We start from the raw sequence: 72,089 nt of genomic DNA, 5'->3' as shown, positions 1-72,089 counted from the left end.
ACTGATAAAGTTGAGGAATGCTCATCAAACACTTGTATGGAACATCCCACGGGTGTGCAGGCTGATTGGGAACAGGTGGGTGCCATGATTGGGTATAAAAGTAGCTTCAATGAAATGCTAAGTAATTCACAAATAAGGATGGGGCGAGAGTCACCAATTTGTAACGAATTGTCGAACAGTTTTAGAACAACATTTCTCAACGAGCTGTTGCAAGTAATTTAGGGATTTTACCTTCTACGGTCCGTAAAAATCATCAAAAGGTTCAGAGAATTTGGAGAAATCACTGCACGTAAGCGATGATATTACGGACCTTTGATCCCTCAGGCAGTACTGCATCAAAAACCGACATCAGTGTGTAAAGGATATCACCACAGAGGTTCAGGAACACTTCAGAAAACCACTGTCAGTAACTACAGTTGGTTGCTACAGCTGTAAGTGCAAGTTAAAACTCTGCTATGCAAAGCAAAACCAATTTATCAACAACACCAAGGAACGCCGCTGGCTTTGCTGGGCCCGAGCTCATCTAAGATGGACTGATGCAAAGTGGAAAAGTGTTCTGTGGTCTGAGGAGTCCACATTTCAAATTATATTTGGAAACTGTGGACGTGGTGTCCTCCGGAACAAAGAGGAAAATAACCATCCGGATTATTGTAGGCGCAAAGTTCAAAACCCAGCATCTGTGATGGTATGGGGGAGTATTAGTGCCCAAGGCATGGGTAACTTACACATCTGTGAAGGCACCATTAATGCTGAATGGTCCACACAGGTTTTGGAGCAACATATGTTGTCATCCAAGAAACGTTATCATGGACACCCCTGCTTATTTCAGCAAAACAATGCCAAGCCACGTGTTACAACTGCATGGTTTCGTAGTAAAAGAGTGCGGGTACTTTCCTGGCCTGCCTGCAGTCCAGACCTGTCTCCCATCGAAAATGTGTGGCGCATTATGAAGCGTAAAATACAACAGCGGAGACCCCGGACTGTTGAACAATTAAAGCTCTACATAAAACAAGAGTGAGAAATAATTCCACTTTCAAAGCTTCAGCAATTAGTTTCCTCAGTTCCCAAACATTTATTGAGTGTTGTTAACAGAAAAGGTGAGGTAACACAGTGGTGACCATGCCCTTTCCCAAGTTTGGAACATGTTGCGGCCATGAAATTCTAAGTTTAATATTATTTGCAAAAAAATAAAATAAAGTTTATGAGTTTGAACATCAAATATTTTGTCTTTGTAGTGCATTCAAATGAATATGGGTTGAAAATGATTTGCAAATCATTGTATTTCGTTTATATTTACATTTAACACAATTTACCAACTCATATGGAAACAGGGTTTGTATATATATATATATATATATATATATATATATATATATATATATATATATATATATATATATATATATATATATATATATATATATATATATATATATATATATATATATATATTTATATATATATATATATATATATATATATATATATATATGTGTATGTATGTATGTATGCATCCATGTATGTATGTATGTATGTATGTACTGTATATATATTATACATTGCAGGCCCCACTTTGGGCATTCCTGCACAAGATAAACAAAACATTTTCCGGAAGAGAGATCTTCTATTTCATTGGACAAACCCCAACACACCACACATCGGCGGAAAGCCTCTGAAGTCTCCCTACCGACACAATTTGGTATTTTGCATTCAAAATAAGGTTGTCAAAAATGCCTGTCTTTTGCAAAGAGGACAAACATGCATTACTGGGTGGCAGGAGGTTAATCCGGCCGTGTGAAAAATTCAGATTAACACAAGCAGAGTATTCCAGAAACCAGATTCATCTTGCAAGTACAGTATACACTTTGATCATCAGAGTAATAATTCTCTGCCAGTCTCCGGCGATGACGAATAGTGCAGCCTTTAACAACATCCAATTTAATAGAAGAAAACAACGCTGGAGAGTTCCTCGTTTACAACATAAAGGAGACAAATTCATGATACAGTAGCAGAAACGAGTCAATATATTTCAGGTATAATGATAGAATAAAAGGCCACAAGAAGAGCCATTCTCAAACTGTGGGACCCATCTAGTGGTACGCCAACGAATCAATTGATTAAGTACATTTTATTTTCCTAACTTCAAAAAGACATAAAGATACTTTAGGCCATTAACAGCATTCTGCAGAAGTGAATTCCACAAACCGTACAAACTTGGCAAAACAACAAGTCGGGGGAAGTGTAAAAAATACTGAGTGGAGTGGGATATGCATTTTTTTTCTCTGTGAAATGATATTCTAGGTTGATAACGTGTGGTCAACAGTCACGGCAACTTTGTTCAGCAATAGCAGAAACCTCTTCTTGTACTTCCGCTTGTTTTCTTGGTACAGCTGGGCCGCCTGGCTGGTGGCCGGACTGTTTGGGTTTGGCTCCTCTAGCAAAGACTGTATGGAAGTTAATATCCAAGATACGTCACAAGTTGCTCGTATTTTATTTGGCCCTTGTTATATTCTAAAAATATAATGAATATAACAAGGGCCGTTGTTGTTATATTCTAAAAATATAATGAAATAATTATTAAAGAGGGGGCAGCACGGTGGCAGAGGGGTTAGTGCGTCTGCCTCAAAATACGAAGGTCCTGAGTATTCCTGGGTTCAATCCCGGGCTCGGGATCTTTCTGTGTGGAATTTGCATGTCCTCCCCGTGACTGCGTGGGTTCCCTCCGGGTACTCCAGCTTCCTCCCACCTCCAAAGACATGCACCTGGGGATAGGTTGATTGGCAACATTAAATTGGCCCTAGTGTGTGAATGTGAGTGTGAATGTTGTCTGTGTATCTGTTAATTCGGATTATTTTTTCTTCAATATCGCTGAATTTTCGCAATCCCTCGTAAACTTCTCTGTCTGCTGTGCGGCCAGAGCACGTTCTTGTCTGGTGTGTTGCTGAGCGTTCAAAACGGCAGAGAAAAAATTCTGAGGTGAGGCAAACAGTTCTCGTGCCTCACGATAGGGTCGCTCATGATCCTAGACCAGGGGTGCCCACACTTTTTCTGCAGGCGAGCTACTTTTCAATTGACCAACTCGAGGGGATCTACCTCATTTATATATATCATTTATATTTATTTATTTAAGAAAGAGACATTTTTGTAAACAAGTTAAATGTGTTTAATGATAATACAAGCATGTGTAACACATATAGATGTCTTTCTTTCACAAAGACAAGAATATAAGTTGGTGTATTACCTGATTCTGATGACTTGCATTGATTGGAATCAGACAGTAATGATGATAACGCCCACATTTTCAAATGGAGGAGAAAAAAAGTTGTCCTTTCTGTACAATACCACATGAAAGTGGTTGGTTTTTGGCATCTAATTCATCCAGCTTCCATACACTTTACAAGAAAAACATTGGCGGCAAATTCCGTAGCTTGCTTGATTGACATTCATGGCACCCGAGGGTCTTGTGAGATGACGCTGGCTGCTGCCAGTTCATTATTATGAAAAAATGACAGAGAGGAAGGCGAGAAACACTTTTTATTTCAACAGACTCTCGCGCTGTACCTTCCGTCAAAACTCTAAAGGCCGACTGCACATTTCCTATCTTCACAATAAAAGCCCTGCTTCATGCTGCCTGCGCTAACTAAATACAGAGTCTCGGAAAACTGGCGTGCACAAGTGATGTGCACGCCAGCTTTCCGAGACTCTTATTTTGTTAGCGCAGGCAGCATGAAGCAGGGCTTTTATTGTGAAGATAGGAAATGTGCAGTCGGCCTTTAGAGTTTTGACGGAAGGTACAGCGCGAGAGTCTGTTGAAATAAAAAGTGTTTCTCGCCTTGCTCTCGGTCATATTTTCATAATAATGATCTTGCAGCAGCCAGCGTCATCTCACAAGACCTTCTGGTACCGTGAATGTCATTTAAGTGACGTCTTGGTGAAGATTGATGATCACTAATTTTTAGGTCTATTTTTTTTGAATGCCTGGCTGGAGATCGACTGACATACCCCCCGCGGTCGACTGGTAGCTCGCGATCGACGTAATGGGCACCCCTGTCCTAGACATACAGTGGCATCAGCGAGTAAGTGCCGCAGCCACGTATTTTTTCCGTCTCGTGCACCCCAACTTTCAACATGGATGACTACATTTCCGCCCTTTAACAGTTTTCTAAAGTGGACTTTCAAGCGAAGCAGTAGATAATTACTAAAGGAAGACCAACACCGGAGCTGAATGGTTTGTTTCAATCAGCAGGACGGAAAGTTACTCGCTCTTTCCAAACTGAGTGGTATACATGAAAGACTGGCTTTGTGGATGATCCGCAAGAAAACGCCTTTTCTGCTTTTTTTTGCCTTCTTTTTTCAACCTGTGGAACTGTGTGGACTCAAATGGGATTTTGTGACCTAAATAATTTGCAAAAAAGCCTCACCAAACATGAGCGGTCGGTAGCTCATATTCAAAGCTAGATTGCGCTAAAAACGTTTGGGATGACGAGGATGGACTTGGCTTTGGATGGACAGCGGCGACTCAACATCAGTGTCCACAATGCTAAGGTAAAAGGGAACCGAGAGATTTTAAAAGATGTCATCAATGCGACCTGCTTCCTTGCCAAACAGCAGCTAGAATTTTGTGGAAATAATGAGAGCAGGAGCTCTGCTAATCGCTGCAACTTATTGAACTCTTATAAGACTTTTAAAACTGAAGGAAGTGAAGGAGGACTTTTACCAGGAAGTGATGGATATTTTTATCCAGAAAGACCGGTGCATGGACTTCATTTACAGTATAAGTAAAGGTGAGACGGCGATAACAATATTGTCCACAAATTATTTGTAGTCATCGTTTTAATCATTTTGCTATGATGGAAACAATCCTATAACAAAAAATATCGCTTTCAGTTCAGAACATAATGGAAAAAATGTGGTTGGATAATCCAATAGAAGACATTTGAAACTTCCACAACACAACACAAACACACATCACTGATGCCATGTGTGTGCTTTGTTGAGCTGTCAGTTTGTTTGCCATGCTGAGGAATGTTGACATTCCCTGTTGACTTGTACTTGTTGTTTCTGCCAAATAGCCTGAAAGGAAATCTGTTGTAAACCAGACTCAAATTTAGAAAATAGCTTTTCAACCTTCCTCTTCAATATTTGTCTTTTGGTGCTGAATGCTGTTGAATAATTAACCTATTATCAATGAAACGGCTCATACTAGGGATTCCCAAACTACGGCCCGTGGACCAGATCCGGCCCGCCACCGTCCAAAATCCGGCCTACAGGAAACCCTAAGTAAAAAAAATTTAAAATTATAATATTTATTTATTTTTAATTTTTAAATGGTAATTTTTTTAAATCCGTCCTTTCTAATCCATTTTCTACCACTTGTTACTCTCGGTGTCTCCTAGGTGATCAGGCAAAACCTGCATTTTCCCTTCGATAACGCCCGGAATATATATATATATATATATATATATATATATGATATTGAAAATTTTGAAATGATCAGAGACCGAGTAAATATAGTTCCAGTATTGCTGAGACTTGATACCGGTGCCAATACTTTACATTTTTCAAGATCTTTAAGGGCACAGCCCGAAGAGGCAACGTGGGTCATCCCTCCAATGGGCTCACCACTCATGGGAGGGGCCATAGAGCTCGGGTGCATTGTGAGCTGGGCGGCAGCCGAAGGCAGGGCACTTGGCGGTCCGATCCTCGGCTACAGAAGCTAGCTCTTTGGACGTGGAACGTCACCTCACTGGGGGGGAAGGATCCTGAGCTAGTCCGCGGGGTAGAGAAGTTCCGGCTGGATATAGTCGGACTCACCTCGACGCACAGCAAGGGCTCTGGAACCAGTTCTCTCGAGAGGGACTGGACCCTCTTCCACTCTGGCGTTGCCGGCAGTGAGAGGCGACGGGCTGGGGTGGCAATTCTCGTTGCCCCCCGGTTCAAAGCCTGCACGTTTGAGTTCAACCCAGTGGACGAGAGGGTAGCTTCCCTTTGCCTCCGGGTGGGGGGACGGGTCCTGACTGTTGTTTGTGCTTACGCACCAAACAGCAGTTCAGAATACCCACCCTTTTTGGGTACACTCGAGGGAGTACTGGAAAGTGCTCCCCCGGGTGATTCCCTTGTCCTACTGGGGGACTTCAACGCTCATGTTGGCAACAACAGTGAAACCTGGAGAGGCGTGATCGGGAAGAATGGTCGCCCGGTTCTAAAACCCGAGTGGTGTTTTGTTATTGGACTTTTGTGCTCGTCACGGATTGTCCATAACAAACGCAATGTTCAAACATAAGGGTGTCCATATGTGCACTTGGCACCAGGACACCCTAGGCAGCAGTTCCATGATCGACTTTGTAGTTCTGTCATCGGATTTGCGGCCTCATGTTCTGGACACTCGGGTGAAGAGAGGGGCGGAGCTGTCTACCGATCACCACCTGGTGGTGAGTTGGCTGCGATGGTGGGGGAGGATGCCGGACAGACCTGGCAGGCCCAAGCGCATTGTGAGGGTCTGCTGGGAACGTCTGGCAGAGTCTCCTGTCAGAGAGAGTTTCAATTCACGCCTCCGGGAGAACTTTGAACATGTCACGAGGGAGGTGTGGGACATTGAGTCCGAGTGGACCATGTTCCGAACCTCTATTGTCGAGGCGGCTGATTGGAGCTGTGGCCGCAAGGTTGTTGGTGCCTGTCGTGGCGGTAATCCCAGAACCCTTTGGTGGACACCAGCAGTGAGGGATGCTGTCAAGCTGAAGAAGGAGTCCTATCGGGTTCTTTTGGCTCATAGGACTCCGGAGGCAGTGGACGGGTACCGACGGGCCAAGCGGTGTGCAGCTTTAGCGGTCGCGGAGGCAAAAACTCGGACATGGGAAGAGTTCGGGAAAGCCATGGAAAACGACTTCCGGACGGCTTCGAAGTGATTCTGGACCACTATACGCCGCCTCAGGAAGGGGAAGCAGTGCACTATCAACACCGTGTATGGTGCGGATGGTGTTCTGCTGACTTCGACTGTGGATGTGGTGGATCGGTGGAGGGAATACTTCGAAGACCTCCCACCAACACGTCTTCCTTTGAGGAAGCGGTGCCTGGGGATTCTGTGGTGGGCTCTCTTATTTCTGGGGCTGAGGTTGCTGAGGTAGTTAAAAAGCTCCTCGGCGGCAAGGCCCCGGGGGTGGATGAGATCCGCACGGAGTTCCTTAATGCTCTGGATGCTGTGGGCCTGTCTTGGTTGACAAGACTCTGCAGCATTGCGTGGACATCTGGGGCGGTACCTTTGGATTGGCAGACCGGGGTGGTGGTCCCTCTCTTTAAGAAGGGGGACCGGAGGGAGTGTTCCAACTATCGTGGGATCACACTCCTCAGCCTTCCCAGTAAGGTTTATTCAGGTGTACTGGAGAGGGGGCTTCGCCGGATAGTCGAACCTCGGATTCAGGAGTGTGGTTTTCGTCCTGGTCGTGGAACTGTGGACCAGCTCTATACTCTCGGCAGGGTTCTTGAGGGTGCATGGGAGTTTGCCCAACCAGTCTACATGTGCTTTGTGGACTTGGAGAAGGCATTCGACCGTGTCCCTCGGGAAGTCCTGTGGGGAGTGCTCAGAGAGTACGGGGTACCGGACTGTCTTATTGTGGCAGTCCGCTCCCTGTATGACCAGTGTCAGAGCTTGGTCCGCATTGCTGGCAGTGGGTCGGACACGTTTCCAGTGAGGGTTGGACTCCGCCAAGGCTGTCCTTTGTCACCGATTCTGTTCATAACTTTTATGGACAGAATTTGTAGGCGCAGCCAAGGCGTTGAGGGGATCGGGTTTGGTGGCCACGGGATTGGGTCTTTGCTTTTTGCAGATGATGTAGTCCTGATGGCTTCATCTGGCCGGGATCTTCAGCTCAAGTTCAAGTACCTAGGAGTCTTGTTCACGAGTGGGGGAAGAGTGGATGGTGAGACCGACAGGCGGATCGGTGCGGCGTCTTCAGTAATGCGGACGTTGTATCGATCCGTTGTGGTGAAGAAAGAGCTGAGCCGGAAGGCAAAGCTCTCAATTTACTGGTCGATCTACTTTCCCATCCTCACCTATGGTCATGAGCTTTGGGTCACGACCGAAAGGATAAGATCACGGGTACAAGCGGCCGAAATTAGTTTGTGGCGGGGCTCTCCCTTAGAGATAGGGTGAGAAGCTCTGCCATCCGGGAGGAGCTCAACGTAAAGCCGCTGCTCCTTCACATCGAGAGGAGCAAGATGAGGTGGTTCGGGCATCTGGTCAGGATGCCACCCGAACGCCTCCCTAAGGAGGTGTTTAGGGCACGTCCAGCTGGTAGGAGGCCACGGGGAAGACCCAGGACATGTTGGGAAGACTATGTCTCCCGGCTGGCCTGGGAACGCCTCAGGATCCCCCGGGAAGAGCTAGACGAAGTGGCTGGAGAGAGGGAAGTCTGGGCTTCCCTTCTTAGGCTGCTGCCCCCGCGACCCGACCTCGGATAAGCGGAAGATGATGGATGGATGATGGAAGATCTTTAAGGGATTTTGCCTTACATTTGTTGATCATGTAAATAACTGCAATAAAACACAGCACAGTGGGACATTAGATGAACCAAAATATATTGTTTAATAACTAACTTAGTTACAATTACACAAATATTTGAGCAAAATCAAGTCAATAGTGCAAAATTAACACGTGAAAAGTAAAAACTACCACTGTCCCTAGTTCAAATATTTTTGTTATTTTCCCAAATTTTTTTGAGTCCAAAAATGTATTCCTTATATCAACAATCAAACAAGGTGAAAACATAACAAAACACAAATGTTTGTGAAAATAAATATGGAAGAGAACTAATATTGATTCACAAATAGGTTTGTTTATCCTTTTTAACTTAAATCTTGCTCTCTCCTTTTCATTTGATCACAAAATAATTTATGACCTTCCATTTTCTCATAAAAAGGTATAGTCTTTGTATCGTTGGTCCTATATTTACTTGGTGTTGGATAGATGTTAAAACTTGCAAACCCCTACCAAAAATGTAATTTGGTTGATTTGATCCACTTGGAAAAAGTATTTCAAAGAGCTTTAATAAAACATTAAAATAGTAAATTTATTTATTTCTGTTGGCACTAAAATTGTCCACTAATCTAAGCAGCCAAAAAGGACAAGACCTTGTGTTTCCAGTATCTGTTAAACAGTTCGTAAGGTGAGTCCAAAGAGCTGCACATCAATAATTGTAAAACGATTCCAGACTTGATTAATCTGATTCCTTTCTGAGTGTTTCCTTCTCCTATTTCGTCCCTCTTCTTGTTACATTACGAGAAAGAGGAGACAGCAGGATAACAGCTCCAACAACGCCAGCATGCTTAAGTAAAGCTCTGCATATTAATGAAGTATAGTTCACAACAACATTTTAAAGCAGGGGCAGCCTGTGGCAGCCGACTCCCAGTCAGCTGATAAGACTGGGATTTGAAGCAGGAGTTAATTAACCAATGTTTGAGAAGAATGATTATGCTGAATCAAGGGTGAATTATCAGTTGCCTCGCTGCACAGCTCCCTCGGTGATTCGGCACAAATTAAGAGAGGAAAGCAATTCCCTAGGAATTTGGTTTAATTTCTTCCGACAGACTCATTCTACTGAACCATGGTAACCTCCAGCTGTATCAGGGACATTTCATTCTGTTCAATCTGCTGAAAGCAACTGGTTAAAACGCTCCTTTAAAGAACACAGTTGGCTATTCTTTTTCCTGGTCGACTGACTTATACAGTGGAGCCTGTTTAGGCTCAAAGGCTGACTCACGTTAACATTCCCAAACTAGCCATTTCTTGCTCATTTACTGGTGACTTTTGCCAGATATGTCAAAAGAACCTGCAATAACGAATGATTTTTTGAAAGAATTTGGTGACATTGTTTACGTCCATTTGTGCAAAATTTAATGGGCAATTTTTTTGGGTGAAAAGGTGAATAAAAGAACGCTAAATCTTTCAAGCAGGGGTGTCAAACGTTTGTCCAGCAGGCTGAAAAAGGGTCGCGGACAGGTTTTATATGGCCTGGGCTGCGAGATGAGTTTGCCAAGTATTAAAAATGAGCTAACATTTTCAATGACAGAAACTAATGTGTCCACTGGATTCAAATTAGATTCTGTTGAGCAAACAAACGGTTTATACCGGGGCCAAGCAAAGGTACACAGTGAAGCTTGGCTACGGCTCCTCCTCATAGACTCAAATAGGTCTTAAAACCTTGTACGACCTCTTCTTGAGCACACTCATTGCCCCAAAATTAGGGGCACTGAGGGTATACATGACAACCTGTCAAAAATCTGTATAGACCTACTTAAGCCCCAGCGAAATTTTATTTTAAATTTTTTAAATCCATCCATCCATCCATTGTCTTCCGCTTAGCCAAGGTCGGGTCGCGAGGGCGGCAGCCTAAGCAGGGAAGCCCAGACTCTCCTCTCCCCAGCCATTTCGTCCAGCTCTTCCCAGGGAATCCCAATGCATTCCCAGGCCAGCCGGGAGACATAGTATTCCCAACGTGTCCTGGGTCTTCCCTGTGGTCTCCTACAGGTCGGAAGTGCCTGAAACACCTCCCTAGGGAGCCCTTCGGGTGGCATCCTGACCAGATGCCCTAGCCACCTCATCTGGCTCCTCTCGATGAGGAGGAGCAGCGGCTTTACTTTGAGCTCCTTCCGGATGGCAGAGCTTCTTACCCTATCTCTAAGGGAGAGCCCCGCCACCCGGCGGAGGAAACTCATTTCGGCCACTTGTACCCTCGATCTTGTCCTTTCGGTCATAACCCAAAACTCATGACCATAGGTGAGTATGGGAACGTAGATCGACCGGTAAATTGAGAGCTTTGCCTTCCGGCTCAGCTCTTTCTTCACCACAAAGGATCGATACAGCGTCCGCATTACTGAAGACGCCGCACCGATCTGCCTGTTGATCTCATGATCCACTCTTCCCTCACTCGTGAACAAGACTCCAAGATACTTGAACTCCTCCCCTTGGGGCAGGGTCTCCTCCCCAACCCGAAAAGGCACTCCACCCTTTTCCGGGCGAGAACCATGGATTCGGACGTGGAGGTGCTGATTCTCATTCCAGTCGCTTCACACTTGGCTGCGAACCGATCCAGTGAGAGCTGAAGATCCTGGCCAGATGACGCCATCGGAACCACATCATCTGCAAAAAGCAGAGACCTAATTCTGCAGCCACAAAACCGGATACCCTCAACGCCTTGACTGCGCCTAGAAATTCTGTACATAAAAGTTATGAACAGAATCTGTGACAAAGGGCAGCCTTGGCGGGGTCCAACCCTCACTGGAAACGTGTCCGACTTACTGCCGGCAATGCGGACCAAGCTCTGACACTGATTGTACAGGCAGCGGACCGCCACAATCAGACAGTCCGTTACGCCCTACTCTCTGAGCACTCCCCACAGGACTTCCCGAGGGACACGGTCAAATGCCTTCTCCAAGTCCACAAAGCACATGGAGACTGGTTGGGCAAACTCCCATGCACCCTCAAGGACCCTGCCGAGAGTATAGAGCTGGTCCACAGTTCCACGACCAGGACGAAAACCACACTGTTCCTACTGAATCCGAGGTTCGACTGTCCGGCGTAGCCTCCTATCCAGTACACCTGAATAGACCTTACTGGGAAGGCTGAGATTTTTAAATATTTGTACCTATTTCAGTAAAAAAAAAATACATTCAACAGTTCACAAAAAGTCATTCTGTTCCGATCTAATCCCCACTCGAGTATTTGTGCTGAGCTGTGTGTGTGGAAGGGGGCAGGGAGTGAGTCTTTTATTTAGTCGTCTGCTGGGTTAGCCTAGCTGAACAGTCTATTGTGACAAGAGTTGCCCACCGTTTCTTGAGCGCAAACTCAAAAACAGAGACTACAATTCAAAGTATTGTAACAGTAAAGCAAACACAACTAGATGTTTCAATCCCTTTGGTAAGTAGGACAAATGTTGATGGTAGCAGTCGGTGTGGAGTGGTGAAAGGGAGGGTACGTATATCATTGGGGTCATCGGGTGGGCACCCTGCTTCATCGACGTTTCGTTGATTGAAGCCCACGATGTCTCCAGAGGGCTCAACGGTGTACCCAGCGTCCCAGGTACACCCCCCTCCATGCCATACCCTCCATATCCTGTTGGACTCTGCATGGCAGGGACGTCCTTTTCCCTGAGTCAGGTTTAAGCCTGACCACATACCATTGTCTCTATTTTACTGCCCATTAGGGGTCTTTACGCTTAATCCAGAGCCAGTTGCTGCTTTTTCTGGCAGCACATGACAGCCTTCCAAGAACTGGAGGCTTGGACAGATTCCCAGTTTGTCTTTCTTAATTTCACTAAAATGCAGCGTTTTACCCTACCAAGTCTGTGGCTCTAATTTTTCCGGCAACTTTCAAACTACCTTTCACCCCACAACACACATCACTTCACTTCCTTGTCCCGGAAGTCCAACCCCTCAGTCAAAGCCATTGGTAGGAACCGGTAGCCAGCCGATACACCATTTTTCATCACCACCAACAGAGTATGTTTGCTTATTTTATTACAGCACGTCCCCTAAATGTTAAAATACAACATGAATGATCAAAACATAGAGCGTTGAAAACGTGTGTTTGTTTTTAGTATAAAGTTTATATCTTCAGTTCTTGAAATTAAATACAAAGTGACTGGCTAGCTATTTTGGTAGCAGCTCAGCCAACTTGTTGCGAGAGTGGCGATGATGTGTTCATGTGATCATGTCTACGCTGAGCAGAACGCAGAGGCTTGATATTGCGCTTATATGGTCTGCTGACAAGAATGTTTCCTTTCCCCAAAATCTCACTCTGATTTTATCCACCTTCCATGGATGTATTTTCTGAACAAAATGACAATGAAAAGGTTCATTGAGAGGGTTTTATTGAAAAAATTAGAACTTAAGTCATGAGAATCGCTTATTTTCTTAGCATCCCCACCTATCAGTCAAGCCCGCCCCTAAACTCTGGTGAGAAAAAAATCCTGGAGCCGTCAGTGCCCAAAAATCTGTGAAATATTACTAAACCCTCTTGAATAGTTTTCACATCTGTGTCTTATGAGTTGTTGAGTAAACACAGGATTAAAACGTGGACATGACAAATGAGGTATTTAGGTAGGTCTTTATTGTCATTGCAACAAGTACAACGAAACTTTGTTTTCAGCACAAACCTGTTCAAGATTAGACAAACAAACAGTGTACAAGGTTACAGAACAAGAACGCTGATGGGTCGCCATGAGGCGCCCCGTAAAAGATGGGAAAAGGTAAACGCTGGGGAAGGATGAGTAAAAAAATACAATCCAGACTGGGCTCCTAAGGGGGTCCAGTTTGGAGTGAGAAAAAACCTCCATAGCAGAGCAACATACATCTCAAGATATCTAGCAACAGAGGGAAGGTAACTAAAGGTCATGGTGGTAGGCCGCAGCTCTCAGGTGCTGACCATCTATTCATCACCCCTACGGGATTGCATCGAGGGTGTTGGATTGGGGGACAGGAGGGTGTATGTGTGGCGTATATTTATGTGTGTGTGTGTGTGTGTGTGTGTGTGTATAAGCCTGTAGTGTGTCTCTGTTCCACGGCCTTGATGTAATTGCCGTCGCTAGTCCAAAGTTCACAACAACAGGTGTGTGTCCATGAGAGACAAAAAAGCGAGTTTATTGTGTCTTCCTGCAGTGAACTTCGGGAGAGTCTCGAAGCCAAGGAAAAATATCCAAGTTAAAATGATTTGTATGCGAGTGAAAATAAAATTTGCTTTTCACTCTAAAATTGTCTATGACTGGTCCTCAAAAACTGTGGGGTAGACAGTCCGATGTAATCCGCAGTTCTTCCCGCATCCTCCAATCATTTGTGGCAGCTTTGGGGTACTTTGAAGACTGCCAGCAACTCCAATTTGTTGACAAACCAGAGCAACGCTTACTCCAATCAGCAGATGTCCTGTTGTCATAATTCCGAATAGGTAGATATCTTCACGTCGTTGACAGAAAAGGGTCGCCAGGCACGCGGCCCTCCTTCTTCTCCCAAGAGTCCGTCGTGTGTCCAGCAACAACCGTTTTGTCACGACAACAGGTTCCTCCAAACCCAAGATCTTGTCAATTTTGTTGAAGCCAGTTAAATAGTTCCAATGATTAGATTTGGAGAGCAGTGCAAAAAGAGGCAAAAAGAAAGTTAAGACAAGACAAAACAAAGAAGCAAGCAGGAGAGATAAGGGAGAGGAAAGGGGAGCGTCCACCCTCGGTGAGTGCCAGAGAAAAAAAAAAACCTAGAATTATTTTTTTTATTTTTTTTTTCCCCCCGTTGAATCTCAGATAGACTGTAACTTAAAGTTTAATGTTTTTTTTAGATACACAGAGACGCAGTCTGAGTTCATTGTGTTCTTTATTGTGTTTTTGAAAATTCACCAATTTTTTCCCTCAGAATTGTCAGCTAAACTTGAAGTGTTTGTCAAGAGTATTATTTGTGACTCATACATTTTCCGAATGGAGTAGTTCTATTTTTGGCCAGAGTAAAAGGAAAAAAACATTCTGAAATTGTCTTTGTTTTTAAGTTATTATGCCATGATTTTACCAGTCCGGCGGCCCACTCGGGCATAGACTTTCCTCCATGCAGACCCTGAGCTAAAATTAGTTTGGCACCCCTGCTTTAAAGCTAAGTGGCAGTTCCTTTCCTCGTATTTCTTATGTTTTGCTTTTATCCATTTTGACGTAAACACAAATCTACATTTGCAAAACTACGTAAACAGTAATGATGAGGCTGCTCATTTCAAGGACTTTTAAAACTCAAAAAGCACTCCACCTCTCTCAATAGTAAAAAAGTTCTGACTCCAGACACTGATCTGGATCACCCTCATTATGAAATCACTTATCGCTTTATCCCATTTTCGACATTTCCTGAAAGTTTAATCAAGAACTGCGCGCATAATTGAAGCCCGTAATGTATCTTGTAAATAGTAAACATCCCACCACCAATCAGTTATCTGATAAACTGGCTCCGTTCATCTCTGATTCTTAAATGATAAATGGGTTGTACTTGTATTGTACCTTCAAGGTACTCAAAGGTACTCAAAGCGCTTTGACACTACTTCTACATTTACCCATTCACACACACATTCACACACTGATGGCGGGAGCTGCCATGCAAGGCGCTAACCAGCACCCATCAGGAGGAAATGTGAAGTGTTTTGCTCAGGACACAACGGACGTGACGAGGTTGGTACTAGGTGGAGATTGAACCAGAGACCCTCGGGTTGCGCATGGCCACTCTTCCACTGCGCAACGCCGTCCCCATTCTTCTGTGCTGTGACTGTGACAGCGCTTTTGTCATTGTCCGAATAGTTTGGGACTGCAAATTTGTAGTTTAGTGAAACATAATCTTCAGGATTCTATCAGATTGTGAATATGAAATAATAATTTAAACTTTCCATATCAAAACTGCTTTTGCAACAATGATTATGGTGCCGCAGTATCCCGACACTTTCTCAGTGCCCTTTACGCCCTTCGTGCTTTGGGATTACCATGTAATCCCTGGTATTCATCAAACCAAAAGATTAGAGGTCATTTTCTTATAATGCTACAAATCATGCTCTCAGTGTAGAGACACTAAGCTGGGCAAAGAGTTTCCCAACAAAAGGAGGATCTGTTTAGTTCGACGTTCTGTACTCTGAAAATTATTTACGACTACTCCTTCAATATTAGTAGTATTTGTTCATTTACTGATTTTCCTCCACAGAATAATTTGATGAATAAAACCCATGTTAATGTTTCCAGTAAGGAATCATGTAAATACAATTAATACCTTGCAGACATGCAAATGTATTAACACAAAACCCATCGTATCAGAACCGGTTTCGCACTAGTATTGTGCAAGTAGCGTCTTGTAAATAATGTAGCGTCTCGACAGAAGCACACGGAGTCTGTTTTTAAACTTTATTGCCCACTTGAACAGCTAATGGAATTCACAACATCGCGAGCCAGTACCCACAACAACACAACAATTCATAGCTCATTATAGCTCGGTTGGTAGAGTGGCCGTGCCAGCAACTTGTGGGTTCCAGGTTCGATCCCCGCCTCCGCCATCCAAGCTACTGCTGTTGCGTACTTGGGCAAGACACTTTACCCACAAAGTACTTTTACATAGTGAAACCCAATATCTAAGTTACATTTAAACCCACACTGGTTTAAATGTAACTTAGATATTGGGTTTCACTATGTAAAAGTGCTTTTAATCACTAGAGAAAAGCGCTATATAAATATAATTCACTTCACTTCACATTATGCACCAATGGCGAATAAATCGACCGAGGTTCATTCACAAACACTCGGAATTCTGAGCATCAACATTACAATAGAAATAGGTAGTATGTTTCGTATTGTTACATTACTGATGCCAATTTGTTGTAGACTGTATTTCTTCTTTTTAGTGTATTACTTGCTTATGATTTAATTAATTTAACTGAGGTATTGTCTGTTCAACTGGAATGTCAAAAAATTCCATAAATATAAAAAGACATTACTTGTTTGGGCACCGATTAAGCACCGACGGTGTAGTAGTTTGATACTAGTATTGTTTAAAATGTAAACGCTATCCATTCCTATCCAAGGACTTGGGTTACCCAGAACGGCAGCATGTCAGGTAAGATAGCTCATTTCTGAAAGCTCATTTTTTTAAATCTTACATCAGTAAAATGTAAATGCAAAAATGAAGAGAATTTTTCCAGAACATGAATGTTACTATGTCATCCCTCAAAATGTTCCCGACGTTTATTTGACACAGTGTGGGTGGAGGTCACCTTTGCTGCAGCTGTTGTGCTGCTTATTTGACATGGACCAAAACAACCGCCTGCTACTTGTAAAGCAGCAAAACAAATCACAAGTAATGTGTGTGTGCGTGCCTGCGTAATGTGCACATGTTTATGTGAGATAGACACACAGGCTCTTATTTTATTTTATTTCATTGATAATAATCCTGTATGTGTGCCTGGACTGAATGTGTGTGTGTGCGCTTTATGTGTGCAATCCTTGTCAGTTGCCATCAAAACAAGGGTTACACAGTTTCTAATAAGAGTATGAATATATATATATATATATATATATATATATATATATATATATATATATATATATATATATATATATATATATAATGTGTATATATAAATGTACTTTGAAGCAAAAGAAAAAAAACATACAGTAATTCAAAAATAATTACTATAATGTCCTTTTAAAAACATCCAAAAACTTCCAACAAAATTTGAATATTGTGATAAAGTCCTTTATTTTCTGTAATGCAACTAAAATCATGAAAATGTCATACATTCTGGATTCATTACACATCAACTGAAATATTGCAAACCTTTTATTATTTTAATATTGCTGATTGTGGCATACAGCCTAAAGAACATTTCCTCAGAACAAGTAAAAAAAAAAGATTTATAACAGCAAAACAAAATCAAACATTTGAAAATGTCAGTACTTGGTTGGGAATCCTTTTGCACGAATTACTGCATCAATACGGCTTGGCATAGAGGCAATCGTCCTGTGGCATTGCTGAGGTGTTATGGATGCCCAGGATGCTACAATAGCGGCCTTTAGCTGATTTGCATTATTAGGCCTGGTGTCTTTGAGCTTCTTCTTTACAATAACCCACACATTTTCTATGAGGTTCAGGTCAGGGGAGTTGGCAGGCCAATGGAGGACAGTTACTGGTGGTTTTGGCACTGTGGACAGGTGCCAGATCATGCTGGAAAATTAAATCATCATATCCATAGAGCTTTTCAACAAATACAGCTTCAATAGCCGTATTCCCATGGCCAAGCCACTCCTGAACTCTAAACAACGGAAGTTCCCTCAGTCAGCAATGGTTTGGGGAGCCATGTCAGCTGCTGGTTTTGGTCCACTGTGTTTCATCAAGTCCAGAGCAAATGCTGCTGTGTACATGCTTCCATCTGTTGTAAAGCTCTATGGAGATGATGATTTAATTTTCCAGCATGATCTGGCACCTGCTCACAGTACCAAAACCAGCAGTAACTGGTGTACTGACCATGGCATTACTGTCATCGATTGGCCTGCCAACTCTCCTGACCTAAACCCCATTGACAATTTGTGATTTATTGTGAAGAAGAATCTGAAAGACACAAGACCCAATAATGCAAATGAGCTGAAGGCCGCTATTGAAGCATCTTGGGCATCCATGACACCTCAGCAATGCCACAGGCCGATTGCCTCCATGCCACGCCGTATTGATGCAGTAATTCGTGCAAAAGGATTCCCAACCAAGTACTGAGTGCATTAATTGCCATTTTCAAATGTTTGACTTTGTTTTGCTGTTATAAATCTTTTTTTTGATTGGTCTGAGGACATATTCAAATTTTTAGAGATAGGATTTTTGAGTTTTCTTAAGCTGTATGCCATAATCATACCTCCCCCGCCAGTTCAGGCTTCAGTCCGGCCGATTCTACTCCCCTCCCCCCATCTTTTGAAGGAGCGGAAAAAAACTGCCCGGCCGCTTGTCTTCTTCCTTCCTTGCTCTCTCTTTCTGGTCTTCCTTCGGCAAATTCTCCTTTGCGTTTCCATGAAGAAGCGAGGGTCCATCTTCCTGTGTCGTGCCCTCCCCCGCATCTTTCATGGTGGCCTTCTGGTCCCGACTATGCACAACTTCACTTACGCCGAGGCTTTCATGGCGCTGTGGGGCCGTTGTCATGCCTCACTTCCTGTGCAGTCCGCTGGGAGAGTGTGGATGTCGAGTTGGACTTCTTTTTCACTTCTCATCCTCTTCTCTTCTTCCTTCCAGGCTGCTTTTTCAGTCCTCTTCCTCTCTTCTTCTGCCGAGACTCTTTTCTCCGCTGCTCTTAGCAGCTCTTCTTGTTTTATCACCAGGGAGATGAGTTCCTCCTTTGTGAGCATAGAGTACGGTCACTTGACATTGCTTTCTTTCCCCTCTGATTCATCTTTTCCTTTGTCCTCTCTGATTTCTTCTTCGTTCATTTCCTTGTCCTCAATATTTCCAGCTACTGGTTGTGGTGCAGGCACTGGGCCCCGACGCGGTGCAGGCACCAGGGTCCGACGCGGCGCGGGCACTGGGGTCCGACGTAGTGCAGGCGCTGGGGTCCGACGTGGTGCAGGCACTGGGGTCCGACGTGGTACAGGCACTGGGGTCCGACGTAGTGCAGGCGCTGGGGTCCGACGTGGTGCAGGCACTGGGGTCCGACGTGGTGCAGGCACTGGGGTCCGACGTGGTACAGGCACTGGGGTCCGACGTAGTGCAGGCGCTGGGGTCCGACGTGGTGCAGGCACTGGGGTCCGACGTGGTGCAGGCACTGGGACCCGTCGTGGTGCAGGCACTGGTACCTCTCGGCATGGAGCATGTACTTTAACTTCTTCCTGCTCCTTGTCTGCGGCGTCATCTTCATCATGACCATAGTGTTCCTCTTCATCATCATCCTCACCATGGTCTTCCTCATCATCTTCATGCTCCAGTTCGTCCTCCCCCTGCTCCTCTTCATCATCATCCTCCCCCTCTTCTTCATCAGATTCTTCTTCATCATCATCATCATCTTCCTCTTCTTCTTCATCAACATAATCTTCCAAGATTCCTTTCATTATTTTGTCTTTCTCAATTTCTTGAGTCTCTTCGACTTTGTCTTTCATCTTCCCGCATTTCTTCATTCTCAATTACTTGAGTCTCTTTGACTTTTTCCTTGTCCTTATCATTTCCTTGAATTCTTTCAGGCATTTCTTCTCTCTCAATTTCATGAGTTCCTTTGCCTCTTTATTTATCTTTATCTTCATCCTTTTCTTCTCCTTTCTCAATTTCTTGAGTTTTTCCATTATTCGATTCTTCTTCAGTGCTACTCTGAATTTCCTCAAGTATTTTCTCTTCTTTCTCAATTTCTTAAGATTTTTTAACTTTTTCTTCATCTTTTACTTCTTTATTTTCAAATGCTTCCTCTTCTCTCTCAATTTCTTGAGCTTTTCCGTTATTCGATTCCTTTTCGGCACTTCCCTGAATTTCTTAAAGTATTTTCTCTTCTTTCTCAATTTCTTGAGATTCTGTAACTTCTTTCATGTTGTCAGAAGTGGGCGCCTCTGCTGCACTGCTGTTCTTACTCACTGGCCGGTCGCACTTGTCCTTCCTCTTCTTCACCGACGGCTCGCCCTGGTGGTCTGAAGATGCCACTGCTGCCCTTTCAGGTCCGCCTTCCTGGTGAACGGCCTCCGCGCCGGCTTGATCGGTGTCTTCCTCGGCTTGTTCTTCGGGGGTGCACTCGCCGCTTCCCCCCATCTGCTCCATCAGCGCCTGCAGCACCTGGGTCTCCTGACGTTTCTCTTCGAGCAGCTTGGTGTAGCTCGCTATGAGGGCCCAGATGACGTCATCGTCCTCCGCTTTCGATGGTGTTTCCCACGTGGGCGCCAATGTGACACGTCTCCTCCCGTCACCATGTGGGTGCAGTGCGGATCGATTCAAGATGCATCGTAGCAGGTTTGACTCTGATTTATTATTACAATAAACCTTTTGTCTTCTGGCCATTTGGTCGCGCCCCTTTCTAGCGCGCGGGCTCTTCCTGCTGATCGCGACACACCTTTCGGTGTCCGGTGTCTGCGTCTGCTGCGGACGCTCATCTCGCTCTGGGTCTCGCTCGTCGTGCTCGTGGTCTTTCATTGCCGTGGTTTCCTCGCCTACCTCTGCCTCGATCGCTCCTTCTTTGCCCCTTTTATTCTGCAGCAGAAGATGAAGAGATTGAGCGCTGGTGTGTCGTGTACGCACCTGACTTGGCTGGCTGCAGCGTCGCTCCGGGTGCGTCCCGCCTCTTCTCTGTGCCGCATGCCCCGCCTCCTGGCCGCCATCTCGGGTAGGACCGGCGTTTGTCCTATCCCGCAGTCGGCTCGGCGGCTCCTTCGCTCCACACGTAATATTAAAATAATAAAAGGCTTGCAATATTTCAGTTGATGTGTAATGAATCCAGAACAGGGGTAGGGAACCTATGGCTCTAGAACCAGATGTGGCTCTTTTGATGACTGCATCTGGCTGTCAGATAAATCTTAGCTCACATTGCTTAACACAATAAGTAATGAATAGTTCCGCTGGTAATCACTGTGTTAAAAATAAAGTTCAAAATATAAAACATTCTCATGCATTTTAATCCATCCATCCGTTTTCTACCGCAGCTGTTCAAGAAGTCACATTAATGGTAAGAAGTGTTTTATTTATTATTGGTTAGCTTCAGAATAACAATGTTATTAAAAAAGAATAAGAGACTTATTACACTCTAAAAATGTTGGTCTTACTTAAAAATGCACTCATTTAGTTGTATTAGGTGTTAAAACATATTATATGGCTCTCACGTAAACACATTTTAAAATATTTGGCTTTCATGGCTCTCAACCAAAAAGGTTCCCGACCCCTGATCCAGAATGTATGACATTTTCATGTTTTTAGTTGCATTACAGAAAATAAAGGACTTTATCACAATATTCAAATTTTCTGAGACAGTCCTGTAATATAGTAAAAGACACATTCATAACATTTAATATTTACTGTATTTTAGTCATTTTCAGCATTGTTGGGACTTTTATTTTTGGGCGCAGTTATTTCACAGATGCATGGCAAAGTTCTTTATTTCTTTCAACAATAACAGTTACTACTAAACATGACATATTTAATGAGAAACAACACTGACTACTTTGGGACAAATGATGATACAGAACCATACCTTTTTGAGCTTGAATATAAGGAGGATGAGCTAGTCTACAGGTTTTAGACGCTATATGATAGCGAGTCATCTCAAGCGAAATACTAAGCATCATGTAGCAATATTGCTAAGTGTTGAACAAAAAAATACAAACCACGAACATTAAAATCTACAACACTTACTGTATAATGTCTGCTCTCAACAGGACTGATGGGATGTTTGTATCTTTCAGCACAAGTTTTGTCTTCAGCGTTTAGAAGATTAATTTATCATAATCCTCACTCCTTAGGTAAAAAAAAAAAAAACACCGGAAGAAAACAAGCGTCTTGTTGCGTTTTCCTCGCAATGTCTTTAATTGTAAGTAAAATTTTAAATTTGACCAACTTCTTTTCTCATATCGACAACCTTCTACCATACAAGTGCAATGTATGATTTCTAATCTAGCAAATACTTTCACCATCTCAATGGCAATGCAGCAGCTCAGTAGGTTAATAGACGCCAGGTTGCTAAAAAAAAAGTTTGTCTGCGTTTGCTAATATAATAACAATATTGTTAAAACGTGTAACTTAGCATTTAAGCACTGGAGCGTTGTTGGCGATTTTTAGATGTTTCTTTAGAGGTCTTCATGGACGTAATAGAGGATTCCAGTTAGCTATACTGTTAGTCACCTCTTGCTAGTGTTAATTTTGAATGCACAAAAAGAGAAAAACATGTGTTCTTGTCTTACATAGGGATTGTGAATGATAGGTAAAATTCCAAATAAAAGTGCAGTTCCTTTAAGGCACACGTGTCAAACTCAAGGCCCGTTGGTTAGATTTGGCCCGACACATCATTTTAGGTGGCCTGCCAAAGCCTTGACTTAATATGTGTTATTCGAGTACCTTATATTTTCTTACTAAATGTATTTCTTCTTTCCATTTTGATGTTAAAAGACAACATGTACTGCATTCGATTGCATATCTTTCCGAAACATTTTTTGTTAAAAAAAAAACCCAAAGCTTCCAATATCTGCATGACTTATAATGGTTTAAAAGTCAGTTATCCATCAAATTGTACACTGCAAAAGTGACTTTATGATGAAGTTCTGGTAACTGAGCTGACAGTTTTTTTTACTGTAAAGACAACCTTCATACCTTTTTCCCATATACAGTAATACACTAAAAAAACAACAATCGTAAATTTTACAGTAGAAACTGGTAGCTCCGTTGTCTTAATTTTATTGTAAAAAAAACCTGTGGTTTTCAATTCCATTTACAGCAGGGGTATCAAACGTACGGGCCAAACAGGTTTAATCACGGCCGTGGCTGGCGAGACGAGTTTGCTATTTAGCTAACAATAATAATAACAAAAAGGAACTGGAATTTTTTTATTTTAAGAAACTGCTCTTTTAAATGTGTCCACTAATGTCGCTGTAGTAATTCTGTTAGGCTAGCATACGGTTACTCAGAGTGCAAGCAAGAATGCCAAGCAAGAGGTACACAATAAAGTGTAAATGCGGCTCCTCATCCTTGACCCAAATGAAACATAAAAGCAGCCATTTTACATCGTCTGCTTCAAACAAATCGTGCTTTGGCACCCTCATTTTCACAAAATGTGTCTGTCAAAAAAGAGAAAAGTGGACGTTTATTGTAACTCAACCATGTTGACTAATTTCTACCCCCATATGTATGGTTTGTTGAGTTAGCACATTATTAATATGTGGAAATGGCAAATGAGGTATTTGATGCTTAAAAGAGTTTTTATTTACTTATTATTTATTTTGTATTTTGTTCAATTCCAGATAGGCTGTGAGTTAAGAGTACGGCTTTGTAGATACACTGAGACAAAACATGTGTTGATTCTATTTTTTTATTGTGTTTTTGAAACTGCACCCATTTTTTTCTCCTAACTTCAAGTGTTTTGCAAGGATGATTTTATTTTTATATGCAGCCCCGCGACCACGACCAGGACGAAAACCACACTGTTCCTCCTGAATCCGAGGTCCGACTGTGGACCAGCTTTATACTCTTGGCAGGGTCCTGAGGGTGCAAGGGAGTTTGCTTTGTGAACTTGGAGAAGGCATTTGGGGATTGCTCAGAGAGTGTGTGGTATTGGAGTGTCTGATTGAGGCGATCCGCTCCCTGTATGATCAGTGTCAGAGCATGGTCCGCATTGCCGGCAGTAAGTCGGACACGTTTCCAGTGAGGGTTGGACTCCACCAAGGCTGCCCTTTGTCACCGATTCTGTTCATAACTTTTTTGGACAGAATTTCTAGGCGCAGTCAAGGCGCTGAGGGGATCCGGTTTGGTGGCTGCAGGATTAGGTCTCTGCTTTTTGCTGATGATTTGGACCTGATGGCTTCATCTGGCCAGAATCTTCAGCTCTCACTGGATTGGTTCGCAGCCGAGTGTGAAGCAACTGGGATGAGAATCAGCACCTCCAAGTCCGAGTCCATGGTTCTCGCCCGGAAAAGGGTGGAGTGCCATCTCCGGGTTGGGGAGGAGACCCTGCCCCAAGTGGAGGAGTTTAAGTATCTAGGAGTCTTGTTCACGAGTGAGGGAAGATTGGATTGTGAGATCGACAGGCGGATCGGTGCAGCGTCTTCAGTAATGCGGACGCTGTATCGATCCGTTGTGGTGAAGAAGGAGCTGAGCCGAAAGGCAAAGCTCTCAATTTACCAGTCGATCTACGTTCCCATCTTCACCTATGGTCATGAGCTTTGGGTTATGACCAAAAGGACAAGATTAGTGGTACAAGCGGCCGAAATAAGTTTACTCCGCCGGGTGGTCGCTTTCCCTTAGAGATTGGGTGAGAAGCTCTGCCATCCGGGAGGAGCTCAAAGTAAAGCCGTTGCTTTGCCACATGGAGAGGAGCCAGATGAGGTGGTTTCGGCATCTGGTCAGGATGCAACCTGAACGCCTTCCTAGGGAGGCGTTTAGGGAATGTCCGACCTGTAGGAGGCCATGGGGAAGACCCAGGACACGTTGGGAACACTATGAGTCCCGGCTGGCCTGGGAACACCTCGGTATCCCCCGGGAGGAGCTGGGCGAGGTGGCTGGGGAGAAGAAAGTTAACAAGTGAATCAAAACGTAAATAATCTATGATCGGGCAACGGATCATAATAAAAGATTTTGGAAATGAGCTATCTAACCGGACATGCTGCCATTTCGGGTAAGCCATATCCTCGGATAGTCACATGACCACATTACGCCAAAGACACCGAGAGTAGCATTCAATCAATGTTTATTTATATAGCCCTAAATCACAAGTGTCTCAATGGGCTGCACAAGCCACGACATCCGCGGTACAGAGTCCACCTAAGGGCAAGGAAAAACTCACCCCAATGGGACGTCTGTAACAATGACTATGGGAAACCTTGGAGAGGACCGCATATATGGTCTCCCTCTAGGGGAGCAATGGATGTCGAGCGGGTCTAACATGATATTGTGAAAGTCCAGACCATAGCGGATCCAACATAACAGTGAGAGTCCAGTCTGTAGTGGATCTAACATACTAGTGAGAGTCCAGTCCATAGTGGATCTACCATAATAGTGAAAGTTCAGTCCATAGTGGATCTAACATAATAGTGAGAGTCCAGTCCATAGTGGGGCCAGCAGAAGACCATCCCAAGTGGAGACGGGTCAGCTGCACAGAGATGTCCCCAACCGATGCACAGGCGAGCGGTCCGTCCCGACTTCATCCATGGCCACCGGACCTGTGTCCCCCCTGCCTCACCTCCACAAGGGAGAGGGGGGCAGAGGAGAAAAGAAAAGAAAAGGCAGATCAACTGGTCTAAAGAGGGCGTCTATTTAAAGGCTAGAGCAGGGGTAGGGAACAGGGATCAATATTTTTAAATGTATTTCCATGAGAGCCGTATACCATTATTTAACACTGAATACAACTAGATGCGTGCATTTTTAAGTAAGACCAACATTTTTAAAGTATAACAATTCTCATTATTTTTAATAATTTTGTTATTCTGAAGCTAGCCAATAATAAATCAAATACTTCTAAGCATTAATGTGTGGTAGAAACGGATGGATTGATTAAAATGCATGACAATGCTTTATTAGGGTTTTTTTTTAACGCTATTTTAACACTGTGATTACTTATCGTGTTAGGCAATGTCAGCTAAGATTTATCTGAGAGCCAGGTGCATCAAAAGAGCCATATCTGGCTCGAGAGCCTTAGGTTCCCTACCCCTGGACTAGAGTATACAATTGAGTTTTAAGATGGGATTTAAATGCTGTAGAAAATGGATTAGAAAGGACAGATTACAAAAAATAATAATTACATTTTTTACCTATTATTTTTTTTAATCTGTCCTTGGAACTCTCCGCGGGCCGGATTTTGGACGCTGGCTGGCAGGATTTGGCCCGTGGGCCATAGCTCGGGGACCACTGATTTAATGGAAGGATAAAAGATGAATGGTTCAACTTTAGAAATAATAATCATCATCAGCACAGGAAAATGAATTATTTTGATGGTAAATGCTCTCTCTCTCTTGTGAATTCTGTGTGGCAGAAAAGCAAGTTGGTGCCGGGCGGAGGAGGAGGAGGAGGTGGAAGAGGAGGAGGAAGAAGAGGACGGTCCTGCTGTCACAGATGGAAATACAGCAGTAGGTTTGAGAAGGACACATAATCCTGTTTATTTTGTCCGGAGTGGCACAGACGAGAATTGGCCACAGCGATACAAAATCCCATGTTTCGCTATAAAACCCAAGCGGACGTCACAGGAGCACATCGTCCACTATGGAAACTTTAGCCGTCATTTAATTGCCGGCAGAATATAACAACGCTGGGATTCAAGCCGCAAACTGTGAGTTTCGGGCAAACGAGGTGAATGTTTTTCGTTAGACCGGGCAACAGTGTGGAAAATGTACAAGACACAAAACAAAGATGTTGCCAAGACTGTACGCATGCGCACTCTAAGGTGAGTAAATTTGACAGTTTTGTCGAACTTTTGAACCTAAATGTTATTTCCCAGTATTCATTCGGAATTTATAGTTTGTATAGTTGTATTAAAAGAAATAAACAGTTATCATTGACATTGTCAGGTTATGTACAGCTTTGTTGTTCAAAGGGGTAATTTTTGGAAGCCAGCTCTTTTTTTTTTAATAACTTAAATCATGATTAATTAGACAATCTTGTCAACTATAATGCAAATGTATGCGTGGATGTTTTTTTTAGATGACTTATATTGAATTAATATAGTTCCTGTGACTGCGTGGGTTCCCTCCAGGTACTCTGCTACTCCCACCTCTGAAGTCATGCTAGGTTGATTGGCAGCACCAAAAATTGGCCCTAGTGTGGGAATGTGAGTGTGAATGTTATCTGTCTGTCTAAGTTGGCCCTGCGATGAGGTGACGGCTTGTCCAGGGTGTACCCCGCCCTCTGCCCGTATGCAGCTGGTATAGGCTCCAGAGGGACAAGCGGTAGAAAATGGATGGATGGCATTTTTAATGTACGAAATGTATCAAAGTTGCCAATTCCATCATTTAATTTTTCTGCATGCAACCCTCGCTTTTACCTCTGACTTACAGTAGTGGGGTGTAGCGTATTACAGTGTTTTTCAACCAGTGTGCCGTGAGATACAGTCTGGTGTGCCGTGGGAGATTATCTAGTTTCACCTATTTGGGTTAAAAATATTTTTTGCAAACTAGGATTTATAATCTGAAAATGACTTACTCTTCCATATCCGACTTTGTAAATTTCGGAAACAGCGGGAGGCAGCGTTCAGGTAAAAAGGTGTCTAATGCTTAAACCAAAAATAAACAAAAGGTGAGTTCCCGTAAGAAAATGCATTAGAGTTTAAGGAAGGCTATGCAGAACACAACTAAAACTCAACTGGCATACAAAGTAAACAAAAACAGAATGCTGGACAACAGCAAAGACTTACTGTGGAGCAAAGACAATGTACATCCGAACATGACATGACATTCAACAATGTCCCTACAAAGAAGGATGAAAACAACTGAAATATTCTTGATTGCTAAAACAAAATAGATGCGGGAAATATCGCTCGAAGGAAGACATGAAACTGCTACAGGAAAACACCAAAAAAAGAGAAAAAGCCACTAAAATAGGAGCGCAAGACAAGAAGTAAAAGACTAGACACAAGAAAATAGCAAAAAAGTGAAAATAAGTCAGGGTGTGATGTGACAGGTGGTGACAGTACACCTACTTTGAGACAAGAGCTATAGTGATACATGCTTGCTTATGCTTTAAAGTCATATCCAACAATTGCGACAACGACTTTTTACTGTCAACTGAGTTTTGTTTTTTAATGATTTTTGCTGGTGGTGTGCTTCCGCATTTTTTCAACGCAAAAAATGTGCCTTGGCTCGAAAAAGGTTGAAAAACACTTTCGTATTATTAGAATTGAGAAATCAGAATACCTAAATTATGTATGTATTCACCAAAATACTTGCATCACAAGGTTAATTATTGATGTATTTTGACCATGGTTTTGTAATACAGTACAGTGGCAATAAATACATCCATCCATCCATCCATCATCTTCCGCTTATCCGAGGTCGGGTCGCAGGGGCAACAGCCTAAGCAGGGAAACCCAGACTTCCCTCTCCCCAGCCACTTTGTCTAGCTCTTCCCGGGGGATCCCGAGGCGTTCCCAGGCCAGCCGGGAGACATAGTCTTCCCAACGTGTCCTGGGTCTTCCCCGTGGCCTCCTACCGGTTGGACGTGCCCTAAACACCTCCCTAGGGAGGCGTTCGGGTGGCATCCTGACCAGATGCCCGAACCACCTCATCTTGCTCCTCTCGATGTGAAGGAGCAGCGGCTTTACTTTGAGTCCCTCCCGGATGGCAGAGCTTCTCACCCTATCTCTAAGGGAGAGCCCCGCCACCCGGCGGAGGAAACTCATTTCGGCCGCTTGTACCCGTGATCTTATCCTTTCGGTCATGACCCAAAGCTCATGACCATAGGTGAGGATGGGAACGTAGATCGACCGGTAAATTGAGAGCTTTGCCTTCCGGCTCAGCTCCTTCCTCACCACAACGGATCGGTACAACGTCCGCATTACTGAAGACGCCGCACCGATCTGCCTGTCGATCTCACGATCCACTCTTCCCTCACTCGTGAACAAGACTCCTAGGTACTTGAACTCCTCCACTTGGGGCAGGGTCTCCTCCCCAACCCGGAGATGGCACTCCACCCTTTTCCGGGCGAGAACCATGGACTCGGATTTGGAGGTGCTGATTCTCATTCCGGTCGCTTCACACTCGGCTGCGAACCGATCCAGCGAGAGCTGAAGATCCCGGTCAGATGAAGCCATCAGGACCACATCATCTGCAAAAAGCAGAGACCTAATCCTGCGGTTACCAAACCGGAACCCCTCAACGCCTTGACTGCGCCTAGAAATTCTGTCCATAAAAGTTATGAACAGAATCGGTGACAAAGGACAGCCTTGGCGGAGTCCAACCCTCACTGGAAATGTGTTCGACTTACTGCCGGCAATGCGGACCAAGCTCTGGCACTGATCGTACAGGGAACGGACCGCCACAATAAGACAGTCCGATACCCCAGACTCTCTGAGCACTCCCCACAGGACTTCCCCGAGGGACACGGTCGAATACCTTCTCCAAGTCCACAAAGCACATGTAGACTGGTTGGGCAAACTCCCATGCACCCTCAAGAACCCTGCCGAGAGTATAGAGCTGGTCCACAGTTCCACGACCAGGACGAAAACCACACTGTTCCTCCTGAATCCGAGGTTCGACTATCCGACGTAGCCTCCTCTCCAGTACACCTGAATAAACCTTCATTGGAAGGGTGAGGAGTGTGATCCCACGATAGTTGGAACACACCCTCCGGTGCCCCTTCTTAAAGAGAGGAACCACCACCCCGGTCTGCCAATCCAGAGGTACCGCCCCCGATGTCCACGCGATGCTGCAAAGTCTTGTCAACCAAGACATCCCCACAGCATCCAGAGCCTTAAGGAACTCTGGGCGGATCTCGTCCACCCCTGGGGCCTTGCCACCGAGGAGCTTTTTAACTACCTCAGCGACCTCAGCCCCAGAAATAGGATAGTCCACCACAGATTCCCCAGGCACTGCTTCCTCATAGGAAGACGTGTTGGTGGGGTTGGGGAGGTCTTCGAAGTATTCCTTCCACCTATCCACAACATCCGCAGTCGAGGTCAGCAGAACACCATCTCCACCATACACGGTGTTGATAGTGCACTGCTTCCCCTTCCTGAGGCGGCGGACGGTGGTCCAGAATCGCTTCGAAGCCGTCCGGAAGTCGTTTTCCATGGCTTCCCCGAACTCTTCCCATGTCCGAGTTTTTGCCTCCGCGACCGCTGAAGCTGCACACCACTTGGCCTGTCGGTACCTGTCCACTGCCTCCGGAGTCCTATGAGCCAAAAGGACCCGATAGGACTCCTTCTTCAGCTTGACGGCATCCCTCACCGCTGGTGTCCACCAAGGGGTTTTAGGATTGCCGCCCCGACAGGCACCAACTACCTTGCGGCCACAGCTCCGATATGCCGCCTCAACAATAGAGGTGCGGAACATGGTCCACTCGGACTCAATGTCCAGCACCTCCCTCGTGACATGTTCAAAGTTCTTCCGGAGGTGGGAATTGAAACTTTGTCTGACAGGAGACTCTGCCAGACGTTCCCAGCAGACCCTCACAATGCGTTTGGGCCTCCCAGGTCTGTCCGGCATCCTCCCCCACCATCGCAGCCAACTCACCACCAGGTGGTGATCGGTAGAAAGCTCCGCCCCTCTCTTCGCCCGAGTGTCCAAAACACGAGGGCGCAAATCCGATGACACAACTACAAAGTCGATCATGGAACTGCGGCCTAGGGTGTCCTGGTGCCAAGTGCACATATGGACACCCTTATGTTTGAACATGGTGTTTGTTATGGGTGCATTGTGAGCTGGGCGACAGCAATAAATACAGTCATACTTTTTTTAGATCTATTTCAAAATGTTTTGCTTCACATCATGTGTAGATTCACTTTCTAATAGTGGCTCTGTTGGAAATACTAAACTAATGTTTATTTTTCGTCATTTCAGTCCAATATGTAGATGAAAGTGTCATTACCATAACATCATTCAAATTAACTGACCAGTGACTACACAAGCAAAATATTTCGGAAACGTTTGGTGGATTACACACCGATGTTTTCATATTTACAGTTAACTTATTATAAATAATTTATGTGAATAATATGTGTTGTGACAGAGATGACATTGCGTGGTGGAAAAGACAGCACTTGTTGGAAAAGATCATTGTTAAATGATATTCGCCCTTATTTTCCTTGACACAAAATGACATCAATTATGAAACGTGACATTGTTATTTATACTTAAAAATGATTCCCATTTAAGGAGAAACCTACAAGCAAATTTTGGCAATTTAGGATCTGTACAAGTCCCAAAAATTTCAAATCAAACCATGGAGCGATGGGGCAAATATTTAGAAAGCAATCTTGCCTTCCTTCATACTTCCTTCGAATGAGCCGTTTTTTCCTAATTGGTGACGTCAGTGGATATCACCATATTTGGTAAAGTTTTAACCGAAGAGCTTTGCGTGAGTTTGCCATTACATATATACTTGTCAATAGACTGACAATGGAAGCACTAAAAACTACAACATGGCTGACAGGGAGAAGACGCAGTCGAAGTGCAGCCCACAAAACGGGGCTCCCTGAAGAGACGGTGAAAATGCTGCCTGAAGATGGTCTGTAAAACATTATCTTTGCAAAATTTTTACCAAGGAATCACTATTACCACAAGTAAGTGGTTTAAATCATAATATGACCCTCCAAAGCCCTCCACACAGCTTTTACTTACACTAAGGTCCTAAACAACGTGTGCAAAATATTAAATAATTTGTAATATGAGGGGGCATGTTGCTTGTCATTTACTAACCCTGTGTGTGCAATTGAAAATTATTTAAATTAGGGTTTTGCATGTATACGGGGCTTTTACCATTGAGATGCTTGATAATTTTCCGCACATTTACGTAATATTGCGCTTACCTGTCTGCGATGTGCTGAACCAGCAGCACAAATCTGTAATCAGCAACACCTTTTTTGAATTGCAATCTAGACAACAGAAACGTATGCACACTGCACATAATTCTGTGCGTGAGGCTGTGGATCACATCACCAGAGCATTTGTCTGTCTGGAATGACTCAAGCGCAAGAAAATGCACTATGAAAGACGTCTTTTCATGTAGGAGATTTTTTATAGTAATACATATTTCCTCAATAAATAAACAAAGTACATTAGAACAATGCTAGCAGACGTCAACATGCATCAATTTGTTTTAATCAGCCCCATAAGTTATCCAGCAGCAATAACATTATAAAATGATGTTACTGAATAAACAATGTGTCCAATATCTTTTTTATTTCTGACCGTCCAAAATGTTGACACACTCACGTAGGACGGAGGATTCTTGTCTTTCAATTATCTTTATTTCAAGTTCAAGGTGCTGTTTATTGTCCATTCTTTAACATGTACAAGACATATAAGAACTGAAATTAAATTTTCAGCACAGTCCCAGTAAGAGCAGACATATATCACAGGGAGACAGGAACAGGACCGCCAACGGATCAGCAACTTACGGCGCTCCTCAAAAAAGGTGGCACACGGGTGATATTGGGGAAGAGTAAAAAGAACATCAGTCAAAGGCCGGGGGTCCAGACTGAGGCCAAGGGAAAAACCTAATTTGCCATAGCACACATAAACATCTTACATATAATCTCAAATGCTTGCACAGAGAGGGGGGGGGAGTTGGAGCCATGGAGGCCGGCTGCTGCCAAAAGGCGCTACTCAGCCATCCATCAACCCGAAAGGGAATCAAGCTGTGGGGAAGGCAAGGTGTGGGGGTAGGCCTGGAACCGTTCTGCATGCAATGCAAACAAAGTTCGACTCCCCGGTGTTGTTGAGGTGGGAGGGAGGTCACAAGCATTCATCATTGAGGTGTCTTCGGTGGATATTTTCAGAACAGCCTTCTTCTGTTTTGAGCAGCGTCAAGGCTATTCGAGGGAGTCAAATCGTAGATTAGGATTGTTGTTTTTCTAAGTGAGCAGATATTACAAATGCCTGTCTGTTCTATTTGTCCATGCTGGCCCTCATATCCAATTTTTGCAATTCAACAAGCCTCTCCATGATGTCATTGCTCTTGCGATTCAGTTAAAAAATCGCCACAGTCTGTGATCCCACCCAAGCCTTCTATTGCGACGAACAGCCTTTGGGCTCCCTTGAGTGGCTGCCATCGTTTTAAGAATTTGACGATACAACAGAACAATGTCCCGCGATCACGGTTCTAAATAGGTAGATGTCTTCCACGTCCTCGACGGAAAGGACTGAGAGGCACATGATACTCCAATAGTCCCAGGAATCTCTCACGTACGTCGCAGCAATGGTTCCGCCAGGGCAGCCAGGCTCCCCAGAACCTCTTTTCCTCGTCGAAAAGATTTTGTCAATTGAGTCGAGAATCCTCCTCTCTGAGCTGCCACCTTACCGTGGTAGGGGAGTTTGCGTGTCCCAATGATCCTAGGAGCTATGTTGTCCGGGGGCTTCTATGCCCCCTGGTAGGGTCTCCTAAGACAAACAGGTGTGGGATCAGACAAAGAGCAGCTCGAAGACTTCTATGGATATACAACAACAGAAACTCAGTTTTCCCTCGCCCGGACGCGGGTCACCGGGGCCCCCCTCTGGAGCCAGGCCCGGAGTTGGGGCACGATTGCGAGCACCTGGTTCCCATGGGGCCCGGCCGGGCACAGCCCGAAGAGGCAACATGGGTCACCCCTCCAATCGGCTCACCACCCATAGCAGGGGCCATAGAGGTTGGGTGCGTTGTGAGCTGGGCGGGAGCTGAAGGCAGGGCATTTGGCGGTCCAATCCTCGGCTACATAAGCTAGCTCTTGGGACGTGGAACGTCACCTCACTGGGGGGGGAGGGGCCTCAGCTATTGCGCGAGGTAGAGAAGTTACGACTGGATATAATCGGACTCACCTCGACGCACAGCAAGGGCTCTTGAATTAGTTTTCTCGAGAAGGACTGGACTCTCTTCCACTCTGAGAGGCCAAGAGCTGAAATAGCATTTTTTTTTTGCCTCCGGCTCAAATCCTGTACGTTGGAGTTCAACCCAGTGGACGAGAGGGTAGCCTCCCTCCGCCTTCGGGTGGGGGGACGGGTCCTGACTGTTGTTTGTGCTTACGCACCAAACAGCAGTTCAGCGTACCCACCCTTTTTGGATACACTCGATGGATTACTGGAAAGTGTTCCCCCGGGTGATTCCCTTGTCCTACTGGGGCACTTCAACGCTTATGTTGGCAACGACAGTGAAACCTGGAGAGGTGTGATCAGAAAGAATGGCTGCCCGGATCTAAACCAGAGTGGTGTTTTGTTAATGGAATTTAGTGCTTGTCACAGATTGTCCATAACAAACCATGTTCAAACGTAAGGGTGTCCATATGTGCACTTAGCACCAGGACACCCTAGGCCGCAGTTCCACGATTGACTTTGTAGTTGTGTCATCAGATTTGCGGCCTCATGTTTTGGACACTCGGGTGAAGAGAAGGGTGGAGCTTCCTACCGATCACCACCTGGTGGTGAGTTGGCTGCGATGGTGAGGGAGGATGCCGGACAGACCTGACGCATTGTGAGGGTCTGCTGGGAACGTCTGGCAGAGTTTCCTGTCAGAGAGAGTTTCAATTCCCACCTCCGGAAGAACTTTAAACATGTCATGAGGGAGGTGCTGCACATTGAGTCTGAGTGGACCATGTTCGGCACCTCTATTGTCAAGGCGGCTGATTTGAGCTGTGGCCGCAAGGTAGTTGGTCCCTGTTATGGCGGTAATCCTAGAACTCGTTGGTGGACACCAGCGGTGAGGGATGCCGTCAAGCTGAAGAAAGAGTCCTTTCGGGGTTCTTTTGGCTCACAGGACTCTGGAAGTAGTGGACAGGTACCGACAGGTACGGTGTGCAGCTTCAGCGGTCGCGGAGGCAAAAACTCGGACTTCGGAGGAGTTCGGGGAAGCCATGGAAAATGACTTCCAGACGGCTTCGAAGCAATTTTTGGACCACTATCCGCCGCCTCAGGAAGGGGAAGCAGTGCACTATCAACACCGTGTATGGCGCGGATTGTGTTCTGCTGACCTCGACTGCGGATGTTGTGGATCGGTGAAAGGAATACTTCGAAGACCTCAATCCCACCAACACGTCTTCCTATGAGGAAGCGTGCCTGGGGAATCTCTGGTGGGCTCTCCTATTTCTGGGGCAGTGGTAGTTAAAAAACTCCTCGGTGGCAAGGCCCAGGGGGTGGATGAGACCCGCCCGGAGTTCCTTAAGGCTCTGGATGCTGTGGGGCTGTCTTGGTTAACAAGACTCTGCAGCATCGCGTGGGTATCGGGGGCGGTACCTCTGGATTGGCAGACCGGGTTGGTGGTTCCTCTCTTTAAGAAGGGGGAACAGAGGGTGTGTTCCAACAATCGTAAGATCACACTCCTCAGCCTTCCCGGTAAGGTTTATTCAGGTGTACTGGAGAGGAAGCTACGTCGGATAGTCGAACCTCGGATTCAGGAGGAACAGTGTGGTTTTCGTCCTGGTTGTGGAAGTGTGGACCAGCTCTATACTCTCGGAAGGGTCCTTGAGGGTGCATGGGAGTTTGCCCAACCAGTCTACATGTGCTTTGTGGACTTGGAGAAGGCATTCGACTGGGTCCCTCGGGAAGTCCTGTGGGGATTGCACAGAGAATATAGGGTACCGGACTGTCTGATTGTGGTGGTCCGCTTCCTGCACAATCAGCTTGGTCCGCATTGCGGCAGTAAGTCGAACACGTTTCCAGTGAGGGTTGGACTCCGCCAATGTCTGTCCTTTGTCACCGATTCTGTTCAGAACTTTTATGGACAGAATTTCTAGGCGCGGTCAAGGCGTTGAGCGGTTCTGGTTTGGTGGCCGCGGGATTAGGTCTCTGGTTTTTGCAGATGATGTGGTCCTGATGGTTTCATCTGGCCGGGATCTTCAGTTCTCACTGGATCGGTTCGCAGCCGAGTGTAAAGCTACCGGAATGAGAATCAGCACCTCCAAATCCGAGTCCATGGTTATCGCCAGGAAAAGTGTGGAATGCCATCTCCAGGTTGGGGAGGAGACTCTGCCCCAAGTGGAGGAGGTCAAGTACCTCGGAGTTCTTGTTCATGAGTGAGGGAAGAGTAAATCGTGAGATTGACAGGCCGATCGATGCGGCGTCTTCAGTAATGCGGACGCTGTATCAATCCGTTGTGGTGTAGAAGGAGCTGAGCCGGCAGGCAAAGCCTTCAATTCACTGGTTGATCTACGTTCCCATCCTCACTTTTAGTCATGAGCTTTGGGTCATGACCGAAAGGACAAGATCACTGGTACAAGCTGCCGAAATTAGTTTACTCCGCCGGGTGGCGGGGCTATCCCTTAGAGATACGTTTAGAAGCTCTGCCATCCGGGAAGAGCTCAAAGTAAAGCCGCTAATCCTCCACATCGAGAGAAGCCAGATGAGGTGGTTAGAGCATCTGGTCAGGATGCCACCCGAACGCTTCCCGAGGGTGGTGTGTAGGGCACGTCCAACCGGTAGGAGGCCACGGGAAAGACCCAGGACCCGTTTCGAAGACTATGTCTCCCGGCTAGCCTGGGAACGCCTCGGGATCCCCCGGGAAGAGCTGGACAAAGTGGCTGGGGAGAGGAAAGTCTGGGCTTCCCTACTTAGGCTGCTGCCCCCGCGACCCGACCTCGGATAAGCGGAAGAAGATGGATGGATGGATTGATTGAGTAGAATATCCAGCTAATCACTTCCATGTCTGATGTTTAGATATGGAGGACAGCGCAGAGAAAGAGGCTTCAAAAAAGTGTAGACAGGACTCCTTGCGCTTTCTTTGCTGTCTCCATTCTGCCACCATGTTGTGGAACAGTGCTCGTTTGCACGTCCTTCTGACACATGCTAAATAAAACGCTAAATATAGCTCGCAAAATTGTGCATGCTAAATAATTTTATTTATATCTTCTCTTCCCAGTATTATGGACGTTTTGATGATTTCTTTATATTTTGCATATTAATGAAGAAAGAGACATAAAATGGGGTGCACGTAGGGCTGGGCGATATATCAATATACTCGTTTGTCTCTGTGCGATATAGAAAATGACTATATCGTGATATTCGAGTATACGTACTAACGCAGTTGCTTTTAGCTGCTGGCATTACACTACAGGTTATTCTCGCTCTTTCCTGTCTCTCCTTCTCACAGACAGACAAGCGCACCTTCTTACACACGTCACATACTGTCACGTCATACGTCACATACGTGTACACCCTCGCGGAGCAGAGAGGTAGTAGACTGTCTGATGCTAGCGCGGCCGTGCGAGTGGTAATACGAGAGAAAGAAGGTGCGAATCTGGTAACAATTGAAGGAAAAATTAATTCCAAACAAAAACAGCAGGGGGTCCATCGTCTGGCGGTGGTTTGGCTTCAACTGGGAATATGTCGAACAGACAACCGTAATTTATCAAGTGTGGGACAAAACGGCGTTGCTATAAAACGTGGCATTACTGCTACAGTAATACTGTATGTAGCATCATTTGAAAAAGTCACCTGCAAGAGAATGAATAGTGCTTACTCCGCATATCAACATCTCTGGTCGGTGCACATGCCTACACCATCAAAATGCCGAGGCAAACATTTCCAGATCAAGACCGTATGAAAAAAATAGTGATTTCTTTAGTTGTGGTTTCCTGCACAAAAGTTTAAAATGAGCACATAATAGTGCAGTATGAACAAGAATGTTTTAATGTAGACACATATAATCCTCATACAATTGTGATAATAAGTATCATGTGCTAATTCAAGGCTAAGGCAAAATATATAGATATATATTGTGTATCACAACATGGCCTAAAAATATTGCGATATTAAAAAAAGGCCATATCGCCCAGCCCTGGTTGCACGCCTTATTCTGCGCACTTAACACATGCAGTCTACTTTGCATGTTCTTTGTGTATGCTTTCAAGTTTGCACATGTCTTAGTAGACACACACTTTTGGTTAATCAGGGTCTCTTACAGAACTCCCCGCAGTTCTGTAAGTGAACCGAGAAATGGCGACAGAACACTGTGATGTCAATGTGCATTCACCAGGAATAACGAGCACAATATTTATTTTTCTTTTCTTTGTTTTAAAGGAGAAGTATTGTGCAAAACGAACTTTTCTTACCCACCGGTAAGTTTTTTTTACGTATTGAGGATCTGCATAAGTCTTAGAAATTTGAAATAAAACCATGAAGACATGGCGGAGATATTTTAAAACAATCTTGCCTTTCTTTTTACTTGATTTTTTTAAACCAAAACATATAACTTGAACACCAACGGCACGTGCACACAGACACTAAAGCAGTCCCTGAAAAGCAACACTCAAATTGTTACGATCAGATACGATATATTTAGAGAAAAATAGCTATCATTAACTAACAACAGACAAAGTTAATGCACATGCACGAGAAATATACAGTATATATACTACATATATATATACTTTATATATATATATATATATCTTGTGCAGGAATGCCCAAAGTGGGGCCTGCAATGTATACTATATATACAGTACATACATACATAGATACATATATATGTATATGTATATATATATATATATATATATATATATATATATATATATATATATATATATATATATATATATATATATATATATATAAATATATATATATATATATATATATATATATATCCATCCATCCATCCATTTTCTACCGCTTATTCCCTTTCGGGGTCACGGGGGGTGCTGGCGCCTATCTCAGCTACAATCGGGCGGAAGGCAGGGTACACCCTGGACAAGTCGCCACCTCATCGCAGGGCCAACACAGATAGACAGACAACATTCACACACATACACACACACAGATATATATATATATATATATATATATATATATATATATATATATATATATATATATATATATATATATATATATAAATCTGTGTGTGTGTGTGTGTGTGGATAATATCATTACTAGGGCTGGGTAAAATAATTAAAATGATCGATTATAGATTGCTATCTTTAAATGTTTACAATGTCGATTCACAAGGCAAAATATTTTTTGCCCTCACAACCCTAGTCTCTCTGGTAGTCTCATGTGTGGAGCATAAGGGTGGGCGATATGGCAGAAAACTTTAAATAATTAAAGGATATTTGAAGGTAGTTGCAGATTTGAGACACTAAATGGCAGTAGTGTAAAAGCAATTAAACACTACACGGACTAGTTTGAGAAGCTACTCATTAAACGGACCCATTGGAAGTGTCAGGGTGTTACCACACGTCTGCATTCTCACTCCATGCAGTGAATCCACAGCAAGACAGAAAGACGGGGCAACCACACTAATGTTATGAAAGCAGCGTATGTGTGTATGTTCTCCTTTAAGATTGGCATTGTGTACTGTTGGGTAAGTGATGTCAATGAATGAGCGGAGGAGTGACCAGAGCAAGCAGTAGCATGCACGTGCAGAATTAGTGGCGACTGGCGAATGTATTTGGTTGTGTCCTGTAAAAATAAGAATAAAGCGACTAAATTGACACGAGTTGGCGGCCTGGTCATTTCAACCCGAAAGCCAAGCTTAACAGACCCTTTGTTGGGTAAAGTAAAGGGTGTTACCCACGACGAAATCGTTGGTCCTGGAAGGAACTTCTCCTAATCACTCCTCAACTACAGTCTGGGACTGGGAGCCGAACAACCGGAAAGGTGAAACACTTGGTAGTTCATACTGTTACATGACTGGCTGTTTGCGTGTCCCTCCGGTTACTCAGGGAATACTGTTAACTGATTGGCTTTTAGCGTGTCCCTTCCATTGCTAAGTGACACTTTCTGTTTTCTGTTCGCTGTGTTCCCAAACTGGGTGTGACTTCATGAAACAAATCTTGCTTCATAATTTGTGGTTTATTGTGACCAAAAAATATAAATATATATCAAATATTTTATCGGACACATTTTATATTGATATCGAGTATGTGTCAATCGCGATATATATTGATATTGTATTATCAGCCCAGCCATAGTGGAGCGTTTGCAGCAGCAGTGTCATGCTGACTATGCTAATGTTAGCTGCCAACAACAAACTAGTAAAAACAAAAGAGAGTGAGTTACTAACTCATTATATTATCACCCAATTCTCCCCGGACGTTTAAGATACAAACAGTAAGAAAGGCTATTGCAACTTTTGTTGGCAAAGATTTATGGCTTCACAAGCAAAAGCTGTGCAATGCTATGTTATGATCAGACAACGTAAACATATGACTGAAACTATTATTATTATTGATTGTATTTGTAACTGAAAAATGGATGGGGGCACTTTTGTTTCCATTTTCATCTCCCACATGAGGCGGCGTCAAGTGTGCCAGAAAAAAAGAGTTCGGACTTCGAATCAATTTGTGGAATCGAATTTTCAAAATGGAATTGATTTTAAAATACGCAGCCCTAGTCATTACTTACTAAAAGCCCTGATATAACGCCTAAAATACATTGTAAAGTTAGGGCCCTCTGGGCATCCGTGTAATGGTTGCAAACAGTGTGCGTATTGTTACACAGCCGTGGTCATGCGTTAGCTGGAGGCTATCCCAGTTTGGATAAGATTTAATCCCCAGACAACAGGTACAGTTGAGAATAATATTGTCTGTAAGATTTGGTATTACTTACATATTATCCGATAATACTGCTGGTGCTGAAACGGCGCTCGGGCCAAATCTTTAAAAAGAGAAAAACATAAAAATTTAGTTGATTAAAGAATCCCCTTTTATTTTCCTGGGAGGACCTGACATGCTAGTTGAACAGAACAGTAATTTAAAATAGTGCTGTTAAACGATAAAACATTTTCATTCAGTTTAATCACGGATTGTGGTGGTTTCATTTCTATTTTTCACCATCATGTTACATTTTGGCATGACCCCAGGATGATTTCCTCCCCAAAAAACGTCACTTTGAGCAGGGGTTCTTAACCCCTTAGACCCAACTTTTCCACTACAGCGGGGCCTGGGTCTCACTCAAATATTTGCCCTGAATTAGTAATTTTACTCTTGATTTTAATAACATGACCAAGTCATGTTATTAAAACATGTTATTCTGCCTAGAATATACACTGAACAAAAATATAAATGCGACACTTTTGTTTTTGCTCCCATTTTTTGTGAGTGAAACTCAAAGATCTAAAACTTTAACTATATACACAAAAGACCTATTCATCTCAAATATTGTACACAAATCTGTCAAAATTTGTGTTAGTGAGCGTTTCTTATTCGCCAAGATAATCCATCCCACCTCACATGCTGATTAAACAGCATGATTATTGCACAGGTGTGCCTTTGGCTGCCCACAATAAAAGGCCACTCTGAAATGGGCAGTTTTATCACACAGCCACAGATGTTGCAAGTGTTGAGGGAGTGTGCATTTGGCATGGTGACTGCAGGAATGACCACCAGAGCTGTTGCTCGTGAATTGAAATGTTATTTTTCTACCATAAGCGGTCTCCAAAGGAGTGTCAGATAATTTGGCAGTACATCCAACCAGCCTCACAACCGTAGGCCACATGTAACCTCACCAGCCCATGACTGAAACTAGCCACCCGGACAGCTGCTGCAAAAATTGGCTTGGATAACCAAATAATTTCTGCACAAACTGTGAGAAAACATCTCAGGGAAGCTCATCTGTATACTCATCGTCCTCATTGGGTTCTCGACCTGACAGCAGTTTGTCGTCAAATGCTCACAATCAATGGCGTCTGACACATTGGAGAGTCGTACTCTTCACTAATGAATACTGGTTTTCACTGTTCAGGGCAGATGGTAGACAGCATGTGTGAGGTTGTGTGGGAAAGTAGTTTGCTGATGCCAAACGTTGTCAATCGAGTGGCCCGTAGTGAGGGTGGGGTTATGGTATGGGCAGGCGTATGTTAAAAACAACGAACGCAAGTGCATTTATTTATTGATGGTATTTTTTAATGCATAGAGATACCGTGACAAGATCCTGAGGCCCATTGTTGTGCCATTCACCGGAGGCCATCACCTCATGTTGCAGTGTGACAATGCACAGCCCCATGTTGCAAGGATCTGTACACAATTCCTGGGAGCTGAAAACATCCCACCTCTTGCATGGCCAGCATACTCACCGAACATGCCACCCATTGAGCATGTTTGGGATGCTGTGGATCGGTGTAACGACAGCGTGTTCCAGTTTCTGCCAATATCCAGCAACTTTGCACAGCCACTGAAGAGGAGTGGACCGACACTCCACAGGCCACAATCAACAACCTAATTAACTCTATGTGAAGGAGATGTGTTGCACTGCGTGAGGGCAATGGTTGTCATACCAGGTACTACACCCCTGATAAAGCAAAACTGCCCCTTTCAGAGTGGCCTTTTAATGTGGGCAGCCTAAGGCACACCTGTGCAATAATCATGCTGTTTAATCAGCATCTTGATATGCCACACCTGTGAGGTGAGATGGATTATCTTGATTTAGATTTAGACAGATTTGTGAACAATATTTGAGAGGAATAGGTCTTTTGTGTATAAATTAAAAGTTTTAGATGTTTGAGTTAAACTCATGAAAAATAATAATAATAATAATAATAATGGATTAGATGTATATCGCGCTTTTCTATTGTTAGATACTCTAAGCGCTCACAGAGAAGTGGGAACCCATCATTCAAATTGGAGCAAAGACAAGACTGTTGCGTTAAGAGTTCAGACACAAAAACATATCTCTATTTCCTTAACCTAATTAAATCAATGTTTTTGTAGAGCTTTTTATGAAACAGCCATCCTACTGATGTGGGTCGCAATTGAATTGTTTCTAACAACCAACATAATAGTCTCAATTTAAAAAAAGCACAATTCTTACACAATGGGATTTTGATAAATGTGTATACATTTTGCAGCAAAAACAGATAACTCCAAACAACATTTCTTTGTAAAAACAAACTAATCCTGTTTGGTGCCAGCTTGGCCCTTAAATTGAGTAAAAACAGACACGTTTTTTTTTTTTTCTCGAAGAAATGATTATTCCTGTAATCATTAATTACTTTAATCCAAACAAACACATTTTTTTGGTGATCCTTGGACAAGGGGTTCGGGGATTTACGCTGCATTGTGACATCATTACATCGACAGCTGCATCACAAGACAACGTGGCGAAGACAAACCCAAATAGACTGGCTGCTGCAAGCAGAGTCCCACGACGCCTGGCCTGGAAAGACTGGCGATCTGCGACCATACACAGACTGTACCATATGCTGTTCTTGGAATCTGCCCCCTCCCAACTCCATTGTGATCACTCATGCTAATAACATGATGCTCCAAACCATGCAACTTGAGAAGGCCCAACAAACTCTCGACTCTAAGCCCAACTGACCTCCAAATAACCCACTGATTGTTCAACTTTAGAGGCACAAGCAACGGTAGAGCGGGCATGGTGTTCATCCAAAACAACGTCATCCACAGCTGGTCTCCGGAGCAGTACCTTCCAGGCAGAAAAAGTGTCTCTCAAAAATTAACTATCCTGGATGAACAAGTTTCAGGACTGGCACTATGCAAATATTGCCTGTGACTGCAAATGTCTGGTCCAAGCAGATGTCAATCCCTTCTCATCTGACCCTTCTGTACTCATCACTCCAGACTACCATCTTCCAAGATACTTGATGTAAAAAGCTGCGGATAGAGTGGATCACTGGACACTGAATTTTCCTGGGCAATGAACTAACTGATGCAGAAGCCAAAGAGGGTCAAAATCCCCACAAGATAAGACAACTGCTGACACCGCAACAAGACTTGCCATCATCTGCTGGCTAAGCAAAAACTCTTATGCCAAACATTACCATCTAAAACAGCTCCTCTCTGGCAGACACAACAAAGAAGAAAAGGACACTCTCAACAAGGCCGAACGAACAGACCTCCCCTGGTTCCGCAGAGGTCACCATCCAGCGATCTGTTGATAGTTACAGGCTTCAACATCTGTTGACTCTGTGGCAAGAGTCAGTTGAGCATCCATCCATCCATTTTTTACCGCTTGTCCCTTTTGGGGTGGCGGGGGGGGCTGGAGCCTATCTCAGCTGCATTCTGGCGGAAGGCGGTGTCCACACTGGACAAGTCGCTAGCCATATCTGGCTAAAATGTCCAGCCTTCCTTGTGGACCATTACTTCCACCAAATGGGGACATCCCTTGACAAGCTGATTACCTCTCCTGCGCAGGTACAGCGCTCCTGAGGACCATCCTCAGACACCTCTGGTGGTGCTACAACAACAACTAGGGCAGAGTAAACACTCAATTCAGATCCCCATTTGAGAGAGTAGCGGCTACACACGTATCTTGTACATTGGGACGGCGTGGCGCAGTGGGAGAGTTGCCGTGCGCAACCCGAGGGTCCCTGGTTCAAATCCGACCTAGTACCAACCTCGTCACGTCCGTTGTGTCCTGAGCAAGACACTTCACCCTTGCTCCTGATGGGTGCTGGTTGGCGCCTTGCATGGCAGCTCCCTCCATCAGTGTGTGAATGTGTGTGTGAATGGGTAAATGTGGAAGTAGTGTCAAAGCGCTTTGAGTACCTTGAAGGTAGAAAAGCGCTATACAAGTACAACCCATTTATTTATCATTTATAATGTACACAAACAATAGACTGCATATAAATTTGGAACACAGCATCATCGTTTCCACAGCTTTTTGGTTGTTAGAGGTAGAGTGTTTTAATGTAGAGTTCTAAATCTTTTTCAAAGGCACAAAAACAGGTAGGGTATTGAGAAACTTACATTTATGAATCAAAACTTAGCCAATAGTATAATGAGGTTGCAAAGGTAAAATTCCTTTTCAAATTTTTTTTCAATACAGTGTAAAACCAAATATGTATTATTTAATATATATTATTGTTTTAGTTGTTTAAGAGATCAGAATCAGAATCAGACATACTTTAGATATTCCTGGCTCTGAATTTGTTCATTGCTATTTTTATGATTTCGTGCATTACTTGGTGCCGTCATCATTGAACAAACATGTTACTCATCAGTTACTCAGTACTTGAGTAGTTTTTTCATAACATACTTTATACTTTTACTCAAAGTAAATATTTGGGTGACTACTCCTTACTTTTTACTTGAGTAATACATCTCTAAAGTAACAGTACACTTACTTGAGTACAATTTCTGGCTACTCTACCTACCTCTGTCTAATTTCTACGCACTGATAGGTCTCAGTCCATGGCCATGACTTTCCACAGAGTCAGCCACGCCCGCCATGGACGGACAGCTGTTTATTTTATATGGGTTAGTTTTCGGAGCAGGTAAAAATAAAACTAACTAATGAAAACAATGGCATGTGGACTAAGTTGATAACACAATTAACTGAAATTTTAGCTAACGAATAAAAACGAGACAAAAATGTAGACAGAAGCGAAATCCGGTCATATATAATATTGTCTTGTTGATGGGTGGGACAAGTTCAGAATATATCTAATGACACCCTTTTTAACAGCATCATGTGAAAGAGGGGTGGGGTTATTAGTTACAAAGGAGAGCCAATCAGATGATTTTCCTGGTGAGATAAGGACATTTGATGTATCAACCCCTGTACCAACATATATGTATGAATTTAACATGATCCACATTGTAATATGTGTACACTTGGGAGAAAGTGAAACAGACACATTTTATTTTACTGCTATCATGCCATCAGCAGGTGAGTCATCTATCGTGACGTCTACACAACTTTAAGTTAAAGCTAATTCTACCAAATTACTTCTTTAAAATGTTTTATTTTTTTCTGCCTCGACGAATGCTTTATTTAACGCTAACTCTAAAGGCATGAGAACGTGCTTATGTCACATACGCAACAAAAAGAAGAAGAAATGTAACGATTCAAGACAGGAATACTGTATATGTTGGCGTATTACGATTTGGATTGATTGGAATCAGACAGGATTTACAGTAGTTGTTGATAAGGTCCCCAACTTCGAATTTACATTATGGAGGAAAATAAAGTCCTCTTCTCTTTCCAGTACCACATGGAAGGGATCGGTTTTAAACTACTTATTTGTCCAGCTTACTGTATTAAAAATACATTGGATGCTAACTCTGTAGCTCGCTAGCTTCAGCGGACTTTTTTTTTGAGACCCTACTTTGTTAACACAGGCACGATGAAGCAGCACTTTTATTGTGAAGACAGTAACTGTTCACTTTTGAAGGCACATGTTTGGGAGAGAGAAGCCGCGTTGAAAGAAAAAGTTTTTCACAAATTCCTGTCTATTGGCAAGACCTGTTGCCGTGTATGCCAATGAAGTGACGATTGTGATCTCATAGTGAAGAATGATCATGTTTAAAGTTTATGGTTTTAGTGCCTGGCGATCAACCCACAACCCCCTGAGATAGACTGGTAGCTCTTGATCGACGTAATGGGCACCCCTTGGTTTACAACCTTGTCAAATCATATGAAACCATGTGTTACTCACAAAGATGATTATTTATTTAACACTCAAACCCATCCATCCATCCATTTTCTACTGAATTTGTTTCTTAACTAAACTGTCAAGAAAATTAAAGTGCAAATAAAAACACAGATTCACCAATTTAGTCATTTAAGAAACTTCCTCTAAGACAGGGGTGTCCCAACTTTTTCTACAGAGGGCCGCACACGGAAAAATTTAAGCATGCAGGGGACATTTTGATATTTTTTATTTTCAAACCATAACAAAATATATGTATTTTTTTAGAAAATCTTTTTATCAGTCACTAAAATTTTAAAAATAAGTCAAATTATTATTTTTTATTTAATGCTTACAGTACATCTCTATATCAACTTGAGGTTGATATGAAGTAAAACAAATAAGGTTTTATGCATTTTCTGTCAAAGAAAACTTTGATTTTTATAGTAAAACTGAAATATGCAGTATTTAGATAGATAGATAGATAGATAGTACTTTATTGATTCCTTCAGGAGAGTTCCTTTATTTAGCAATTAAAGCCCTCAAAGATCAATAATGCAGGACACCATTGATTATAATTATTAAATATTTTTCAGTAATCACAGTGAAAAGTTAAAAAAAATCTTACTAACTATATTTGAGATCCGAAAGGTTCCCCATAAAGTGATACATTTTTAATAGTTTTTTTTTTTACTTTTAAAACTTAAATTTCAAGCTCAACTTCCGATATATCTGTCGATTTTAAGTTTGAACCATTATTTTGTTTGTTTTATACTCTTCTGTCAAAACTTTGATGTTTTTATGTGGCAACCACACAACATATGCAATATTTTTTCCCATAAAATGTTTTAAAGTGATATTTTTTAAGTAATAATTCATTATAACATAGTTTTTTTGTCTTTTTTTATTTAGCAATGGAAAAAAAAAGAAAAGAAAGACAAAAGGAACGAAAATCTGCCTGCATGGCTGCTTTGTGTCAACATTGCCACTTTTTCCTCATTAGATTTCACCTCATTCCACTTTTTTTAAATGTTTTTTTGAATTTTTGCAGTGCTATCAATTTTGCCATTTTTTCAGAATGTGTTGCGGGCCGGTAAACGATTAGCTGCGGGCCGCAAATGGCCCCCGGGCCGCACTTTATACACCCCTGCTCTATGACATTAGCTCCAAACTTCTTATGTTTGTTTGAGATTAACATTACTGCCACAGGTGGTGAAAAAGTATATCACAACCGAGGCACTGTGTCACACAGGAGCTAAAGCGGAAAAACAAATAATTTGTGTTTGCCCACTGGGGGCGCTTGAGGCCAAAACTGTGGTCCAATCATTAAGAAAACACAGACTTAGAGGATGTTAAAATTCTCCATATCAATTCGGAACAACAGAGTGTAACTTGAAAAATGCTTTGGAATTGGTTTATATTTCATGATCACTGATTTGCTCATTTTGCGGTCAATCAAAAAGGGTTAAAGCCTCAGACAGATCATACAATCATAATGCGGAAGCTAAGCGTCCAGGCTAGATGAGGCCAAGCCCACTTTCTATACATTTTCAGAGACACCCAACTAGGGCCGGGCAATATATCGATATACGTGATATATCGCAGGTTTGTCTCTGTGCGATATAGAAAATGACGATATTGTGATATTCGAGTATACTGTACGTTCTCACACAATTGCTTTTAGCTGCTGGCATTACACTACAGGCTCTTCCCACTCTGTTGTCTCTCCTTCTCACAGCCAGACAAGCGCACCGTCTTACACACGTCACATACTGTCACGTCACATACTGTCACGTCATACGTCACATACGTATACACCCTTGCGGAGCAGAGATGTAGCGGCATGGGTTACGTTAGCTGTGATGCTTGCGGTAATACGAGAGAAAGAAGGCGTGAATCTGGTAACAAATGAAGGAAAAATTAATTCCCAATAAAAACAGCAGGGGGTCCATCGTCTAGCAGTGGTTTGGCTTCAAGTGGGAATATGTTGAACAGACAACCGTAATTCATCAAGTGTGGTGCTAAAGCGTTGCTACCAAAAGTAGCATTACTGCTAATATGTAGCATCACTTGAAAAGTCACCTGCTGGAGAATGAAGAGTGCTTACTCCAAATGTCAATATCTCCATTCGATGCCACACGCCCACAAACTTTTGCACAAAAGTGCACTTTAGTAGTTTTAAACTATTGTAATGGCGTTCTGTACAAAAAGTGCACTTTAATTTAGTGTTGTTTTGATATGTAATTTTAGTGACATCTTGCACAAAAGTGCATTCATAGCTTGTTTTAAAATGTCTCTGACAATCTTGCACTTTTTGTTTTAAAATGACATGGATGTTTGTGCCACTGTTTGATAACTGTTTAATAAATACAGCTTTGGTCAATTGACTTAGCTGTGATTTCCTTCTTTGCATGAAAGTTTAAAATGAGCATATATTAATGCAGTATGAAGAAGAATATTTTAATGTAGACACATAGAATCATCATACTGCTGTGATTATATTAGGGGTGTAACGGTACACAAACATTTCGGTTCAGTACGGACCTGTTTTGTACGTGGGGACTGGAAGGAGACGACACAACGAAAGACTTAAGGTTACCAAGTTTATTGTAACCTTTGATGATTGTGTGAGATGTGTTATGCTACTCTAACTGTTGGTTGCAGGATTAAGTGTAAAGTTAACCATGTAAATGAAGCAAGAGGATGTTGTACATGCGTGTTGAATGAAACCTTCGTCTGGTCAAGGAGGGATAGGCACAAGGAAGATCCGGGGACAGGCAGGAGCTCGAGGGCAGGCAGCGATCAAACATGGTCCGAGTCTAGGCGAGTGATCGAGGATTAAGACAGGCAACTGCAAGGAGGACAAGGGACAAGTCAACGAGGCAAAAGGCACAAGACAAAAGGAGGTGAGGACAACGAGAGGGAAGCCAGAGACGTATATGCTTACTACAAGAGTTAACGACGTTCCGGCGCGGATTCCACGGAGTGACTGGTTCTTAAGCTGTCTTCCTGAATGCTGCCAGGTGCGATGATTGCTGACAGTCGACAGCTGCAGCGAAGCGTGGGCGTGAGGTGTGAGGCACTTGCGGGGGCGTGTCCTGGCATGCTGCCAGACAGAGTGTGGGATCTTGCTGTGGGAGAATCTCGGGTTCGAATCCGCGTCGTGACAGTACCTCGGTTTAGAGGTCACGGTTCGGTTCAATTTTGGTACAGTAAGAAAACAACAAAATATAAATGTTTTGGTTATTTATTTACCAAATTTTTAAACAATGGCTTTATCCTTTTAACATTGGGAACACTATAATAATTCTACCAGCGTTAATCCACATCAAACTGCCTCGAGTTGTTGCTTAGATTAAATAAAATGACAAAACTTTTCTTCTACATATAAAAAGTGCAACATTAAACAGTTTCAAATCAACTCATCATGCTTAATTCATTACAACATTTGGGAAGCCCGTAGTTTAATTTTATTATAAAAATGTTATATTTTTATCAACATGTGATAGCAGGGACCCTGCCATTCAAAACTAGGCTGCTGCATCAGTAATGATTAATATAATTATAGCTGAAAAAATAGTACAATAGCAATAGGAGAGAGTATTCATCACTGAATACCATGGAGTTCATGTAGGCTTTATGATGCACTTACATTACTATATCAACTATCACTGACAGAAACTCTTCATTTAACATAATGTCCTTTTTTGCTGCTTCAACACAGCTCAATCAACACTGTCCGTAACACACACACACACACACACACACACACGCACGCACGCACGTGCACACACACACACACACACCGCACAATGAGCTAACACACACACTGCAAAATGAGCTAACGTTGCGCTAAAAGCCAATTAGCCCTCACCTCAAGCCAAGACTGCGAGTGAGCTGAATGTCATGTTTCTAGAATGTCAACGGGCTCATAGTGATGTTACTAGTAGTTGACTTGGAAGTGTTTAGTATGATTTGAGGAGAGTACGCTGCCTAATGCTTACCTGCTAAAGACCTATCTGCTCGACGCTGAAGCGCTGACTACATGTGTGGAAACTCGTTCGGTACACCTCCGCACCGAACCGAAACCCCCTTACCGAAACGGTTCAATACAAATACACGTACCGTTACACCCCTAGATTATATATATCAAGTGTTCATTCAAGGCTAAGGTAAAATATCGAGATATACAGTATATCGTGTATCGCGATATAGCCTACAAATGTTGAGAATATTAAAAAAAGGCCATATCGCCCAGCCCTACGCTCAACGCAATGACTCTCTAGTTTGGCTGCAGTGGAAAAACCCACTCTATGCTCCCCTTTTGAATTCAGTGGAGACTCAGTTTCAACACAGTTTAATGCACGAATATGAATGAGGAGAAAGTTGCATCAGCCATGGCAAATGTTGCTGATTCCGAATAAAATTCAAACACATTGAAGGGCCTATTTAGTAAGTTAAATTTAAACTAAAAAAATTGACCACTTTTTTTTTTTTACATCTTATGGAAAGCTGAGCTTCTTTTGGAATTATATAGCAATTGTCAGTAATTACTACAAAGTGTACACATCTGGAAGTGGACTGACAGAAGTATTCTATTTGAGACACAGTCTTAGCTTTTAGAAGTGTGATGTCTAGACAGATCGTTTGTCAATTCCAGGACATAATGAAAGTCAAAACAGAAAAAAATGTATTTCTCAATGTTTTTTGTTTGTTTATCTTTACAGCGGTTGCCATCTTTGTGGTTGCTCGCCATAACATCCAGTCAGCTGCTCGTACAGAAGCCTGTTCATTCCCACCTCACATGCTGAAGACAGAATGCCGATCATAAGCAATGCCAACCACGACTTCAGCACCTATTCAATAAGCACTGATGACAGTAGCCTCGACCGATTCTTCACTGAGATCCCCGAGACAGAGACCATTAAGGGAGTATATTTTCAGCAGGCCCAGCTACTGCGTGACCCCAAGGCCTCTTATGTGGTTGATCACACTCTTCAGGTTCTCATCAACGTCGGGGGAAATCGATATACCTTCCCCTGGAGCACGTTGGAGAAATTTCCCCAGAGTCGCCTGGGACGCCTGCGCTTCTGCACAACGCCGGAGGAGATCGCACACCTCTGTGATGACTATGACGAGACATGCAAGGAATACTTTTTTGACCGCAACCCGACTGCTTTCCGGGTCATCCTTAACTTCCTCGCAGCGGGAAAGCTGCGTCTGTTGCGGGAACTGTGCGCCGTATCTCTGCACGAAGAGCTCGACTACTGGGGCGTCGATGCGGGTCATATGGAGCGGTGCTGCCGCCGTCGCATGATCACCCGTGTGGACGAGGTGGCAGAGCGAGAGCGCAAGGAAGAGGAATGGAGACAGAAGAGGCTGATCCTGAAGAAAAGCCCAGCAGATATGGAGAGAGGCTACCGCAAGCTGATCTGGATGCTGCGGGAAGTGGTGGAAAACCCTCACTCTGGGTTGGCGGGGAAGATATTTGCCTGCCTCTCGGTCATCATGGTGCTTGTTACTGTGATCAGCCTGTGTATCAGCACCATGCCAGATCTCAGAGATGAAGAAACTAGGGTGTGTATGCAACACTGACATGTTTCTCTCAAGCAACTTTTTACAAGGGTTTTTGACAAAAGGTGGATTTTTCCCAGTAATTCCAAACCCCTGTAGTGCGCTAAACAACGGTAGAGAACATTAAACTAGTCACCCAAAATAGAGTTGTTAAAATAGATACAGTCAAACCTTGGGTTTCATATGCCTCATTTTTCGTATTATTTTTTTTTTTTTGACAAAAATGTTCGGCAAAAGTTTTTCCCCAGTTTTTGTATACTATTTCGGTTATCTTAGGGCCCAAAATTGTGAATGACAAACAGGTATTTTTGCTCGCATATCATTCCGCTGAATTGAGCGTAAAATAAATACGCGTCGGTGTGTCAATCTCTGTACTTTTTTATTTAGTACAACTAAAATAAGCCACCATGTTTTCAAAGAAAGTTGCAAGTGTCAGCACTTTGATAAAGAAAGTGGGCAACACTATTGAATTTCAGAAAGAGATTGTAGCAAAGTACGAAAGTGTGTGGCTCTTCCCTTACCATCGTCGTTTTTGCCAACAAGAGTCTTAAAAAAAATTACACATTATGTTAGATGCTCATATATGCTTTTCATTCATCATTTCTATGTATTTCATATTTTTTTGTTAAAAAGTTAAAATTAAAGTCGCAACGATAGTCACACACACACACACCAAGTGTGGTGAAATTATCCTCTGCATTTGACCCATGCCCATTTTCACCCCCTGGGAGGTGAGGCGAGCAGTGAGCAGCAGCGGTGGTTGTGCTCGGGAATCACTTTGGTGATTTAACCCCAAATTCCAACCCTTGATGTTGAGTGCCAAGCAGGTAGGGAATTTGTCCCATTTTTATAGTCTTTGGTATGACTCACGATCTTCCAGTCCCAGGGCGGACACTCCAACCACAAGGCCACTGAGCAGGTGTTGTGCATGTAAAACTGTAATTATTCTCGATAAGATGCTTGTTGGGTTTTATATTTTTGAGCGTCTGAACTAATTAGATTTACATTATGGAAAGAAGAATTTCAAACAGAATGTTAACAAAAACCGAGGTTTCACTGTAAATATATTTCTGTGACTTTAAGGAACATCCACAAGAGTAGTAGGGCTGCAAGGCTAGGAGTAAAAAAATTAATTGCAATTCTTCTCTCAAAAAATTGCGATTACAATTCGATTTGCAATTTTTATATTTCGTACATAAAAATCCGAAAATAACAAGTGCAAAAAGACATGTTACTTTTAGACTATCAAACATTACATTTTTAGAACAATATGAAATAATTTACTTAAGAAAGTATTTATTGATACGTACTAAATATTTATTTAAACTCCGAGCTCTTGTCTACATCATGCTCTTAAACTGAATAAATAACCGATTTAAACCTATATTGTGATTATAAAGTAATGTAATCATAATATATAGACTACAATAGAATAGAAAGTACTTTATTGATCCCTGGGGGAAATTCAACACCACAGTTCGCTCACAATAAACAATAATAATAACAAATAATAGATGAATAATATAAATATGTTCTACATATATTCTACATTTAAGTGCAGTCAAGATGAAACATATGCATTATACAGCCTAATGGCTGTCGTTATGAAGGACCTCCTGTGTCGTTCCGTGTTACATTTTGGGAGTCTGAGCCTTCCACTGAATGTGCTCATTCTCTCCGCAAGGTCCCAGTGCAGTGGGTGGGAGGTTTTGTCCATAATGGTTAGGAGTTTTGCTAGACTTCTCCTTTCCGACACCACCGCCAGAGAGTCTAGCTCCACTCCCACCACGTTACAGGCCTTCTCTACCAGCTTTTCCAGTCTGTTTGTGTCCCTCACTCTCAGCCCGCTGCCCCAGCAAGCCACGGCGTACAAGAAGGCGCCCGCCACCACTGACTCGTAGAACATCTTCAACATCTTTGTACAGACGTTGAAGGATCCTAGCCTCCTGAGGAAGTAGAGGCGGCTCTGTCCCTTGTAGAGGGCCTCAGCGTGTTTTGACCCATTCAGTTTGTTGTCGATGTATACTCTTAGGTATTTATAATCCTCAACCATGGCCACATCAAACAGGGGTTGCCGGAGTACTCTTCCTCCTTCCCAGGTTCACAACCAGCTCCTTGGTCTTAGTCACATTGAGCTGGAGGTGATTATTTCCACACCGTGTGACAAAGTCCTCCAGCAGTGCCCTGTATTCCTCATCATCACCATCCTCAATACACCCCACTATCGCTGAGTCATCAGAAAACTTCTGAATGTGGTAGGACTCTGATTGATAGTGGAAATCGGTGGTGTAAATGGTGAAGAGGAAGGGGGAGAGGACTGTACCCTGGGGGGCCCCAGTGTTGCTGACCAGCCTGTAAGACACACAGTCCTGCAGTCGCACGTACTGTGGTCTGTCAGTCAGGTAATCTATAACCCAGGACACCAAGGGGGCCTCCACCTGCATCTTCTCCAACTTCACACCCAGTAGCCCAGGCCGTATGGTATCAAAAGCACTGGAGAAGTCAAAAAACATGACCCTCACACTGCTAACAGGCTTGTCTAGGTGGGTGTGGGCTCGGTTCGACAGTCCTCCACTCCAAGTCGTGGCTGGTAGGCGAATTGGAGTGGGTCCAGGTGGGGCTTGACTGTAGGGCGTAGTTGTTCCAGGACCAACCTTTCCATGGTCTTCATGATATGGGAGGTTAGCGCCACCGGCCTGTAGTCCTTTGATGTGCTGGGTCGCGTGCACTTGGGGATGGGGACCAAGCATGAAGTTTTCCACTGTGTGGGGACTTTCTGCAGCCTGAGGCTCATGTTGAAGATGTGCTGGAGCACACCACACAGCTGTGGGGTGCAGGCTTTGAGCACCCAGGGGCTCACACCGTCAGGACCCGCGGCCTTGCCTGTGTGTAACTTATTTAGCTGTGCACATATCATATACCAATATAGTAATATTGGTAGTAACCATATGAAAATATGTAAAACATTTTATCAGCCATTTCTGTAGAATTTACCTTTGTAATGTAATTGGAGGGTGAAGTGAATTATATTCATTTAGCGCTTTTCTCTAGTTACTCAAAGCGCTTTACATAGTGAAACCCAATAACTAAGTTACATTTAGACCAGTGTGGGTGGCACTGGGAGCAGGTGGGTAAAGTGTCTTGCCCAAGGACACAACATGTCACGCGTTCGGCGCACTTGTTGCGCGGAGTTGCCACTTTGTGGATGCACACACTACCAGTCAGCAGGATTGCAGGTAAGAATACGTTTTAATATAATAAAACAAGAGAACACTGGTGCAAAAAAGGGGAAAAACAAAGCGCGTGCCAATGCACGGAAAGCTAATGCTAAAAACGTAGCAGGAAACAGAAAACATTAAACGACGTGCCACACGCACGTGAAGCTAAGGCGGAACTTAGCACAAAATAATCGAGGGCACAAGGATACAAAACGTGACGTGTTGCGAAAAGCAAGTAATGGACCGAGGACGAACTAAGGAACCAGGTGGGCTTGAATACACAAATAATTATTAGAAACAGGTGTGTGACAGGAGCCCGTGAGGAGGAACACGTTCCCATGGTGACTAACACAAACAAGGAAGTGCTCAAACAAGGATCGGCAGAGTCCAGAAACAAAACATGAACAAAGACATAAAAAGGGCAAAACCATTAACGATCCGAGTCACGGATCGTGACACAACAGCAGTGACTAGGATGGCGGAAGCGGGAATTGAACCTGGAACCCTCAAGTTGCTGGCACGGCATGGCCGAGCTATGCCACCCCAGGTAAAAAGCTTTGTTAGCCTGAAAAAATTAAGAAACAATAAAATAAAAAATTTAATAATTTCATCAAAATCTTACCGTTAATAAATAAATATTGAACATCTTGAAGAGCATATTTATCCCAATTGGAAAAACTATGTCGGACGATGTCTTTTAGTTTATTCTCACTCGTTCGTACGCGTTGATAGGCGTGTATTTCCCATCCAATCTGAAGCTTAACTATCACCATAACGGGACATGTGGCTTTGTAGTCAGATATTTTTCCTACTAATGTAGTAATAACATCCAATCCATGGATTGGATTTTAAATCAAGCTTTTCTTTTATTACATACTCAAAGCGCTCACAGAGAAGTGGGAACCCATCATTCATTCACACCTGGTGGTGGTAAGCTACATTTGTAGCCACAGTTGCCCTGTGGTAGACTGACGAAAGCGAGGTTGCCAGTTTTGCTCTTACGGCCCCTCCGACCACCACTTATTATTCATTCATCATTCATTCACCAGTGTGAGCGGCACCGGGGGCAAGGGTGAAATGTCCTGCCCTGGGACACAACTGCAGCGATTTAAATGTCAAAAGGCGGGGAGCGAACCTGCAACCCTCAGGTTTCTGTCACAGCCGCTCTACCCACTATGCCAGGGGCAGGGCACCAATGGATCTCGAGCCAGATGTGGCTCTTTTGATGACTTCACCTGGCTCTCAGATAAATCTGACGTTGCTTAACACGATAAGTAATTAATAATTCTGCTGGTAATCACAGTGTTAAAAATAACGTTTAAAATATAAAACATTCTCATGCATTTTAATCCATCCATCCGTTTCTACCGCACCTGTTCAAGAAGTCGCATTAATGGTCAAGAGTATTTTATTTATTACTGGTTAACCTCAGAATAACCATGTTATTAAAAAGAATAAGAGATGTACGCACTTAGTTGTTAGGAGGCATAGAATTCTCTTGTGGGACGACACTGTACAAGGGTACAGGTCTACGGGTTTCTCCTCATTGAGCTAAATTGAATCCAGTCTCTGTTGAATTCCTTGCTTCTTGTCTGTTTAATACATGTCATCAGTGTTTGAACCTGACAGTTGTATTCAGTGTTAAAAATATTATATGGCTCTCACGGAAATACATTTTAAAATATTTGGCTTTCATGGCTCTCTCAGCCAAAAAGGTTCCCGACCCCTGTACTTATTTTGCAGCTTTTGTTACTGGCGAGTTGGAAGTAGGGGGTTTATTCTTCTTGTGTGTAAAACTGGTGTCTCGCTTTCTGCCCACCAGAACAAGGATTGTGAATGACTAAAAAGAGGGCTCACTGTGTTCAGTTAAATCTATTGTTAAATAAACACGTTTAATGTGCTGAGAGCGATGCACAGAGTGAGACCTTTTTCTAACTGTTTGAGGTAGAGACGAACTAACCGAACATTGCTGTCACTCCCAAAAAAAAACAGCCTCTTGCGGGTTTTTTTATTGCAATAAATAAAAACTTTATTGTCAATTCGTGCAGCCTTACACAAGGGGTGCAATGGTCTGCGTCATCAAACTTGTTGTTTTTTCTGTCCACTTTTGATTGGCCAGAAGGTTAATGGCGCGAGGCTTGATAATTTTAAACGAAAAATAGAAAAAAAACAAAAAAACTCAAGACGCATTAGCTTATTGCGGCAATTAAAACAATGTTGAGTAATTGTGATGCCCTGGTAGAGAAATGAAAAATATGAATTTTATCACGCCAGTGTCGATCCAATACTCATCGTTAGGGGTTGGCGATATGGCCTTTTTTTAATATCTTGATAATTTTAGGCCATGTCACGATACACGATTTATATCTCTGTATTTTGCCTTAGCCTTAAATGAACACTAGATACTAAGGGTGTAACGGTACGTGTATTTGTATTGAACCGTTTCGGGGGTTTCCGTTTGGTTCGGAGGTGTACCGAACAAGTACACATGCTAGCAGCGACTGGGCTAGGACAACATGTAAAAGCCAGACCCGGAAGACCCTCCAACTGAACGAGTTTCCACAAGGACATATTAAGTAGCGTACCACACGTTGTGTAAACATTACACACCGAGGCACAACACACAGCATGCTAGCAGCGACCGGGCTACAATAGACTGACCATACCTCCTCTTTTCACCGGACATGTCCTCTTTTGTGGAGCTGTCCGGGTGGAGATTCTTAAATGCCTCAAATGTCCGGCATTTTAAATTAAGGTTGCGTGTATTTTCAATGTACGTTCAGGGTTAAGAAGGGGTTTAAAACACGACAATTTGTGCACGCAACAGCATTCGTTAGGGAGGGGCAGAGACAGCGAGAGCAAAAGAGTTATGATAAATGAGCATGCGTCGCCAGGCTCTGCTTTTTACTCATAGATTTATCAGATTCTATTTTTTATTATCTATAGCAGGGGTGTCAAAAGTGTTCCCCAGAGGCCATTTGCGGCCCACAGCTAATGTTTTAAAGGCCCACGGCACATTCTAAAAATACCAATTAAATAAACAAAAATACAAACAAAAGTGAAATAAAAAAGCTTAAAGGCGAAATGTAACTTGAAAAAAGTTGCAATGTTGACTAATGAAACAAAGGTGTTTTTTTGTTCTTTCAAACTGTCATTGCTCAAGACATGATATTGAATCAAAATCAATGCTATTATGAATTATTGACCTATCCAAGGATCCGATTACTTCACATTAGATATTCCACAAAGAAAAATATTTTTGGTGGAACATTTTGCGAATTAGGTAAATAAATAACCAAACATTTTATATTGTGTTGTTTTTTTACTGTACCAAAAATGTACTGAACCGAAATTTTTGTGTACCGTTACATCCCTACTTGATACATATAATCACCCCAGTATGATGACTCTATGTGTCTATATTAAAACAATCTTCTTCATACTGCATTAATATATGCTCATTTTAAACTTTCATGCAGTGAGGGAAACCACAATTAAGTCAATTGACCAAAACTATATTTATTAAACAGTTATTAAGCATTGGCACAAACGTTCATGTCATTTCCAAAACTGAAAGTGCAAGATTGTCAGAGACATTTTAAAACAAGCTATAAGTGCACTTTTGTGCATGATGTCACTAAGATGACATATCAAAACAACACTAAATAAAGTGCACTTTTTGTACAGAACGCCACTACAATAGTTCAGAACAAATAGAGTACACTTTTGTGGGCGTATGGCATGACATACGGAGTAAAAACTCTTCATTCTTTAGCAGGTGACTTTTCAAATGATGCTACATATTAGCAGTAATGCTACTTTTGGTAGCAACGCTTTAGCACCACACTTGACAAATTACGGTTGTCTGTTCGACATATTCCCACTTGAAGCCAAACCACCGCCAGACGATGGTTTGGCTTCAAGTTTCTTGGTTTTTCTAGGGAATTAATTCTTCCTTCATTTGTTACCCGATTCGCACCTTCTTTTTCTCGCATTACCGCTAGCACCACAGCTAACGTTACCCATGCTGCTACCTCTGTTACGCGATGGCGTATACGCATGTGACGTATGATGTGACAGTATGTGATGTATGTAAGAAGGTGTGCTTGCTGTCTGTGAGGAGGGACAACAAAGAGTGGGAAGAGCCTGTAGTGTAAGGCCCGCAGCTAAAAGCAACTGTGTGAGAACCTATACTCGATTATCACGATATAGTCATTTTCAATATCGCACATAAACAAACCCGCGATATATCGTGTATTTGGATATATCGCCCAGCCCGACTCATCGTATTCTCGCACTACCCTTGGTATCGATACTATCGATGTTTGGATGGATTGTTGAAAGTCTTGTTACTACTTGCTGCAAAAGCTAAGTAGAACCCCCTCTGAGTGTCCTCTTCAACCTGTGTCTTTCAGGGCGAGTGCTCCCAGAAGTGCCACAGCATGTTTGTGGTGGAATCCATCTGCGTGGCCTGGTTCACTTTAGAATTTATGCTGCGATTCATAAACGCCCAGAGCAAGCTGGCCTTTGCTCGTGGTCCCCTCAACATAATAGACGCTATCGCCATCCTGCCATACTACGTGTCCCTGGTGGTGGATGTCGGAGATGATTCTCGGGAGGAAGCTGTCATGGGAGCTGGCAGAGGCTACCTGGACAAACTAAGTCTCATTCTTCGCCTCCTGCGAGCACTGCGCATCCTGTATGTGATGAGGCTGGCGCGTCACTCCTTAGGCCTGCAGACACTGGGACTGACTATGCAACGGAGCATGAGGGAGTTTGGCCTCCTGCTGCTGTTTGTGTGCGTGGCCGTTACTCTCTACTCACCCTTGGTGCACCTTGCAGAGAGCGAGCTCGCGCCGTACGCTGCCACTCATCCGCAACACAGCTTCAGCAGCATTCCGGCTACGTACTGGTGGGCAATCATCTCTATGACAACAGTCGGCTATGGAGACATGGTTCCGCGCAGCATACCCGGACAGATGGTGGCATTGACTAGTATCCTGAGTGGAATACTCATCATGGCATTTCCAGCCACTTCAATCTTCCATACCTTCTCTCGCTCCTATCAGGAATTAAAGCAGGACTATGAGAGGATTTCCAAGGCGGAGCGAGGCGAGGAAATGGCAGAGGAGTTGGAGCAGAGGGGCTCCAGAGCAAATAAGCTCACGTCTCTTTGCACAGTTGGTCACATCGATGGAGGGACAGACAGAGATAATAACGCTACTCTTCCATGTACAGCTTTCTAGGAACCTAAGGAGGGGCACGATTTTAAAAAAGGTTTCAGTTGTTTTGAAATGGTCAAGCTATATACTCTAAAAGCTTTTACGAGTAATTACCTCATCGCCTGGTCAACTGGGCCTATCTAGTACGAGAAACCTATTTTGTTTTTAAGTTTCCTCCCCACCACGAATCCACAAAGAAAAGAAACTGATGGGAAATGTTTTTTTCCGTAACTTCCATTCCAAACTAACAAGTAGAACAGTGAACTACATACCACAAGAATCGTGGTGGCTGCTGGTCTTTTAAGTGGAGGGAAGCTCATTTTCAGCTCCGCTCTTAACAAGAGTACAGTCTCCGACAACAAATGCTGGATTTTACAAAGAAAATGTTACTTAGAAGATGGTAAAATTGCTCTGGCATTGGTTTATATTTCAAGATTGCAGATTCGCTAATTTTTCTGTGAATAAAAAATTGATTTAAAAAGACAGGTCATCCAATCATCACGTAGGAGGTCAGCGTTCAGGTCAGATTTACACGGGGAAAAGCTGAGCATTCATCCAATGTCTTGTTTGGCTACAGTGGAAAATCCCATTCTATGCTCCCCTTTTGAAGTCAATGGACGCTCAGCCTCTACACATATACATTAATATACGGTGACACTATCACAATGAATGACAAGAAAATTGCCTCAGCTGTTGCGGAAGTAGCTGATTACGAACAAAAGTTAAATGCATTCTAGCGAATATATAATCAATGAAATGGTAACACCACAAAAGTACATATACTTTTTCTTTGACATTTTAGGGGAAAACTGAGGTTTCTTGGCAGCCATAGAGAAATCGCCCCCACACAAGATCAACAAGCAGTGAGTGTCACTTAATATGATTAAACAATTTCAGATATATATAAGCGGTAGAAAATGGATGGCTGGATATATATATATATATATATATATATATATACATATATATATATATATATACATATATATATATATATATATATATATATATATATATATATGTATTTCACATGTTTAGAAAACAAAGTAACAGTGACCAGTTCTGATAAAAGTTGAATGGATGCTTTAGTGCGGTGATGACAAGCCCCTCGTTTTTTATTGACTAATTCTAAATCCATTTTGCTGTCATCATAATTCAGAAGGAAGATGAAAGACTCAAGAATGGGATCGACACAAACCTATGATAAGTATGACACCTGTCTATTCACATCAATGGCTGCAGCAGGAAGAGCAGCGAACCCACCTGCACACATCTTGTAACATGACATTGCCCATCTGCCCGGACATGATAAGCTTATGTGACGCCGTAATATATCTTCACCCCGCTGATATGGCAGGCATATCTTTTGGTTTCAAGCAGCTCCTTCCTGGCCTCTTCTTTCTTCCTGTTCGAAACAGCTCCATGTATGATATTATTATGTATTCATCTTATCTAGCTGTTGGGAAACCGGTGTTCCCTTAGGTATGCGTGTAAGCGCTTTAAATAGGAAAGTGAGGACCTTGAGTGGATATTTGTGCTTACTTGTTACTTAAATTGTTTTTTTTTTTTTTCGGGGAGGGCATGTGCTCATTATATATTATTCAAGCCCTGTGTGAGGTTCCTGTGGTGTAAAAAGCTGTGTGTGGTAATAGTTGGCAAACACAATGTATCAGCAATTATATTGTTTACTTACAAGGATTATTCTAATTACTTTTATTTTTTCTTCATATAAATGCACAAAACATTGAAACTGATTTTGTTTTTCCATGGGAGCATCACTGTATATTACTTACATAAATATATTTTTTTTTTTAATAAATAAGAACCAAAGCCTAACAAAACATTTTAAAGAAGTAAACAAACAAAAAGACTCTGATAAAGTATGATAACCTGAGTAACAATTAACAACTCTGTAGCATACAGAATGCAGATGCCACCATGTGATAACACCTCCATTATGCAAGTCAAACATAAGGGATGGCGTTAGCTGCCAAACCAGACTTTTACTTTGTTCCTCCACTTATATATGCAAAATGCTTTCTGGTAATATGCTGCCTCATTGATGCAGTGCTATTGTGAAATGCCAACTCTGTTTGACACTTTAAATATTTCCCCACCATGTCTGTCTTTTTTCTTTGGAACCTTTACTCTCTTTCTGCCTTGTTGTTTTTACTCATTAAACAAATGATTGAAGCAAAAAACTACAAATTGAAGGTTGTTTTTGTAATTTATGAATCGTTGAACCCCTATTAATATTTAGAACTGATCCTTACTGTCATGATCCGCTGCTCGGATCATGTCTTATTCTGGTTTTGATTCTGTTTTATATCACATCTTGTTAGCGTTTGTCTTCCGTAGTTCCTGGTGGCACTTCCTGTTTTGTTCTGTTGTCATAACCATGCATTTGTGTCACCTGCCTTTTGTTATTGACGCACACCTGCCTCCTAATTACTGTCCACGCTATTCCTTTGTTTATTCCCTAGCTCACATGCTAGCGCCTTTAGTTCCTTCTAGCTCCCATGCTAGTTCTGTTTGTTTTGTCTTTAGTGCCTTGTGCAAGTGTTTCTGTTCTTAGTTTGTTTTGTTAGTGTAAATAAATCTTAATTTCCTACCTACACGCTGTGTCCATATCCGACTGCATCCTTGAGGAACAAACCCTCACCACGATGCCAGCTGAGCGTCACATTAAAATGCGAGCACTAGGAAGTTCTCTCGCAGCGGAGATTAAAGAGTTTGATGAAGTTACGTGGAGGTTAGCCCAAGCGATGGAGGCTGGGATATTCCGCTGCGCACCGGGTGAAGAGATGATCTGGGGGCCACGAGGTCTCCAAGCCCCGCTCGACTCCACCTGGTCCGGTTATGACCCGCTCGCACTCATCAGCAAAGGCGGAAGTCGCGAAAAAGACAGAGACGCGCTAACCCCACCATCACTCCCTCCGGGACACAGCCAGCTTCAACCCGTCCAGGACTCACTTCACATGTCTGGTAAAGCCTTCGTTTTCCCTTCTATAGACTCCTCCGGCTGGCCAGTCAGTCACACATACTGCAGCCGTGACGTCACTCCTCTGACGTCTCCTGAGGACAGTGGTGATGAGGAATTGAAAAAAAATAATAATTCCCTCAGTCAACCGCAATGGACTTGAATGGTGCCTTCAGACACTTTCAAGACATGTTTTTACAGTTCCAAACTGAGTCTCAGTTTTCCGAAGTCCTGCCCCCAGTGACTATTGCTCCCACCCAGTCTACCTCCTTCCTGACCTCCCTCCAACCACCCCTAGAGACATTTTCAGACCACAGGCATCCGCTTCTTTAGTGCTGGTATGGATCCCACTCCAGCTCCTGTCCCTATCCTGGTTCCTACTCCAGCACCTGATCCAAGGCTGGATCACTCTCCGGCACCTGACCCTCCAGCGCCTGCTTTGCCTGCAGCATCCGCACCTGCACCGTCTGCTGCTCCAGCGCCGGCTTCTTCTCCTGCATCAGCGCTGGCTTCGTCTGCTGCACCCATGCCTGCTTCGGCAGCAGCACCCGCACCTGCTTCGTCTGCGGCACCAGCGTCGTCTTCATCTGCTGCTCCAGCGCCGCCTTCTTCTCCTGCATCACCGCTGGCTTTGTTTGCTGCACCCGTTCCTGCTTTGGCTGCAGCACCTGCACCTGCTTCATCGGCGGCACCAGCGCCGTCTTCGTCTGCTGCACCAGCTCCGACTTCGTCTGCTGCATCAGCGCCGGCTTCGTCTGCTGCTTCCAAGCCCGCCATGACGGCGGCGCCGATGCGCCCACCTCCACGTCGGCCACGGATGTGGCCATGCCCTGGTCATCCTCCTCGCCGGGCACATCCTCCTCCCCGTCGGCCACGGATGTGGCCTCTTCGAGGTCGCCCACCAAAACTTTCTCAGCGGCGGCGTTCCATTCGCCACCGCCACCTGACTTGTCCCCAGTGGACTCGGACACACGACCTGGCGACCCTCCGAGCTACACCCCCGCAACCACCGAACCCCGCCCACCTCAACCGACGCACGGAGGGGGTGGGGGGATTTGGTGCTAGCTGGGTGTATAATGTAGCCCGGAAGAGTGGGATGCATGGGATACTGGGTTTTTTTTCTTTTGTGTTTATGTTGTGTTACAGTGCCAATCTTCTCCCAAATTGTGTTTGTCATTCTTGTTTGGTGTGGGTTCACAGTGTGGCGCATATTAATAAGAGTGTTAAAGTTGTTTATATCACAACCCTCAGTGTAACAATTGGCATGTGTATCTGCAGAAGCCTCATACGACATGTGACTGGGCTGGCAAGCTAATTGAACGTGTTGTAGAGGGCGTCAAAGACAGCACCTTCGTAGGATGCCCTGATTATTGATAATCGAGGGAAATTCTACGAACTTTCACGAGAAAAGTTGATCTGACATTTGGTAGTCCCTCGGAATAGTCGGGAGGGTTGGCAAATGTGATGCTGTCAAGCGGCATTCATATAAAACTCATATAAAAAAGCTATCATTAACATTTCATATTAAGGTGTGGGCTGCACGTCTGAGATCCCTGGTTTATACATAGCACAAAGTAAAAAAAATCTCTGTATGCAGTGTTATTTCATTTTGAATTTCAAAACAGTTTTGTGGCTCCCATTGTTGTCTTTATTTTGTGAAACGGGTCGAAATGGCTCTTTGAGTGGTAAAGGTTGCCGACCGCTGCACTACAAAGACAAGATATTTTATGTTCAAACTCATAAACTTTATTTTCTTTTTTTGCAAATAATAAATAACTTATAATTTCATGGCTGCAACACGTGCCAAAGTAGTTGGGAAAGGGCATGTTCACCACTCTGTTATGTCACCTTTTCTTTTAAAAACACTCAATAAATGTTTGGGAACTGAGGAAACTAATTGAAAGTGGAATTCTTTCCCATTCTTGTTTTATGTAGAGCTTCAGTCGTTCAACAGTCTGCTGTCCGCTGTCGTATTTTACACTTCATAATGCGCCACACATTTTTGATAGGAGACAGGTCTGGACTGCAGGCAGGCCAGGAAAGTACCCGCACTCTTTTTTTAACGAAGCCATGCTGTTGTAACACGTGCTGAATGTGGCTTGGCATTGTCTTGCTGAAATAAGCAGGGGGGTCGATGAAAAAGACGGCGCTTAGATGGCAGCATATGTTGTTCCAAAACCTGTAAGTACCATTCAGCATTAATGGTACCTTCACAGATGTGTAAGTTTCCCATGCCTTGGGCACTAATGCACCCCTATACCATCACAGATGCAGGCTTTGCATCTATAACAGTCTGGATGGTTCGCCTCCTCTTTGGTCCGGACAACACGATGTCGATAATTTCCAAAAATTATTTGAAATGTGGACTCGTCAGAACACTTTTCCACTTTGCAGCAGTCCATCGTAGATGATTTCGGGCCCAGAGAAGCCGGCGGCGTTTCTGGATGTTGTTGAGAAATGGCTTTCGCTTTGCATAGTAGAGCTTTAACTTGCACTTACAGATGTAGCGACGAACTGTATTTAGTGACAGTGGTTTTCTGAAGTGTTAGAACCCATGTGGTGATATCTTTTAGAGATTGATGTCTGAGGGATCAGAGGTCATGGTCATTCAATGTTGGTTTCCGGTCATGCCGCTTACGTGGAGTGATTTCTCCAGATTCTTTGAACCTTTTGATGATATTATGGACCGTGAAGTTGAAATCCCTAAATTTCTTGCAATTGCACTTTGAGAAACGTTCTTAAACTGTTTGACTATTTGCTCACACAGTTGTGGACAAAGGGGTGTACCTCGCCCCATCCTTTGTTGTGAAAGACTGAGCATTTTTTGGGAAGCTGTTTTTATACCCAATCATGGCACCCACTTGTTCCCAATTAGCCTGCACACCTGTGGGATCTTCCAAATAAGTGTTTGATGAGCATTCCTCAACTTTATCAGTATTTATTGCCACCTTTCCCAACTTCTTGGTCACGTGTTGCTGGCATCAAATTCTAAAGTTAATGATTATTTGCAACAAAAAACATGTTTATCCATTTGAACGTCAAACATGTTGTCTTTGTAGCATATTCAACTGAATATGGTTTGAAAATGATATGCAAATCATTGTATTCTGTTGATATTTACATCTAACACAATTTCCCAACTCATATGGAAACAGGGTTTGTAAAAATTAGGCATAATGATGTAATATGTGCATACAGCTAGCCTAAATTGCATGTTAGCATCGATTAGCTTGCAGTCATGCACCGACCAAAAATGCCTGATTAGCCCTTCAACAAGTAAATAATATCAACAAAGTGCACCTTTGTAGATTCACGCACAGCATAAAACTTTTGGTGGATAAAATGAGACAAAGAAGGAGTGGAAGATTTTACATGTAAACAAACTGTTGTGTCACAGTCACACTATGGTGAGTTCAAGAACTGACAAAATTAGTAGGACAAGACAATCTTCACCAAATGCTCTCATCAGTGAAACATACACACAAACATATTAAACAGTGGTCTTTCTAACATTTGGGAATAATTGTGTCATGTTTGTCCTCAAGCAAAAATACATACTAAAACAAAAAAATATTTCCTCCCCATCTTTTTGCATTTTCAATCCTTTTTTAAAAATGTCCTAGGGAGCCCTAGGGCGGCACAAAAGAGCTACTAGGGCGGCACAAAAGAGATGCATGCGGCTTGAGAGCCGTGGGTTGCTGACCCCCGTACTAAACCAAACATGAACTATGTCTAAATATGCCTGTGTCAGTATATCTTTGTGTGTTTAACTAGAAACTTAGGTTGGCAGCCTTGATGACTCAATCCAAAAAAAACCCAGTAACATTAAAGTCCACAACAATCATGCTGTTCTTTTTTTCCCTCCCACTTCTTCTTTAGCTCAGCTCCAACTGCACAGCCGGCTGTTCTGCCAGAGACTACAAGCGAGGTTCCAGCAGCAATTTTCTGCATATATATACATTCTTTTACAGCAAAATATGTGAGCATATGTGTCCAAGTATGGAAGATGAGTGACAAATAATTCATTTTCATTCAAGAATAGGGCCAATACCTCTCTAGTTTGGCATTCACATTCTAACTAAATATATTTCATAATAAACAGATGGATCGGCCAGATGGATCGATCCATATTCAGTCGATAGCAAAAGTAGTATCAGATGAATAATGGTAGGATTATTTAGAAGCAGATGTTGTTTATTCCTACTCCTTTTGGTTTCATTGCAGTTTCTAACACATCTGTTTGTACGGGGGACAGCGTTGCAGTTGGTAGAGCGGCCGTGTCAACAACGTAAGGCTTCCTGGTTCGATCCCCGGCTTCACGTCCGTTGTGTCTTAGAGCAAGACAATACCTCCAAGGTAGAAAATTGCTATACAAGTATAACCCATTTCCCATTACTCAATCTATAACACAATAGAAAATGAATAAGTAAATGAGTTAGTAAATAAATATTAAATACATATTGAAACATTAAATAAAGGGTTCATTAAAAAATAGTTAAGTCAGTTGTGAGCCAAATAATGAGATGGATAAAATGATCTCACTTTTTAATATGGTTCAAGATGTTTATCAAGATTCTTCATCTCTGTACTTTGAAAACACTTCCAGTTTGAACTTTTTCTTAAAGTTGATCATATTAGTGCTTTGTTTGACTTTTTGCTGAGCCCGTTCCATAAGTTAATTCCGCATACAGATTTACTAAGGTCTTAAGTGTTTTACATGTAAACAAATGTTTTTTTTTGTTGAGAAGAATTGTTGTACATTTTTGGGTCGCAGGTTATAGTTTGCATAATGCATAATTGTAGCTGTTTGCAAATGCGCCAATTAATTGAGTTTCAATAGATGTGTTTCAATAAATAAAAGGTTTGAACGTTCTCGAAAGCCAACGCTTTGTATTATTCTGACATCTTTTGTAACACCGTTACTGAATAAAGTTTACTTTTGTAGTTATTTACTCATATTTCTACACAATAACTCAGATATGATAACACTAGCGAGCAGGACAGAATATGAAGTGATTTTTGGTCTACATATTCATTTTTGAAGTGTTTCTTGCTACCTCATGTTGTATAATTTTATATGAGATTTCCAGTTCATTTTATTATTTGTAAATGCACCCAAAAATTTTATTAGTTTTACCTTTCAATGTCTACACTGGGACGACTACTCTGAAATTCAAAGGCGGTCTGTTTTTTTCAAACCATCTCTTTAATTCGTAATTTTTTTCCGTTATTAGCAATAACTTAGATTTATATCGTGCTTTTCTAGACACTCAAAGCGCTCACAGAGATGTGGGACTCAACATTCATTCACACCTGCCCTGGGGTAGACTGACGGATGTGGCTGCCAGTTTGCGCCTATGGCCCCTCCGACCACCACCTATCATTCATTTATCATTTATTCACCTGTGTGAGCGGCACTGGGGGCAAAGGCTGAAGTGTCCTGCCCAAGGACACAATGGCAGCGATTTTTTGGATGTCAATAGGTGGGAAGCGAACCTGCAACCCTCAGGTTTCTGGCGGGCCGCTCTTTTGACTCACCATGCCGTATTAGATTTTGTGTGTTCTCTCCTCAACAAAATGCAGTCGTGTCGTCTTCAAATAATACTAAATTTAAGTCAATTGTAAGTTCACAGATGTTATTCATAAAGAAATTGAAAAATGTTGGTCCCAGTATTAATTTGTGGTGCATTTTTGCTCTGTAGACATCTACAGTATGTCTAGATTAATGTATTGTTTCCTGTTAGTTAAAAAGTTGAGCTTCTTACCCAGTTTAAGACCAGCACTCTGATGCCATGCCGTTTTAATTTTTTAATTAAGATATGATCATTGATTGTGTCAAATGCTTTTTTTAGATCTACAAACATTGCACAATGTTTGGCATCGGTATTGCATTGGTAATCTTTTCCGTTATTTCAATTAATGGCATCGATGTTGAAATATTGGCTCTGTATCCGTATTGGTTCTCCATGAGTCTTCCACTTGTATTAATGCATTTGTCCAATATGTTGTAAGGTAGTTTTTCAGTATTTTGACCAAATTGTGCAAGTAAAGAAATAGGTCTATAGTTCAAGAACTTAGTTAAATTTTGTAATTTTTTACATTATCGTCTGAGAACTATTGGGTGTAATCCTTATTAGTACTATTTTTAATGATGCTGTTTAGAAAGATGGGTCTTGTACAACACACATGTACATGTACAACGAAACTTTTTTTTAAGCACAAACCCTTTCAAAATTAGACAAACAAACAGTGTCCAGGGTTACAGAACAGGAACGCTGATGGGTCGCCACAAGTCGCCCCGTAAAAGATGGGGAAAAAGGTCAAATGCTGGGGAAGGATGAGTAAAAAAATACAATCTAGACTGGGCTCCTAAGGGGCCCAGTCTGGAGTGGGAAAAAACCTCCATAGCTAGGCACATATACATATTACAATGTACATCTAGAGATATCGAGCAACAGAGGGAAGGGAGTGCGGGGTCATGGTGGTAGGGCGCAGCTCTCAGGCCCTGACCAGCCTTTCATCACCCCTATGGGATTTGCGTCGAGGGCATTGGGTTGGGGGGGGGGGGGGGTGTATGTGTGGCTGCAATGTGTCTCTGTTCCGCGGCCTTGATCCTGTGCAGTCGCAAGTCCAAAGTCAACAACAACAGGTGTGTGACCATAAGAGACAAGAAGGGCATTTGTTGTGTCGGAAGAGTCTCGAAGCCAGGGAAACAATCCAATTTTTGTATGCGAGTGAAAATAAAATTTGCTTTTCACTCTAAATTGTCTATGACTGGTCCTCAAACCTGCCGGGCAGACAGTCCGATGTGATCCAAAATCACAAATGTCCACAGTTCTTCCCTTATCCCCCAATCATTTGTGGCAGCTTTGGAGTACTTTGAAGACTGCCAGCAACTTCGAATTTGTCGATAAACCAGAGCAATGCTTACTCCAATCAGCAGATGTCCTGTTGTCATAATTCCCAATAGGTAGCTATCTTCACGTCCTCGACTGAAACGGGTCGTCAGGCACGCGGCACTCCTACTTCTCCCAAGAATCCGTCCTGCGTCCAGCCACAACCGCTCTGTCACGACAGCAGGTTCCCCTAAACCCAAGATCTGGTCATTTTCGTTGAGGTCAGTTAAACAGTTCCAATGTTTAGATTTGGAGAGCAGTGCAAAATGAGGCAACAAGAAAGTTAAGACAAGACAAGACAAACAAGCAAGCCGGAGAGATAAGTAGAGAGGAAAGGGGAGCGTCCACCCTCCATGAGTGCCTGAGATGAATTAGGATTACCCATGTTAATGTCATAATTGTATAATGAGGTTGATAATTTAATGATTTTCACATATGTTAGTTTTTTTTTGTGAAGCTCTTGGACCCAAGGGGTTTGGGAGCATTTATATGAGAGCAAACAGTAGTTTTGTGTAGTTACTTTGCGCTCTTGACTACATTTTGCTCAAACTATTGTATTTAACAAAGGGGCACTTGTAGTATTTTGTTGTTATTGTTGTCCATCCATCCATCTATTTTCGACCGCTTGTCCCTTTTTGGGGTTGCGGGGGGTGCTGGAGCCTATCTCAACTGCATTCAGGCGGAAAGCGGGGAACACCCTGGACAAGTAGCCACCCCATGGCAGGGCTAACACAGATAGACAGACAACGCGTTATTGTTGTATAATCCTAAATTGTTTTATTGAGGTATGGGTAATTTGTTCACAAATTAGTAACATTGTTCGTTGGCTGATAATCTTTTGCATGATTATGATTAAAATCAGAAATTCATTCAATGCTAATCGGTGTTCACAAAAATGTGTAGCGTCGCCCACTCCTATTCCACTACAAAGTGCTCAAAAATGTTTGGAGCTAATTGATTCAGTAATTTGATGGCTCCATTTTGGGATTAAAACAAAGTAGTTTTTTTTGCAGTATAACAACACAAATCCCTTTATTTGCTATTTAAAGTCCCCAATTAACGTCACATGCATGTTTTTGGGATGTGAAAGGAATGAAGGCACCCGGAGAAAACTAACTAATACATACAGTATAGGGTCTGATCTACTAAAGCAGAGGTCTCAAACTCAATTTACCTGGGGACCACCGGATGCACAGTCTGGGTGAGGTTGGGCCGCAAGAAAAGATTTCTTAAAAAATATATTTTTAAATGTCTTTATTTTTATTTTCAACACAAAATGAAATCAAAATATAGATGAACAAAATGAGAATCGTGCACCACAACTTTGTCTGTGCAAATAAGATACGTCGGGGTGCCGCTGTGCTCAACAAAGAAATATTGCATCTCCCACTTTTCCTGGAATTGTCTTTGCTCATCACTAACCCTTCTCTTCACTGCAGGCTTTGAAAAGACATGTTTGGGGTTGTGGAATATATTCGTATTTAGCCCACGCATGGAGAATATTGTTTTTTCCGCAATGTGTGTCGTTTCGCTTTTCCTCCCTACAGCAACACAGCGGTCGGCGGTTAATAGCGAAAGTAGCGAGCGCAAAAATGTGACGGCTCCCGGAGTGTTATCGGCGTCATATAGAAATATATGTAGGGTTCATTGTGTGAGGCAATGCAGATTAAACAATAAAAAAAAACAAATAACAGTTTAAATTGGTCCAGGTTATTGGGGACTGTTATTACTGACGGTCAGGTGTTTTGGTGTGACTGCAGCCAAGCACGTAAGAAAACCCTCGTCTCTATGGCGACGTTTTTGTCGCTTTCACTCATTTTCCGCTTTTCCACTAACGCAGGGGTAGGCAACCCAGAACGTTGAAAGAGCCATTTTGGACCCAAAAAAACAAAAATTGTCTCTGTTTGGAGCCAACGGAAGGGGGGGGGGGGGGTGGAGGCTGTGCTGGGGATAGGGGGGTTGCTCACCGTGGGGTTACACATCATTAAGGTGGGGGCCGCAAAATAACGTCCCCGCCTGTCTGAGACCCCTGTACTAAAGGGTTGTGTGTATTAAAACACGTGTAAACTTGAGAGCACAC

General features: G+C 43.1%; 1 protein-coding gene across 2 annotated transcripts; it reads left to right on the top strand.

Moving 5' to 3' along the window:
• Positions 1 to 26,198: 26,198 nt before the first annotated feature.
• Positions 26,199 to 63,204, top strand: LOC133543016 (potassium voltage-gated channel subfamily G member 4-like). Of its 2 annotated transcripts, XR_009804279.1 has the most exons (4): positions 26,199 to 26,572; positions 50,847 to 51,696; positions 59,327 to 60,996; positions 61,293 to 63,204. XR_009804279.1 is itself a non-coding variant. In XM_061887371.1 (3 exons), exons 2-3 carry the CDS (start codon positions 50,938 to 50,940, stop codon positions 60,155 to 60,157), a joined length of 1,590 nt encoding a protein of 529 aa, XP_061743355.1. In that variant the 5' UTR covers positions 26,199 to 26,572; positions 50,847 to 50,937; the 3' UTR covers positions 60,158 to 63,204. The 2 variants fall into 2 exon arrangements, 1 of the variants encoding a protein (XP_061743355.1); XM_061887371.1 differs by having other exon boundaries at positions 59,327 to 63,204.
• Positions 63,205 to 72,089: the final 8,885 nt, after the last annotated feature.

The sequence above is a fragment of the Nerophis ophidion genome, linkage group LG25 (genome assembly GCF_033978795.1).
Source record: "Nerophis ophidion isolate RoL-2023_Sa linkage group LG25, RoL_Noph_v1.0, whole genome shotgun sequence".
Classification (NCBI taxonomy): Eukaryota; Metazoa; Chordata; class Actinopteri; order Syngnathiformes; family Syngnathidae; genus Nerophis; species Nerophis ophidion.
The sequence above is the reverse complement of the archived record's forward strand: the minus strand, read 5'-3'. Positions and strand labels throughout refer to the sequence as shown.

Bases quoted from the DNA above. Each gene is read 5' to 3' on its own strand.
- LOC133543016 (XM_061887371.1), top strand. From the start codon at position 50,938: ATGCCGATCATAAGCAATGCCAACCACGACTTCAGCACCTATTCAATA. The intron at 51,697-59,326 runs GTGTGTATGCAA...TGTGTCTTTCAG, and splicing joins TCAGAGATGAAGAAACTAGG to GGCGAGTGCTCCCAGAAGTG.